The sequence below is a fragment of the Pongo pygmaeus genome, chromosome 9 (genome assembly GCF_028885625.2).
Source record: "Pongo pygmaeus isolate AG05252 chromosome 9, NHGRI_mPonPyg2-v2.0_pri, whole genome shotgun sequence".
Taxonomy (NCBI): Eukaryota; Metazoa; Chordata; class Mammalia; order Primates; family Hominidae; genus Pongo; species Pongo pygmaeus.
The window spans coordinates 38111757-38183845 of record NC_072382.2 but is presented as its reverse complement, the minus strand read 5'-3'; the positions used below and the strand labels follow the sequence as shown (position 1 = coordinate 38183845).

The window sequence follows — 72089 nt, the reverse complement described above, 5'->3', positions numbered from 1 at the left end:
ATTTGTCCATGTGTGATATTCCTTAAAACTGACACACCTCTATGAGTTAGGCAGGTCAAGTACTCTTATATACATTGTCTATATAAGAAAACTGAGAACATTTTATAAACAGACTCATGGTGGATTATAGCCAAAACAAACAAACATTTTATCTTAATCCTAATCCAAAGAATTTCCATTATAATACACATTATCTGTCTTGGTTTTATTTCTAAATTAATCTCATTTCCTTTAGAGGAAATTTATTTTTACTAATGTCTATATTTTTATGTGTCTAGGGCAGTGCTAGGAACATAGTAGGCACTCTATCAAAATTCATTCAATGGTTCTAGTAGTTTCTTATAAAAGCAAGTTTAGTGCACAGAGTTTATTTTATATTAACATCTTTGGTCTTTCTTAGCTATGCATTTTCTGTCTTCCCATAGCTCTTGAACAATTCCAGACAGTAATTTTGTGCTCAAGAAGTTTTATTGTCATTAGTATTATTATTCATTAAATTGAATTTTAAGGTAGATATTTGAACATTTTTACTTGCTTAAGACAAATAATGATTTAAAGTTATGAATATCTGTTGTAATGTTTAAATTTTAAACATAGATAGATATAATGGTATGTCACTTCCTCCTTTGTTTCTCTATTAATTCAGCTAAAAATTAAGCTTAATTGAATTAATTATAGGTTTCTGTCAATTTTTGAAATTCATTTTACAGAGAATTTTTCAAAATTGCAAATGTGCAAGAAGTGGCATATTTTTATTTTCACTTTATTTTCAAGTCTCAGTGCACAAACTGCTTATTTAGCAAGTAATTCAAACTTAGTTATTTCTGGATTCTAGGACTATGTACACTTCTCAATGATTTATTTAACCTCAAGGCATTGATGGTATTCCTCCATCGATTACTTGTTAGCGTCTACTGGCTACAACCAAGACCAACATTGTCCAGTTCACTTTGCCCCTCCAACTCCTATAGCTTTATAGTTACTGTATTAATCACCTTCCTTATTCTCATTGCAATCACCCATTGCCACCACCTTTACATAATCTGTCATCATTTAATCACCTCCCCAGTACTATTATTATCACAAATATCTTTGCCATATTGCCAATAATATCCACCAGCAGCACCTCATCATCGTCCACATTGCCACGCCATTTTTATTGTTAATTTTAGCACTAGCACTAAATTAACATCACAATCATCATTGCCATCACGTGCTTCATCACCACCACCATTAACACATTCTCAATAATTAACAATGGCAAAAGCACTAACACTTTTATCCAAATATGGTGTTTTGATTTCACATCCAAAGATAATTATTTCATGTATTTTCTACTTTTCTCATAATAGCTTTTTAATAATTAAAACCTTCATATTAGTTAGGATAGGCATTATGGAAAACAGTATGGAGGTTCCTCAAAAAATTAAAAAAAATACTCCCATATGATCCAGCAATCCCACCAGCAGGTATATATTCAAAAGATACAAAATCAATATGTAGAAGAGATATCTACATCCATATTTATTACAACATTGTTCATAATGGTCAAGATATGAAACCAACCTAAGTGTCCATCAGTGGATAAATGGATACAGAAAATGTGGTATACATACACAATAGAATAGGACTCAGAGTTAAAAGAAGGAAATCTGGTCATTTGCAACAACATAGATAAAACTGGAGGGCATTATGTTAAGCAAAATAAGCTTGGCACAGAAAGACAAATGTGGTCATGGTCTCATTTATATGTGAAATCTAAAAAAGTTAAACTCAGCAACTGAGAGTAGAATGGCATTCATCAGAACCTGGAGGGTGTGCAGATAGGGGAGATGTTGATCAAAGGACACAAAATTTCAGTTAGACAGGAGAAATAAGTTCAAGGTATCTACTGTACATCAGGGTGACTATATTTAAAAACTACATATTATTGACTATATTTAACTTATATGTTGGTAACTATATTTAATAGCAATGTTTAATAACAACATAGAGTATTGTTATTGACTTGAACATTGATAAAGAAATCAATTTTTTGTTCTCAACACACACACACTCATACACACACTCACAGAACTTTCACTTTAAGCCGAATATTTGAAAATAGCAAAGGCAAGCTATCTAATCATTTCTTTCAAGGTTTTTAGCTTATGTTAGTAGGTGTGCTCATTGGACATAGTGTCTCAGATTACTTTGAATGCTATATGAATGATCTCCTAAAGAAAATAATTTCCTGGAATATCATTAAATCCATAAATAGATACCCAATAAACAATTCCAGTATGCCCAATCATTTGCTAGTTGGAAAATACTAAATATATCAATATAAAATCAATCCTGTAGCCTCAAAAAGCTAACATTAATTCCTTAGAGATCAAGCTTAGACAAAGGGAATTGATATAATTCTGCCATTTATAGAGTACTATTTATGTTCCAGATACTGCACAAATTATTATAAAGAATATGAAGATGAATGTCATTGTCTCTATGGAATTTATTGCTTGCAATTTAAAAGTCACACTGTCCTGCTTTTCCTACCTTCTGTAATAGGCTGTGATCAACTAATGGGCAGAAATCTCTATTTACATTTCAAAAGCATCTAGCATAGCAGTTCTCTCACAGTAACCACTTATTTTTTTTTTTTTTAATTGAAGGAATGCTGTTTGGATGAATTACTTAACACAACCAACAAAAGGGTTTGTACAATCTAAATTGTGACCACTAAAGGTTATAACAAACTTATGTAGTAGTTGTTTAACTTACCTACAGCTATTGGGAACCTTTATAAAAATAATTTAATAAAAATAATTTAAATCCCAATCCATAAATTGTAAGGTATGATGTGTGTTGTGAAGCATTTTAAGATGCAGAGGAAAATTATTCAGGGCAAAGTGCATCTATTATCAATTAATGAATGTTTCCTTGAAATGAAAATTGAAGCGCCGCCTTACTTGAACTTCTTGGAACTAGCAGCCCACAGGAGATTCTTGAGATCTCCAGATAGCAATCCTACCACTACTGTCTGTTGAATATGACCTCATTGTCTACTTTTTTTTTTTTAATTTCTATTTTGTAAGTTAAGGCCACCAGGAACAAAGATCTGTGCCATGACTCTGGAAATTTGAATTTGGAGAAATCTTGAAAGAATCCACAACTTATTTTATTCCTCATGATCCTCCACTGTTCTAGAAACTCTGAGGTTTCTGTTCCATTTTTACTTCAACTTCACTATTTTCACTCACACTTAAATAAATAGAGAAACTTCACTTTAAAAAGGTTTTGGAAATCTCCACATTGCCTCAAAATTCTTCAAAGTTAATCTGTCTAATCAGAGATTTCCAGGTCACTGGTCTTTTCTTTCTACTTTTACTTCAGTTTCTGTCACCCTCTTTTTTTTAGACCACTAGGTTAATATCCCAGGTTTAAATATATTGTACTGGAAGAAATGACGGTGGCACTTAAGAGGCAAGGGAAGGACGTGAGTTTTGAGAAATATCTACTGTAAAAACACATACCTTTTAGAATGTTTCCACTGTGTGTTATGAATAAAATATAGTATTTGAATAAAGGTTGAAGAATTGGATAATATGAAATAAAAGGAGCTAGCTTAGATATAGAAGGTAATAGCATAAAAAAGACTTATATAGAGAAAATATAAAGGATCTGAAAATTCAGGATTTTAATGAGCATTAGAAAATAGAAGGCTCAGAATCTACACTGCAGGAATCAACAACAAAAACACAATGTGAAGAATAAGTCAGCGAAGTTCCTATAAAATAAAGAGGTAAAATACTAACTAAATAGAGTAAGAATAGTAAGAAAAGTAATACTGATGTAACAGAGAGTTGGCAATGGGATAACAGAGTGAAGAAATTGAATTGATAAAATGCGTGTTTCTAAAGAAAAAAAGATATTCACAGTAATTTTATAAATGGTAATTAAAGTATAATAAAGTCAAGATTTTCTGAGCCAAAAAAGACCCTTTCTAAATCACAGATACCCATTTGAAAAGGTTATATAAAGTAAGCAATGCTTACAAATGGCCCAGTGAAAATTTTGAAAATCGAGAATAAAGAAATTAGCCTGCAGCCACTTAAGCTAGAAAATGAGAATGGGACATATTACTTACAATGGAAGAAAAATTGGAGGGGCCAAAAAATAAAGTCTTTGTGTCCCTAAATTTAAACTCCAGAAGACAATGGAGCAACCTCCAGAGAGTTTCTATACTCAATTAAACTTTATTTCATGGAGGAAGGAAATAAAAAGCAAAAAAGTCATACAAGGCCTAAATATGAGGACAACCATGTTCTTCCCCTTAAAAAAATACTAAAGATAAATTTCAGCCAAAGAAGAGATAGTTAAAAAAAATAAAAATCATGGAAATTTGTAGTATTGAAAAAAATGTGGGTACTAAATCTAAAAATTATGGAACTAAGTATAAATGATTGTTTTAAATATGACCCCAACATGATAGTAACTACTTAATTTCAATTATTCACTCATTTATTTCAAAACATTAAATATTTAGTCTTCTGACAACTGGGGTACTGCCCTTAGGAATTTATTTTGTAGTTTGGAGATCTATTCAACAAACTGTCAATGAGAACAGCCACACTCTGTAAAATATTTGAAGAGATTTATTCTGAGCCAAATGTGAGGACCATGACCAGTATAAACAGACCCAGGAGATCCTAAGACATGTGCTCAAGATGGTTGTGTTATAGATTGGTTTTATATGGAAAACATATAAAACAACATGATAGCAATCAATTCAACTAGCAACAATCAATTCAATTAGCAACACGATAGCAATCAATTCAATTAATACATGTAAGATATGCATTGGTTCAGTCCAGAAAGGTGGGACAACTCAAAAGGGTGGGAAGAGCCTTATAGGTCATAGGTGGATTAAAAGATTTTCCGATTGGCAATTGGTTGAAACACCTGAAAGTTATTATCTACAGACCTGGAATGAATAGAAAGGAGTGTCTGCTCTAAGATAAGGGGTTGTAGAGACCAAGGTTCTTATTAAGTATATGAAGTATCATAGGTGACCACCCCCAGAGGCAATATATGGCAAGTTTTTTCTATTCAGACTTTTAAAAGGTGTTGCATTCTGTGCTAACCTCTTCAGGATCAGAAATAGACCTGGAAAGGGACGGAAATTCTCTACAGAATGCAGATTTTCCCCACAAGAGATAGTTTCTCAGCATCATTTTAAAACATGCCAAAGAAATATATTTGGGTGCAAAATACTTCAATTTTCATCAGGGCCTGCTATCTGTCATATGATGCTATACTAGAGTCAGGTTGGAATTTGGTGTCTTATCGCTACAAAGAATCTGTTTTGTCAGTCTTAAGATATCTATTTTTGTAGTAACACTGGTCAGCTGTGGCTGAATTCCAAAGGGAGGAAAGTATAATGAGCCATGTCCAAGCTTTCCTTCCCCTCATGGCCTGAACTAGTTGTTTCTAGGATTCTTTGAAATCCCATTGGCTGAGAGGAGGAGTCCATTCGGCTGATTGGGAGACTTAGAATGTAAGTTTTGGATGATATAACCAAAAAGGACATATGAAAAATAAAGTTATAATATGCATATGATGAAAAAATTCATCATATGATATGTGATAATGACGTAAGGAAACTTTAGATTGGGGTGCCAGTAAAAACCATTTTAAAAGGTGATATTAGGGTGATTTAGGGTATGCTTTTTATGTAACAATCTAGAGGAAAAGTATTCAAAGTAAAGGAACAGTTAACTACAATAGCCTAAGACAAGAAAGAATGTGATGTTTTGAAGAATCAGAAGAAAACAAGAGCATCTAAACATATTAACCAAAGAGGATAATAATTATGGGACCATACATATATCTGTTTCTCTTGAATACACCCAGTTTATACCTGTTGCAATGTATTTATTACCCCTTTTTACTTTCAATTGTGGCCTAATTTGGACAATAAATTATATGGACACCTACAAAAGGGTATGAAGTGAAATCTGAATGTTATTCAAAATCAGAGAAAATTATTCACTCCTACTCTACTCCTTCCAAGGTTTAGTTTTATTCAGCAATAAATCAGATAAGAGTAGAATGGCAACACAGATGCTTAAAAAGTTTATTTACAGTATCTGACTAAGGTCAGGGTGAGTGCTGTTAAAGCGTTAGGTCTTCTCTACGTTATTTTCCCATTTTTTTTTTTTTTTTGATGCAGTACTTCTATAAACCCTTCCATATACCTTCCCCCAAAGAGTAGCTACATAGACCATGCTTTGATCTCCCTTGAATTTGCATGTGGCTTTTCTACTTATTGAATAAATATCATTATACAGGCACTTCATCACCAAAGCAACAAGATGTGGAGCATGAGCAGTTCAGCCTTTGAAGATAACTCAGATTAATTTGGCCAGCCTCTCCATCTGAGGGTCTGAGATCATAAGAAGGTAAACATTCTGTAATTGCTAATTTTTTTTAAAGTGACTTGCAGGTGAGTACATTTCACCATGAATCTACTTATTTATTTTATTTCTATTAACTTACGGTGTTGTGCTTTCCTTCTCTAATAATGTTCCCTTCTGATCAGTGTTCAGTTGGATGAACACAGTACCCGACTAAAATGCTGCAGGGGCTTTGAAAACCAGGAAAAAGGATTTGAATTTCATTCTGAGTGTCATAGGAAAACCATGGCATGTTGAAAGCAGGAAAATGATATGACTTGATGATTGATGTGACTATACTTGGAGGGAAGTAAATTAGAGGAAAGTAAGAGTAGAAACAGAGGGAGCAATTACAGGGTTTTAACAATATTCTAAGTGAAAGGTGACTGTGGCTTTCAATAAAATGGGGCATTACAGGTAGATAGAAATGAATAAATTTAAGATACATTTTGAAGTTACAGTTAACAGATTTGCTAATGAATTGGTAGGAGAAGAGAAGATTCAGTGAAGTACAAACCAAAGGAATAGCCTTCATTTTGCCTGGTTATTTGAGTAGAAAGGGTGACTATTTATTTATATGAAGAGACAGAGGTGTGTCAAGAATACAGTTTTGAACTCATATTTAAGATGTCCATAAAATAGCCGAAAAGTTAAAGAAAATGCAAGCCTGGCATGAAAGGATGAGGTTTGGAGTCAGCAATATTAAGACATTATTTAAAACCCTCAAATTTAATGAAATTGCATATGAAGCAAGCATAGCTAGAGATGAGATGGGATCTCAAGGCTGAGCCAGGAAGTATTCTCATATTTAGAGGATCTACTAAAACAGGAGCCAGAAGCTCCTATTTTATCCAGCAAATGGATGAAAGACACCCACATGAATATAGCTACTATAGAGAGATAAACACATAAATCATAACACCTTATTCTCCTGACTACAGTGCTTGGTTTAAGAGAGAAGAGAGGAATGGATATGACTCTAGTAAGGTCATTAAGAGTTATACCTATTTCTAACTGGAATTTTCAGAAAAGATTATACTCTCTAGTTTGTGAAAATGTGAGGATTGAACTAATAATTACCAATATAATCAGATTTTCTATATCTTGGAGGAAAATGGTTTGCAGGATAAAGCTTATGCTTATATTATTCATTTAACTAACCATTATATACTGTATTAGCCCATTTTCATACTGCTATAAAGAAATACCTGAAACTGGGTAATTTATACAGGAAAGAGGTTTAATAGGCTCACAGTTCCACATGGCTGGGGAGGCCTAAGGAAACTTACAATCATGGTGGAAGGTGAATGGGAAGCAAACTTGGACCTTCTCACATGGCAGCAAGAGAGAGAGGAAAGTGAACAAGAGAGAACTACCAAACACTTATAAAACCATCAGATCTCATGAGAACTCACTCACTATCACAAAAACAGCATGGGGAGAACTGCCCCTATGATCCAGTCACCTCCCACCAGGTCTGTCCCTCAACACCTGGGGATTTCAATTCAAGAAAGGATTTGGGTGGGGACCCAAAGCCTAATCATATTATATACCATTTAACAACACCGAAAAATTATAATTTTATTTTCTCTCCCCCTCTGCTAAAATGAAAGGTTCCCTGGGGGAAAAGACTTTGTTTTGCTCATGTGTTTTTAGTCCCTAGAATGGTATCTGGTACAAAGCAGATGCTCAAGAAATACTTTTGAATTGATGTAATATTTATAATGTATATTGCATTATCCAGAAAAGACAAAGTTCTAAAAAAGTTTTGCTTTACCTAAATGAAACAATACCTTCTCTTAAGACACTTTGTTCATTAGTATCGATATATGACTAGTCTCATATTATTCCCTATCTCCAAAACACTCTCCCTTTCATTTTTCTATATCTGTTTAACGCCTCCTGTCCTCCAAATCCATAGTAAGATCCTTCTTGAAGTATAGCTCCATATCCATATCCCATAGGGTTTTACTATCTGTGTTACCTAGTAGTTAACATCTATTTCCCTGCTATTTTTGTCTTCTTTTCCGATGTGAATATAAGCTTTCTAAGGATCAGTATAATAGACATATTCAATGGTCATATTCAGTGGCCCCAACTACATCTCTTTCTAAAGACCTAGTCCTTTGATAATCCAGAGAGAGACCAGGGATACATATTAGAGACCAAACCAGGCACATTTGCAATTCAGCCCCTGCTGTCTGGAAACAGGCACCTTGCCCAAAGTCCTTCAGTCTATTTTCTGTCCGGAAACCATCACATTTTCTCTGAAGAGAGAATTTCAAATGAAAGACTGTGATGCATTTTCCTCTGACCTAATGTTTGTATGAAGCCAAAGCTGGAACCAGCACCATTACAAGGCAAAGTCATGTGCTACCCATTTTTATAGGAGAACGAAGACTATGACATAGGTGCATAAGGATAAATTTTAGCCATACAGAGAGGTGTTTCTTTTGTTCGTAACAGTTTCCAGTTTCCAGAAGGCTGATTAGTACTTTGTTTTCTGTCCTTGGTGTTATATGTCATTCTTCTGTGTTCCAGTCAATGGAACCCCCTTATTTGACCTAGCTCAAGTGGATTTCTTCTTCTTGAGGAAATCAGCTTTGACTGAAACCATAGAAACTAAATTCTCTACTACTTCATTTTCTTTAAATCTGCCCAGGTGCTCTGCACATAGTAGGGCATTTTGAAATTATTATTTTTCAATAAATCTATGGTATTGTGTTTATCTTTTTACAACCTACACTTCCTCCTTTCCAATAATTAGTTCAGTATTTGCCCACAAAGGTCATTATAATCTTTGTTTCTTACCTCAAGCACTTCATTCAACACATAGAAGTAAGTCCTATTCATGTTTGAGTCACCAGATCGATAATGTGCAACTTCAACCTGTTGTTTCAGTTGTTGGTGATAAAGGATGAGTACTAGATTTTACAAGAGCAGATTAAAAATATTTCTTTAAAATGTCAATGGGAAAAGATGCTTTGAAATGGTCTCTTCATACAATATGCATCTCCAGATTCCTGCAGTTATGGTGCCACCTTTACTTACATACAAAAGGATTATTTTAAGTCAAGTTGTTTTCCTCAGTACTGTCAATATTCACCAGATTTATTTGCCCAATGAAGTATTTTTTTTGTTTTTTCTTCATCAAAACATCTCCTGTCCTTGCTGGGCTGATGGTCGAGGATCAGAAAGCAATATTCCAGCTGTTCTTAAAACCAGCATTTCTTAGCAAGGTTAAGCAGTGCCTTTTTAAACTCCCAGGGCTGTTTGCGTCATCTCCTGGTGAGTCAAACCTGTTATGTTAGTACGTCGCACAGAGAAAGGCCAGCAAACTTTAAAACTTTGAAAAAGCAGCTATTTTGTGTGGTCTGCCTAAAGTAGCTTGAAATGTATTTATCAGGACTCCACCTGCTACTTTCTACTCAATAAGCCCTTTCTTTAAACAGCTGATGCCACTTCCTATTCTAGGACACTGAACTGCCACTACATCCCTAACATGGAAGATATAAGGAAAGAGGATATAGAATCAGAGGCTCTTTCGGGAAGAACTCACTTGGGTGGGTTCCCATCTTTAAGAGTTTTCCTTTGAGAGAAAGCCCTGAACAACTAGGCAATGACCCTTCTCTGCCTTAACACCTGATACCTAATTACATTTCCTGACATTTCAAATGCCCTAGATCCTAAACTTCAGATTTCCACCACACCAAAAGAGGACATGCCCTAGTGTATTAATTGATGGAATGCAAATAAATAGAGAAGAGGTATTATAAGGCTAAATAATTTGGGAAATGCTGAGCTAAACCAAGCTATGGGCTTTTTTACTGCAGAAATTCTGTTATCTTTAAAATGGTAAAATGCATTCTGCATTTTCAGGTGGAAGACATTAAATGCCTGTTTTCCAGGTTGAATTGACCACTGAACTCTAAGTGGTGTGAAATATATTAGGGTGTCTCTCTTTAGTGCAATTCTTGGCCTTGATCCCTTGGACTTCTGACTATGGATTGGTATGGGAAATCAGGTTCCTATCTGGATCTTTGATGATTAGAGGGTTTCATATTCTACTTTTGCCCAAGTCCTTCACGTCTCCATTCATCTCACACTCATCCTTCATTTAGGTTCCGTAATTCAGTACCACTAGCTCTTATTTACACCATCATGTATATATTATTTACATCATATCAACCTAATACTTCTCTATTCAAAATTATTGTATTCCTTTTCTCTCTGGCAAAACTCAAATTTATCTTTTAAGTGTCAACTCAAATGTTATTGCCCATGTCATGGACTCATAAAATGATAGAACTGGAAGAGATCTCAATAATTCTGGTCCAAATCTCTTTCTGATGAAAGACATTTAAGGAAGGCAATGTAATTTACCCCAGGTCACACAGGAAGAGAGTGCTTCAACTGGCATACTGACCAGACCTCATAAGGGATAAGGTTTCCATGAGTACTATAGTTGATTGAGAAATCCTAAAGCAGGGGAAGAAGAGGCAGAGTTTGGGCATTGTCCCCAAGAATCAAATGAAATCACATATTAAGTTCAGATGATCAAATATACAAAATGTGATAGGATAAGGAAAAGCAGCACTGCCCATGGTCAAATCACAGATTAGATAATTATAATGTATAGCATGGGAAGTCCAGAAGTTCTGGGTTATTTGAATTAACTAATCAGTAAGAATTATTCCTTGAAGATCCAAATTTCAATTCCTATGATATAAATCTCTGGTACCTACAGAGAAAGGCCTTTCACTTCTTCCAACTTCACATCTGACAGCTAATGCTGATACCTAGTCCCCCTGACTCAAGAACTGCTCTCTTTTCACTATACCATACTTATTCACTAAATGGGAATTTGCTAGAATTTCAGGGAAGAAATTCATTGGCATTGGAAGAGATGGGGTAGGACAGTGAGATAGCTTTTACTCCAGCAGAAACTACAGTGCAAATTTTGCTTTGCTAGGTATGGGGAATAATCTTTCCTAAGTCGTTCTTATTCTCTCATATGTTTCACTTACGAACATAGTTTTTTTTAAAAATCTGCTAACTTCTCTTTTTAGAGTTGAGATGTACCATATCAATGCTTACAATATATTGCACATTTCAAATAACTGCTTTCTACACACTCCACAGTCATTTTTAACAGAGATGTTTGATTTCTAATGCTGAAGACCTGTTATTTAATTATTCTTTGAAATGGAACTTTGAAAATGGTTTTTGAGGTCAGCATTGCTTTGATGTGCTCTGCAGGTTAGACCACTTGTCTAACCTGTACACTTGTCTAATCTGTACACATAAGTGTCACTAAAGATTTCTACTTGACAGACCATTGGTGCTTAACATTTAATGCTTCCAAAGTAGAACATCTCCTTCCTCTGAAACATGCTTTTCCTACTGCATTTTCTATCTCAGAAAATAGTATCTGCATCCTCTACCCAATAGCCCAAGCCCAACATATAGATTTTATCATAGATGAGCCTTCCTTTTTATCTCCGTATCTACTGAGATCTTAAGATGTGTTGCTTTCTTATCTTCAATGTTTCCTGAATCCATTGCCTCTTTTCTACCCCAGGACCATGGTCTTTATCCAAATCCTCATCATTCTAACTTAAAGTATTATGGTATCCCCTTTGGTGATCTCTTTGTGTCACATCTTTACTTCCCATCATTGCTAGGAATGATCCATCTGAAATGATATCAGAATGTGCTACCTCCATTCTTAACATCCTATAATGAATACCTTCCTATCACATGTGGGACAAGAGATGTCAAACATCTCTACTATTGCCTTCTCTCATTCTTTTCTCATCTCTCACTATATCTCATATCAATTTATCGAATTATCTAAAACTATTTGCAATTTCCCAGGTTTCCATCTTTCCTCCCCAACATTGCTTTTGTTTTTCCTTCTGTCTAGAATAACGTTTCCTCTTCCTTGCTCATATTAAAGATTCACGTTGTATTTTCCTTGTTCTAATAAATTTCCCTCAGACCATTAAGATTAGGTTTGTGCCCTTGCTTTGCACCCTATAGAACCAGGGAATGTACTTATTGCTGTGTTAATAACTGCCCTATAATCAGCCATTTATATGCCTGTTCTTTTGAGGGTTCTGCAGGTCCCCAAGATCACTCTCAGGTTCCATGATCTGCTAGAAAGACTCACAGCACTCAGAAAATTCATCATAATATTAGGATTTATTACAATAAAATAATACAGATTAAAATTAGCAGCAAGAAAAGCACATGGGGCAGTGTACAGGAGAATTCCAAGCACAAGCTTCCAGTTGTTCTTTACTGGGGTTGTGCAAAGAGCACTTACTTCTCCCTGCACAGAGTATTGCCAAACAGGAAGCTCAACTGAGCCTTCAGTCCAGAGTTTTTATTGTGAATCAGCCATGTAGACACAGATGACCACCCTCATGACTGATCTTAGTCTCCAGCCCATTCAGAGATGGAGCTGATACAGTGTGGCCCAAGGCCCATTGTCATAAATCACATTGTTAGCATAGGCTATCTGGCATGGCCCAAGGCCTCCAGTTAAACAGAGATATGCTTATTATGAAGACTATTTTAGGTTTACTTTCGTGAGCCAGGGACAAAGTTCCACACCATTCTCTGGCAATGTTAATCTCTACTTTACATCTTCCTACCAAAGTTTGATCCCCATAAGAGTAAGGACTGTGCCATGTTCATTTCTGAACTCTCATTGTCTACACATGTTCAACCTAGAGTAGGAGCACAATGTACGACTTCAGAATGAATAAACAAGTTGATGAATATGAATAATTAGTGTTTTTTAACAACTCTTCAAAAACACCCCAACATTACTGCCACCTTCTGAGACTTTAACTATTATGAAACAGATCCCTTTACTTATATCTCAACAGACATCCAACTTGTGTCTGTTTTATCTCTCAATACAGTGTACTCTGTTAAGAAGGGAAAACTAGTAGTCAAAAGAATAGACCCAGTCTGCTACCTTCTCCCATACAGACCAAATTATATAGACCAGCCCTAAAATGGAAGGTGGGAAGAGTACTGTTCCTTCACCAGAGATACACAGACAGGTTCCAAAAGAGAAAACATGTCTGCCTCTTCCTTGTGTATGGCCTCTCCAATGAGTTCAGTCAAAAGAAAGTTGACTATCACATATTATTCCTGTGGCTGTAAGAGGGCTTCTTTGTTTCCAGATGACTACTCCATAGACATCTCACTTTGTCAAATATCTCACCATTAGGAATCTATTTCTCTGAATATGTTTTTTTCTTTATTGTTTCACTTCTTCTAAAAAAAAATGCGGGATACATGTGCAGAACGTGCAGGGTTATTACATAAGTATACATGTGCCATGATGGTCTGCTGAACCTATTGACCCATCCTCTAAGTTCCCCCCCCTTGCCCCCCACCCCCCAACAGGCCCTGGTGTGTGTTCTTCCTCTCTGTGTCCATGTGTTCTCATTGTTCAACTCCCACTTATGAGCGAGAACATGTGTTGTTTGTTTTTCTGTTCCTGTGTTAGTTTGCTTACGATGATGGCTTCCAGCTTCATCCATGTCCCTGCAAAGAACATGATCCCATTCCTTTTTATGGCTGCATAGTATTCCATGGTGGTATTTGTACCACATTTTCTTTATCCAGTCTATCATTGATGGGCATTTGGGTTGGTTCCAAGTCTTTGCTACCATTAAATAATACTGCAATAAACATACATGTGCATGTGTCTTTATAGTAGAATAATGTATAGTCCTTTGGGTATATACCCAGTAATGGGATTGCTGGGTCAAATGGTATTTCTGCTTCTAGATCCTTGAGGAATCGCCTTACTATCTTCCCCAATGGTTGAACTAATTTACATTTTCATCAACAGTGTAAAAGCATTCCTATTTCTCCACAGCCTCATCAGCATCTATTGCTTCTTAGCTTTGTAATAATCACCATTCTGACTGGCATGAGATGGCATCTCATTGTGGTTCTGATTTGCATTTCTCTGATGATCAGTGCTGTTGAGGTTTTTTTTCTTCCATGTTTGTTGGCCACAAAAATGTCATCTTGTGAGAAATGTCTGTTCATAAACTTTGCCCACTTTTTGATGGTTTTTTTTCTTGCGAATGTTTAAATTCCTTGCAAATTCTGGATATTAGACCCTTGTCAGATGGATAGATTGCAAAAATGTTCTCCCATTCTGTGGGTTGTGTTACTCTGATGATGGTTTCTTTTGCTGTGCAGAAGCTCTTCAGCTCCATCAGGTCATTTATGTTCCTCCCTAAAGTGGTTATTATAGTTAGCAATTCCTCTAACCTTCTATCAAGGCTATTAGTTTCTTTGCATTGGGTTATAACATGCTCTTTTAGCTCAGTGTAGTTTTCTATTACCCATCTTCTGAAGCCTACTTCTGTCAATCCATCCATCTGATCCTCCGTCCATTTCTGCTCCCTTGATGTGGAGACACTGCAATCATGTGGAGGAGAAGAGGTACTCTGGCCTTTTGGGTTTTCTGCATTTTTTTGTTGATTCTTTCTCATCTTTGTGAGTTTGTCTAGTTTCAGTCTTTGAGGCTGCTTACCCTCAGATGGGGTTTCTGTGGGGGCTTTTCTGTTGTTGTCGTTGATCCTGTTGTCGCTGTCTGCTTGTTTGTTTGTCTTCCAAGGGTCAGGTCCCTCTTACCTAGCTGCTGCAGTTTGCTGGGTGTTCACTTCAGGCTCTATTCATCTGATTCACTCCCGTGCATGGAGATGTCACTCAAAAAGGCTGGAGAACAGCAAACATGGGTGCCTGCTCCTTCTTCTGGGACCTCTGACCTAAGCGGAACCAAACTGATACCAGTAGGATCACTGCTGTATAGAGTATCTGACAACCTCTGTTGGAGGGTCTCACCCAGTTGGGGGGCACGGGGAACAGGACCCCTTTAACGAAGCACTTTGTCTCTTAGTGGAGGGGGTGTGCTTTGCTGGGGGGAAACCCAATCATCTGGGCTGCCCGGATTCATCAGAACTACCAGGAGGAAAGGCTAACTCTGCTGGTCTGCAGACTGTGGCTTCCCCTCCCACCAGGGGCTTAGGCCCAGGAAGATCCAGGTACTGTCCCTGAGCTTCTGGAGCTGTAGAGATGTGTGCCACCCTTCCCTGACCCAGGGAGCTTAGCCTTTTAGGCAGTTGCTAGTCCCATTGCTGGCTGCTGCCCCTCCCCCAAGGAGCTCAAATCACTTGGACAGCAGTCAGCTGCAGGCCTATACTGGATGCCTCTGCTTCTGGGAGTTCCCTAGGCTTAAGCACATTCCAGCTGAGAGGCTATAAGAATCTGCAGGTTCTGGGGTTGGGATGCTAGGTTTGCAAGTGGGATCTTCTGATCTTTGGGTTGTGGAGTTCTGTGGAAAAAGCACAGTTTCCCTGGCTGGTTAGCATGCTCAGTCACTGCCTCTTTTGGCTGGGGGTAGGGGACTTCCCTTCCCTGTGTGACTCTCCAGTGGGCCACCGCACCATACTGTTCTTCCTTCTCTCCGTGGGTCACGCCAGCCTTCTAGTCAATTTTGAAGAGAGAACCTGGATACCTCGGTTGTCAGTGAAGGATTCACGTGCTTATTAGGATCTTTTTCAATGGGAGCCTCTGAAGGCCACTGCTTTTATTTGGCCATTTTGGCCCCGCCTCTTTCTGTCTCTTCTTCTATATAAAAGTAAGAATTATCTGTGTTATCAGAATCAACTTCTAGCTCTTAGAAGTGGATTATCCATTTATTCCTTAATAGTTTACTTAGATAACACTCTGGTTCCAAATTTCCATTACCAATGATACCTCAATGTCCAATGTCATTCCATATCCCTTTCCAATATGCTTTTTTAAATTGCCCTTTTTGTTGTTAGATATAATGTTATCCCTTTACTCTCAGTGTTCCATGTAGTCTCTGTTTGATCTTTTAAAAATGCAAACTGGTTCACAACATTACTACTCTGTTTATAGCCTACAGTGAGGACCCTATGCCATTTAGAATAAAATGTGTGTTTGGCCAGGCACAGTGGCTCACGCCTGTAATCCCAGCACTTTGAGAAGATGAGACGGGCTGATCATGATGTCAGGAGATCGAGACCATCCTGGCTAACACGGTGAAACCCATCTCTACTCAAAATACAAAAAATTAGCCAGACGTGGTGGCATGTGCCTGTAGTCCCAGCTACTAAGGAGGCTGAGGTACAAGAATCATTTGAACTCGGGAGGCAGAGGTTGCAGTGAGCCAAGATCGTGTCACTGCACTCCAGCCTGGGTGACAGAGTGAGACTCCAACTCAAAAAAAAAAAAAAAAAAAAAAATTGTGTTCTTGCAATGGCCTACAATACCGTAAATCCCACATGATCCAGCCTCTGACTGCCTCCCGATCTCACCTACTCATTTTAGTATTTCGGGTTTTTTTTGTTTTGTTTTGTTTGTGTTTTTTTTTTGACAGTCTCTCTCTGTCTCCTAGACTGGAGTGCTGGAGTGCAGTGACACAATCTTGGCTCACTGCTATTCTCCTGCCTCAGCCTCCTGAATAGCTGGGATTACAGATGTGTGCCACCATGCATGGTTAATTTTTTTGTATTTTTAGTAGAGACTGGGGGTGGGAGGGGGAAAATGGTTTCACCATGTTGGTCAGGCTCGTCTCGAGCTCTTCCCCTTATGATCCTCTCACCTCGGCCTCCCCAAATGCTGGAATTACAGGTGTGAGCTACCATGCCCCACCTATTTCGTTTCTTAGTAGCAACTTACAACTCTCTAGCATTATCTTATTAATGACTATATTCTACTTCCCTCTGACTTGGATGAAAGCTGCATGAGGTTAAGACCCTTAAATATCTTGCTCACTGTTTTAGGCCCAGGGCTTAGAATACTGCCTGGCACGTGGTCGACTGTAATCATTCATATGGAAGCATTAATGGGTTTTACCAGAAGGTGAGAGAGCAGCTCATTGAATGACTTCTACTGTAGGAAAAGTGGGGAAAATATATACAACTGATCAATGCCATGGGAACGCTAAGCATGATGGAGGTTTGAGTACCTAGGAAGTGTGCAACACCATCACACTCAAAAGCAGGCATGTTGCAAAAGAATGTGAGAGGAGAAAACACAGGTAATAACTAATACCACTTCCACCTTTCTAGCCTCTCTCTGAGTTTAGTACCTTCTCTATCCACTCTCAGTATCCTTACGCCACCACTCCCATGATGCTTCTGGTATCTAGGAACAGAAGGAAATAACATAAAAAATGTCTCCTCTCTTATGTGTTAATACCTCATTGACACCCAGAAATATCCAGTTTTTTAAATATCTTCAGTAGCTATTACCTACAAGATAAATTAAGACACCTACAAACTTTAATTTATGAACCTAAGCTATAATTGGTGGCTCAGCTGTTGTCACTATTCCCAATTACCCCGTGCACTGAAGAGCCCTTTCTATTACTAAATGGTGTTGATGGCAGTCAGGGAATAGAGTTAAATTTCTAGATCTCAATGAGGTAGAAACACTTGAGAAAATATCAAAGAAAGGCATTTCTCCAACACACCATGGTTGTAAGGGGAACAGAATAAACTATCAGTGGAAACCTACTTTATGCTGATAACATCCTGTTTTACAAATGAGAAAACAGGTTTTAGCTAGACTAAAAATTGAGAGATCATGGTTCTGGTTAAGTAACAAAACTGGTTTTAAATCTGTGTCTGCTTGTCCCCAAAGCCCTCCCTCATTCAGGTACAGGAGGATGCACAACTAGGGTGAACCACAATTAAAGAAAGAGCATTCGGAGGAATTTTGAGACTGTGTTAATTAATACTGATGTTTAGAAGACCTTTCTTCAGTCTCAGAATATGCATACACACTAATACAGCAGTTAGGATGTTTGAAAGCCTCACATTACGCATTTTACTTATTCTTTCCTCGAAGAAGAGCAAAAAGAATCACCTAACCTGATCCACTGAGAAGGAAACATGCTTAGTTATTTCCCTTTCTCCATCTTATAAGAAAGGGAGGCAAGAGAACCTGTGCTTGTGGGCAGAGAAACAACCGTCTTTCTGCAGGACACGGGCTCTTTAGTTTAGTAAAGGAGACAGGCAAGCAGCCCAGAGCTAATCAAGAGAATCATCTTTCTCCAAGGTGCTAGTGTGAGACCCTCAAAGGGTTAAGGATGGCAGATTTTTTTTTTTTTTTTTTTTTTTTTTTGGTTGCTATGTGCAGCCAGAGAACAAGCAGATTGTTCCCAACAATTCCAGGAGCACCCCCTTAATAGGTGAAGGGTGGACTCAACCACAACGCACTCGCTGACGTGCAGTTGATCCCCAGAGACTCGAGGCTGTTTTTGTGTGTGATCAATGTAATATTCCACTGCTAAATTTAGGAACTCTGCATCCTATGAAAATGGCACCTCACCATGACTAATTAGCAATGAAAACTGTGGATGGTGACAGGTTTAATTATTTAATCTCCAAGGTTTTGATTAAATTAAAACCTTTTCTGCAGGGCAAAAAAATTTATATGTACACAAGCTAAGATTATAAAGTAATGAGGCTGATACCACAAATCACAGGAGGAAAAGGGTTTCATGACACAGCCTGTCTGTGTGTATACGAGATTAGTTACCTGTGTATTTGTGTGTGTATAAAACCCTGGAGATGACTGTGTATTTATGTTATAGAGGATATTGGTGTGAATTTGTGTATAACATGAGAGATGTATATGCATATGCATTTCCAAAAATTTATGGATATACAGGGAATGTGTATACATTACTGGGTATGTGTGCATGTATGTGTTATATGTAGGAAAAACTGAGGATTCTTATGTGTATATCCAACACTAAAGAAATACCCATGTATGTGTGAACAACACTGGAACTGCATGTGCATATACAACACTAGAAATGTGGCTGTTTGTGTACAGAACTCTATTTTGTGTATTCAATAGGTGATATGTGTATATGTGTTGTGTGTGTGTGTGTGTGTGTGTGTGTTTGTCCACTTCTGGAGAATGACTATGCAGAACTTAGCATAGTCTGGCAATGTGTGATTACAGAACTGCTAATGTAGGCAAACTTGTATGAGATATATATATATGTATATGCACACACATATATATACACACGTATATGAAGTTTCATGCATTTATCAAACATTTCAGATACCGTATGTGTCCAAATGTAAGAGAATTGTCAATATATATATTACATTGCCATTCTACAAATTTATATGGGCATTTTTACAACATACAAAAATTCTATGTGAATGTATGAAAATGGTGTGTGGATATTTTATATGTAATGTGTGTGTTGTATGTATATATATTATGTAAATATTCAATATACAGTGATACAAAATGTTTTATGTATACAATGAAAATACATTATATATAATACATTAAAACATAGGTGTGAATATATCCCATGGTATACAGGTATATGCATAAAATATTTGAAATATAGTTGTGAGTCCTACTTGTTACACTGAAAATATCCATATGAATTTATATTTAATGTTGAAAGTATGTGATATATAAAATACTGAAGATAGGTGTGACTATGTTTATCATATTAGAGATATGTGTATAAATATTTACCATACAGGAAGTGGGTACAACACTACAGATATGTTGTGTTTGCATTCAATATTTTTTAATAGCATAAAATATGCATAGCAAAGTTTACCATTTTAAGTGTACAGTTCAGTGGCATTAAGTACATTCACATTGTTGTGCAACTATCCCTATTATCCATCTCCAGAAATTTTCCTCTTGCAAAACTGAAACACTGTACCACTTAAACAATAAGTCCTCATTCCTCCCTACCTTTAGCCCATGGAATTAACAATTCTACTTTATGTCTGTATGATTTTGACTACTCAGAATACTTCATATGAGTGCATTCTTGCAGTATTTGTCCTTTTGTGGCTGGCATATTTCACTTAGTATAATGTCTTTGAGGTTCATGTATGTTGGACCATGTGTCAGAATTTCCTTCCTTTTTAAGGCTGAATAATATTCAACTATGTATATACTACACTTTGTTTATGCACATATCTGTAATGTATACTTGGGTTGCTAGTGTGTTTTGGCTATTATCTTTTGGTTATTGTGAATAATATTGCTATGAACATGGTTGTATATATATATCTATTCATCTCCATGCTTTCAATTTTATTATTATTATTATTATTATTATTATTATTATTATTATTATTATACTTTAGGCTCTATGGTACATGTGCACAACGTGCAGGTAAGTTACATATGTATACATGTGCCATGCTGGTGTGCTGCACCCACCAACTCGTCATCTAGCATTAGGTATATCTCCCAATGCTATCCCTCCCCCCTCCCCCCACCCCACAACAGTCCCCGAAGTGTGATGTTCCCCTTCCTGTGTCCATGTGTTCTCATTGTTCAATTCCCACCTATGAGTGAGAATATGCGGTGTTTGGTTTTTTGTTCTTGCGATAGTTTACTGAGAATGATGATTTCCAATTTCATCCATGTCCCTACAAAGGACATGAACTCATCATTTTTTATGGCTGCATAGTATTCCATGGTGTATATGTGCCACATTTTCTTAATCCAGTCTATCATTGTTGGACATTTGGGTTGGTTCCAAGTCTTTGCTATTGTGAATAATGCTGCAATAAACATACGTGTGCATGTGTCTTTATAGCAGCATGATTTACAGTCCTTTGGGTATATACCCAGTAATGGGATGGCTGAGTCAAATGGAATTTCTAGTTCTAGATCCCTGAGGAATCGCCACACTGACTTCCACAAGGGTTGAACTAGTTTACAGTCCCACCAACAGTGTAAAAGTGTTCCTATTTCTCCACATCCTCTCCAGCACCTGTTGTTTCCTGACTTTTTAATGATTGCCATTCTAACTGGTGTGAGATGGTATCTCATTGTGGTTTTGATTTGCATTTCTCTGATGGCCAGTGATGGTGAGCATTTTTTCATTTGTTTTTTGGCTGCATAAATGTCTTCTTTTGAGAAGTGTCTGTTCATGTCCTTCACCCACTTTTTGATGGGGTTGTTTGTTTTTTTCTTGTAAATTTGTTTGAGTTCATTGTAGATTCTGGATATTAGCCCTTTGTCAGATAAGTAGGTTGCGAAAATTTTCTCCCATTTTGTAGGTTGCCTGTTCACTCTGATGGTAGTTTCCTTTGCTGTGCAGAAGCTCTTTAGTTTAATTAGATCCCATTTGTCAATTTTGGCTTTTGTTGCCATTGCTTTTGGTGTTTTAGACATGAAGTCCTTGCCCATGCCTATGTCCTGAATGGTAATGCCTAGGATTTCTTCTAGGGTTTTTATGGTTTTAGGTCTAACATTTAAGTCTTTAATCCATCTTGAATTGATTTTTGTATAAGGTGTAAGGAAGGGATCCAGTTTCAGCTTTCTACATATGGCTAGCCAGTTTTCCCAGCACCATTTATTAAATAGGGAATCCTTTCCCTATTTCTTGTTTTTCTCAGGTTTGTCAAAGATCAGATAGTTGTAGATACGTGGCATTATTTCTGACAGCTCTGTTCTGTTCATTGATCTATATCTCTGTTTTGGTACCAGTACCATGCTGTTTTGGTTACTGTAGCCTTGTAGTATAGTTTGAAGTCAGGTAGTGTGATGCCTCCAGCTTTGTTCTTTTGGCTTAGGATTGACTTGGCAATGCAGGCTCTTTTTTGGTTCCATATGAACTTTAAAGTAGTTTTTTCCAATTCTGTGAAGAAAGTCATTGGTAACTTGATGGGGATGGAATTGAATCTGTAAATTACCTTGGGAAGGATGGCCATTTTCATGATATTGATTCTTCCTACCCATGAGCATGGAATATTCTTCCATTTGTTTGTATCCTCTTTTATTTCCTTGAGCAGTGGTTTGTAGTTCTCCTTGAAGAGGTCCTTCACATCCCTTGTAAGTTGGATTCCTAGGTATTTTATTCTCTTTGAAGCAATTGTGAATGGGAGTTCACTCATGATTTGGCTCTCTGTTTGTCTGTTATTGATGTATAAGAATGCTTGTGATTTTTGTACATTGATTTTGTATCCTGAGACTTTGCTGAAGTTGCTTATCAGCTTAAGGAGATTTTGGGCTGAGACAATGGGGTTTTCTAGATATACTATCATGTCATCTGCAAACAGGGACAATTTGACTTCCTCTTTTCCTAATTGAATACCCTTGATTTCCTTCTCTTGCCTAATTGCCCTGGCCAGAACTTCCAACACTATGTTGAATAGAAGTGGTGAGAGAGGGCATCCCTGTCTTGTGCCAGTTTTCAAAGGGAATGCTTCCAGTTTTTGCCCATTCAGTATGATATTGGCTGTGGGTTTGTCATAAATAGCTCTTATTATTTTGAGATACTTCCCATCAATACCTAATTTATTGAGAGTTTTTAGCATGAAGGGTTGTTGAATTTTGTCAAAGGCCTTTTCTGCATCTATTGAGATAATCATGTGGTTTTTGTCTTTGGTTCTGTTTATATGCTGGATTACATTTATTGATTTGCGTATATTGAACCAGCCTTGCATCCCAGGGATGAAGCCCACTTGATCATGGTCGATAAGTGGTTGTATATATATATCTATTCATCTCCATGCTTTCAATTTTTTGAGTATATATCCATAAATTGAATTGGTGGACCATATGGTAATTCCACTTTGAAATTTTTGAGGAACTGTCATATTGTTTTTCATAGAAGCTGTACCATTTTGTAAGTAATATTTTTATGTATGTGTGTGTTCACTATATAAGACACATCTACAACTAGGCATTTATGTTTTCATTTATAGAAATGTAGATATAAATATGAATAAAAAGCACTGACTATATAAGCCCATATATAACACTGAAGCTAGATTTCTGAATACAGTTGAGTATTTTCTAATCCAAAATGCTTGCAACAAAAAGTATTACAGATTTCAAAGTTTTTCAGAATTTGGAATATTTGCATATGCATAACGAAATATCTTGGGGACAAGACCCAAATCTAAATATAAAATGCATTTATGTTTTATATATACCTTATACACATGGCCTGAAGGTAATTTTGTACAGCACATATAATTATTTTGTGAATGAAACAAAGTTTTAACTGCAACCCATCGCATGAGGTTAATGTAAATTTTCCACTTGTGGTGTCATGTCAGTGCTCATTTTGAGGTGTGTGTGTGTAATACTGATGATTTGCATTCAATGTACTTCCCTCACTAACAATCAGATTGCGTCTTAATGACCTGTATAAAAAAACACTCTAAATGTAGCACCTTAAAATAATAACAATAAATTATTTTGCTCATAAACCTGAAATGTTGCCAGTGCTTGGCAAGGACAGCTCTTCCCTTGGCAAGGACAGCTCAACCAGCATAACCTGGGATGGCTTGATTGGAGCTAAACAATTGGGTTTTAGGAGGGCCACTCAAAAGTCTGGTCAATTGATGCTGTTACTTGAGGACTCCGCCATGTCTATTGGCCTCCTTCTGGGTGGGTTGGATTTTCTTACTACATGATGTCTGTGTTCTAAGTACAAGTATCTCAATATCTCAAGAGAACGTAGTGGAGAATGTATTGATTTCTTTTTTCTTTTTTTTCTTTTACTATTATTATACTTTAAGTGTCAGGGTACATGTGCACAATGTGCAGGTTAGTTACATATGTATACATGTGCCATGCTGGTGTGCTGCACCCATTAACTCGTCATTTAGCATTAGGTATATCTCCTAAAGCTATCCCTCCCCCCACCCCACAACAGTCCCCAGAGTGTGATGTTCCCCTTCCTGCGGCACTATTCACAATAGCAAAGACTTGGAACCAACCCAAATGTCCAACAATGTATTGATTTCTATGACCTAACTCTGAAAGCACATGGTGTCACTTCTGTCCCTCAGATTCAAGAGGATGAAATGTTGACCCTGCCTCTGGATGGGAGAAGTGTCTGAGCCACATTGTAAAAAGAATATGTGGGATGGGAGACGTTGTTGTGGCCATTTTTGAAAAAGGACAATCTGCCACAGTCACAGGTTATTATTTCTAAACAGTTTGAACATTTATTTTGTTCATGCAACAAATATTTATTGAATGCCTGCCATGTACCACTACTTGGAGTTCAACAGTAAATACACACACGTACACACACGCACACAAACACACACACACACACACCACACAGTCATTGCCCTTGTGGGGTTGATATTCCATTGAATAAAATAAGAGGAAAATAATATCTGCCATGTCAGATGATAAATATTATTGTGTTAGGGAAAAAAGAAAATCAATGTAATGGGGAGGGGAAACGTTGGGAATTAGAGAAGTGCTATTTTGTATAGCATGGCCTGGGAAATATTCTCCAATAAGGTGACTTTCGAGCAGACACACCCAAAGGAGAGTGAGGGAATGAGCCTTGAGGGAAAACACATCAGGAGGTGGCAGTTCTAAACAGAGACATGGCTAAACACTTTAAAATCTAAGGATGTTTGCTATGTGTGAGAAACAGCAAGGAGGCCAGTATGCCTAAAGTATGAGGGGGAGAGTTGTAGCAAGTGAAATCAGAGTGGACACAGGTGCCAGATCATGTTAAAGTAATAAAGTGTATATTTCTTTCTATTGCAACAAAAAATTCCCAAAGGAAACATACCAATAATAATTCTTTTTAGCTGTGTTGTCTTTGTGTTGATCACATTCCTTCCACAAATACTGAATACCAAAGAATAAGCCTTCATGTGATCAGTTAGGGGCATCAGCTGTTGTCTGAATCAGTGGAAAGTTGGCCAACTGATTGAAATTGCTTCTAACCTTGGAGATGAAAATTCAGGTCTCAGAAGGCCACGAGACATCCCTTCTTTCTGAATCTGTTCTCTCCGCCTGCTTCATGCCACATCTGTGCACATAAAACACCAACATATTCACTGACCTGGAAGGCAGAGGTAATAATGGTGTTGGCATTTAGATGTTCAGGTTTGTAACCATGAAGGGAACTCACTGAAAATATTGAAGGTTGGTTTGAGTGCCCTTCTGTGCATTTCCCTACTCTCCAACTCCCTGATAAAACCAGGAAAATCCTTCACCTTGACATCATTAACATCAGAAGTAATAAATGGAGAACAGCTGCAACCAAACTGGCCAAATACTTGGCACAATTTAAGTTACTTAAGAAGTTGCTTCAGTGGGCAGTTTTTTCAAACCTGACTGAAGATTAGCAGCATCTGGGGATCTTTGCCCACCTCAAAACTCTGGAGTTGGGCCCAACTCCATAGTGTTTTTTTGTTTTGTTTTGTTTTGTTTTGTTTTGCTTCCCCAGGTGATTCTAACATGCAGCTGTAGTTGAAAACCACTATTGCTATAAAGCTTTGCCTTACTAGATGGCACAGGATGACTCGGATTTTATTATGCCCTACACACCATCATTCAACAGAAATTAAAATACCTGAAGACTGGAAACTATTAAAGTTCTAATTTCGAAATGGTTTATCTGAAGGACCGTTCTAGGTATGTGCTGTGTTTATAAATATCACTGGAAATGTTTACAACAGTTCTTGTCCTATCCATCACCCTATTCTTTCCTTCCCAATTGCATTCCTCATATTATTCAAGAGAGCAAGCAATATCATTTCTTTATTTTAATAATTCCTTCTGAATAAGGCTTGTCCCTTGCAAAAGTCCCTAAGGCTATGTTTTCATATGTTGGAATAATGAAACACACATGTTGATAAATTTTTAAATGTGTCTTCTGTGTCTCTTTGCTTTTTACTTTTTCTTTCTCAACTTTTCTATTGGCATGTGATACAATTTGGATATTTGTCCCACCAAATCTCATGTTGAAATGTAATCCCCAATGTTAGAGGTGGGGTTTAGTGGGAGGTGTTTGGTCATGGGGACAGATCCCTTATGGCTTGGTACTATCTTTGAGATAGTGAGTTAGTTCTTGTGAGATTTGATTGTTTAAAAATGTGTGGCACCTCCCGTCACTCTCTTTCTCTCACCATGTGATATGCCTGCCCCTGCTTCCTCCTCTACCACGAGTAAGAGCTCCCTGAGATCTCCCCAGAAGAGTGCAGATCCCAGGGTCATTCTTGTACAGCCTACAGAATCATAAGCCAATTAAACCTCTTTTTTTTTAATATTATCCAGTCTCAGGTATTTCATTATAGCAATGCAAGAATGGCCTAACACAGCCTGGTAGTTAACTTGTTTATTCTATCCAATGAGATGAAAACTGATTAAATGGATACTCACATTGTTAAATAACTTTATAGGTTATGAGGACAGGTATCAGTGATTTGAAAAGGAGATCCACAGTGAAAGCATTTCCTCCATAGGATTTCATACAATCATCTTTGATTACCTCTTGTCATTTTTATTTTCCCCAACTATAAGGCAGGGACACTTCTTGAGGAACCACCTGGAAAATATCGTGTTAGGATTACAGTTGATAGTCTTCCTTACTATTGCGGAATACTCTGGCATAATGGCCTACTGGATCTAACACTATGCAAAACCAAAGTCTACTTCTCTGTCATCTACCCCAAGTATGATGTTAGTCAGTGATGTCACCTTAAGCACAGTTTCTAAGCTATAATCCACTGGAGTTATCATCTACTCAAGTGAGTTTCAAACATTTTCTAAAGAAGACTTTTCTCAAAAAATAATGTTTATCAGCATAGTAAATGGATAAAAATAAAAAGTTTTTCTTTATGGCTTTAGAGACTAAAAGCCTCATCATTTTTGCCTCCCACTTTCATCCTGATTACTGTCCTTAGGATATGTCCATGGAACACTGAGTGATTTGCAAACTACTTCTCTACAGTAGCTTCTCCACATGCGGTCAGTTATCAAAGCCTGTAATCTTACATCAGAATGAAGGCCTGGGTGCAGCAGTCCTTCCTCATCACTACTAACCCTGCCCATCTCTCATCTGGACCATTGCAATATATTTATCTCATTTCTCCAGGTTCCTCTCCTCTGAATCCCCTTGCCAATGATTTTCTCTTTAAAATAAAGTATATCAAGTCTTGTCACTCTTTGCCTTTAAACCCCTAGTTGATTTCATACTCTTGATGGGACCCTGGCCAAAGACTAAGGTTGGAGCCAAACTACACTTCATCTCTATTTTCTATCGTATTCTCTATTAATTGACTGCCATTCTCTCAAATTGCATAATGCTCTCATCAATGCTTGTTACTTAGAATGCCATTAAAATGTTAAAAATACCCAAATTTGTATCTTGAGACCAGCACAGTCTCTGAGTCCAAAGATTTTTTGCCACCTCCACTGCTGCTACCATTGCTTTTTGCCTAGCAAGACCTTCTTGTGTCTATATTCTGTTTTCCATAGGACAACCATATCGTTTAGTCTGATCAGTAAATACCTCTGCCTAAAACTCTCCAGTAACTTCCTCTTTCTTTCATAATAAAAGGGTGTTCCTTCTGACTGCATCCAAGGCCCTCATTATCTGGCATTATCCGGTCTCACTCTATTCTTACTCCCTCTCTCTCACTCTGCTCTTGCCATACTGGCTCCCGTGCTATTTTTCCAATGTAATAAGCATATTTCAGTCACAGAACTTTTGGACTGTTTCCTCTACCTGGCATGTTTTTCAAAATATCCACCTGACTTTCTCCCTCATTTTCTGCAGGCCTCTGATCATGTCATTTCATCAATACTGTCTTCATTGACCATCCTGCTCACTATGCCCAACACTCCTAGCTATATACTTTCCCTCTTTTAATTTTATCCGTAGAGCTTTTTATCATCTGATATACTCTATTTTTTTTTGTTGTTTTTCACCCACAATTGGAATATAAACTCCACAAGAGTGGGAAGAACAGGGATTTTTATGTTCAGTCACTATTGTGATGAAAATATAAAATAATGCCTTTTACACAGAAGTTGCTCAATAAATACTGTAGGATAAGTGAATCAATAAATGTACCCTGAGCTCCAGCCACATAATCTTTCACTATTTTCTGAACATACTAGAGGTACTTCCCCAATTTGTTATTTGTATACAAGTTGTTCCTTCTGCTTGGAGAGCAATTCCCACTACTTCATGCTTCAACACCTCTGCTGCTACCTACACTATGAAACCTCCAACTCCCTCAGTCTATTGTGGATTGGATTAGCTGTTGTGGTCCAATAGCTCTTTGTCTATTAGCACAATTATTAGAAGTATCTATTAGAATTTTGCAGCATGGTCTTATAATTTTTTGTTTCTATGTCTATGTCCCTTACTACAGTTCAGGATTCTTAGGGATAGTAACGGTATTATTTGTCTTTGAATAGGCAGCATAAAACTTAGAATGTCAATACATATTTTCCAAATGCAAGAATCAATTATTCAACAGTCCAGATGTGTATATCAATCTGTGACTTTCCAGGAATGCTGACTAGAAACAAAAGGAAAGAGCAGCAAGAAGTTAAAGATTACAGATAAAGTTGCATCCAAAGAGTGGAGAGTGTTTGTTCTGCGCATTTCATTTACGTGAAGTGGTAGGAAATAGATATTAAAATGAAAACCAGCTAGTGGAATTTGTAAAAAAACAAGTCGGGGTCAGAATTTGGTCTTCTTTTTGCTTGCCAACAAAGATGCTGTCTGGTTGGAACAAGGCAGGAGAAATGGCTATTAGAAGATGTCTATAGAGTGCTACTAATGAGATCTGGGTCATAGGTGAAAGCAATTTTCCAATAGTAGCACAGGCTATCTCTTCTGTCTTCGAAATTGTGGCAGTGGTTTTTATGATTCTAATTCAGGGACTCTAACCAAGCTCAAAACTTTGCCTGGGCAGACGAAAACTCAGCTGTGATTGCTCTTGCAAATAGCCCCTTTAGTGTACTATAGGTGTGAGTATGAATGTGTATTGAGGGGTTACTTTCTAAGTCCCTGCCATGACAAGATGAGTGAGGGAAATCAATTGGGGCTGAAAATGCCAGCACTATCTCTGATAGTAGCAAACAGCAAAGCCAGTACGTTGGAGATGACATCATACCCATCATACCCATTTATAGCTAATATTAAACTTAATGGGAATAAATGGAATCATTCTCTTTGTAAGATCAGATCCACGGTAAAATTAAAACAACAGCAGCAGCAATAACAAAAGATTATTTTGGAGGTCATAGCCAATGTAGATGAAGAAATAGAAACACATAATTAAAAAATAAAACTGTCTTTATTTGCAGAGTCATGGTCACTTTCATAGAATAAACTAAGAAATCTACAAATACCCATATTATATACCCACTGGAGACAGACTCTGAAGAACCATTTTCTGTTGACCCCCCTACATATTCTGAGACCACACTTATGAAAATTGCATTCGTTTGTGTAATTCGAAGCTATTCTAATTCTTAGAACTAGAGCTAATAAAATCTTTGTCAGCACTTGGTTTTGTCAGTTGCTTGTTTGTTATAATTTTAGTCATTCTTGTGAGTGTGTAGTCCTATCTCATTGTGTTTTCATTTGCATTTTCATTATTAACAATGTTAAACATTTTTTCATAAACTTTATCTACTCTTTGTATATCTTCTTTGGTAAAGTTTCTGCTAGACTCTTTTTCCCATTAAAAAAATTCAGAGTTTGTTTTCTTAGTATTGAATTTTGAAAATTCTTTACATATTTTGGATATAGTACCTCTAGCAAATATTACTCCCATTCTGACTTTTTATACTGTAACCTTGTCAAATTTATGTATTAGTTCTAGAAGCATTTTTGTAGATTTCTTAGTTTATTCTATGAAAGTGACCTTCACTCTGCAAATATAGTTTTATTTTTTAATTATGTGTTTCTATTTCTTCATCTACATTGGCTATGACCTCCAACATAATCTTTTGTTTTTGCTGCTGCTGTTGTTTTAATTTTACCGTGGATCTGATCTTACAAAGGTAATGATTCCATTTATTCCCATTAAGTTTAATATTAGCTATAAATTTGTCCTCGATGAGCTTTGCCAATTTGAGGACATTTCCTACTAATTCTAGTTGGAGGATTTTTTTTTTTTTAGTGTAATTACTGGGTAGTGAATTTTGTTAAATAATTTTTCATATTTATTGAAATGATCATATAGATTTTTTCCTATATTGTGTTAATATAGTAATATATTCCCGTATTCAATGTGTTAGGTATTGTGTCCATGTTCATGAGTGATGTTGCTCTTTACATTTACTCTCTTGTAATATTTTTGTTGAATTTTTTTTATGAGGGGAACGCTGATCTCATGAGTTAAGTGGGAAAGTCTTAAATTTTCTTGAGGATTTTGTTTAGAATTGGAATTACTTCTTTCTTAAAGTTTTGAGAGGAGTCATTAATGAAACCATATGCACCTGGAATTCTCTTGGCGTAAAGCTTTTTAACTGCAAATTCATTTTTATTATGTCTAGCTTTACTCTGATTATCTCTTTCTTCTTTAAGAAGACTTGATAGTTTATATCTATCAAGAAACTTGTGAAATTTGTTCATTATGGTACCTTATACTGTTAACAACTGTAGGACCTAATAGTAAAGTTGTCTATTTCATTTCTGGTGTTGGTAATATGTTTCTTCCGTTTTGTTGTTATTGGGTGTTTTTTGTTTGTTTGTTTGTTTGTCTATTTATTTGTTTCTGAGACAGAGTCTGGTTCTGTCGCCCAGGCTGGAGTGCAGTGGCGCCATCTCGGCTCACTGCAATCTCTGCCTACAGGTTCCTGCCATCAAGCCTGACTAATTTTTTGTATTTTTAGTAGAAACGCGGTTTCACCGTGTTAGCCAAGATGGTTTGGATCTCCTGACCTCGTGATTCGCCCGCCTCAGCCTCCCAAAGTGCTGGGATTACAGGCGTGAGTCACCGCGCCCGGCATTTTTTTTTTTTTTTTTTTTAATCAATTGGACAAAAGATTTATCCATTTTATTGATCTTTTCAAAGAATCAAGTCTTGTTTTTATTGATTTTCTCTGTTGTGTCTCTGTTTTCAAAAATAAATCCAGTCTCCATTATTTCATTAGAGCTGGATGTTGAAGTCTCATACATTATAGTGTGATTAATTCTATTTTTAGCAGCCTTATTCTAAGTGTTCTCAAATTGTTTTTCAAAAATTGGTGGACTTTTTGTTTCCAATTAAAATGATATAGAAGGGATGCTAAAAATAAATCAGGAAAACTAAATTTGGAATTTGAGTAGATCTACTGAGTCTTAAAGTAAGCGATAGAGAATCATAAATACTTTTGAGATAAACTTGTGTAGCTATGAATTTTTCTCCTCTGTCCTTTATCTGTATTAATTTAACAAATGCTATTTTGACTGTAGAACACTATTAGAAATAGGAGAGTAGGGATAATAACTAATACCTGACCACTGCTTTAGAGTTGTTTATAGTCAAGCAGGGAAGATGAAATTTAAGAAAATATCTACAATGCAAGGTTGAATGAGATAACTGTGGTGACAATATATGGATAACCATATTAATAGAATTTCATTTTACCATTTTTGAAAACAGTTTTCCCATGGCTATAATTAGTATGAGAATCAAAGGGGATTTAAATATTTTCATTAGAAAATATTTAACCTGATTTTTCTACAATAGATTAAAAAATACTAGGATTCCAGAGATATGTCTTACTACTTACATGTAAAGAACAGAGACTGGGTGCAGAATTAAGTAAAGAACTAGAGTATGGTAGGGAGAAGCAGTGTGATTAATGCATTGTCTTGATAATGGTTACTCCACTTTGGATGATGTATCTCAGATGAGTGTGATGTAACAAATAATTGCCTTGCAAAAAACTCTTTTAGATAGAATATACTTATGAAAATATAGGTGGGTCCTGAATTGAAAATGAGTTTATAGTAACCAGTTTGGTTCAGAAACTATTTTCTGGTTAGTAAACTATAAGATATTTCAAACATGATGCCTATGGAATTTATTGCCTATCATTTCATTGTTTCCAAACTTCAGGTGAGGTATGAATGAGAATCAGTGTTTATGAGATGAAAGTGCTAATATTCCACTCTATTAGTAAGAGAAAAAAATCTAACAATTAGAATTTTAGAAAAGTTTAGCTAGAACATGTGACCTGCCCTATGGTATCATATTATTATCCTATGGTATCATAAGTGGCAATATGTTACTGCAACAAGAAATTGTTTGGAAATAGGTTTACCACTTCAAAGCAATTTCTGTTGTGTTGAAACTCTAACCATAGCTCTATAAAAGAGACAAATTAGAAAATTAGACAAATTAGAAAATATATTTAAATACATATTTAATTCTTTTATTGTATGAAAAAATGATTATAATAAGATTACAAAACAAAATAAACAAATAGAAAGTGTGATTGAAATTGCTCTGTAAAGAAAAATATATTTAAAGGCTGGGTGCGGTGGCTCACACCTGTAATCCCAGCACTTTGGGAAGCCTAGGCGGGCATAGGATGGCTTGAGGTCAGGAGTTCGAGACCAGCCTGACCAACATGGCAAAACCCCATCTCTACTAAAAATACAAAAATTAGCTGGGCATGGTGGTACACGTCTGTAATCCCAGCTACTTGAGAGGGTGAGGCAGGAGAATCGCTTGAACCTGGGAGGCGGAGGTTGCAGTGAGCAGAGATCACATCATTGCACTCCAGCTTGTGAGACAGAGTGAGACTCCGTCTCAAAAGAAAAATGTATTTAAAAATAGATTAAAAGTATACTTAAAATATTAACAATGCTTATCTCAGGGATGGTAAGATAAGTAATGATTTCATTACTTAGTTGAAGTTATATGTATAAATATATATATTTATATACAAATTATATATAAGAAGTTGAATTATATTCAACTTCTCTCTATATGTAATTAAACTTCTCTTTCTAGATATTTAGAATTTTTCTAAAATTGAAAATATCTGTAAAGTTATCATTTTTAAAATCTAACATTAAATAATCAGCAAATTAGATAAAGTGGATTATCATGTTTTAGAAAAAGAATTATGAAAAATTGTCATCTTAATTTTGAGAGGATTTCAGGATCATAAATTGTATTTACCAGGTGAAAATTCTGTAGCAACGATCTCACTTCTGAATTTATAAATTCTGCCTTATGTATTTTGTTCAGCTTCACATTCTAGTGCTAATTTTACATCTTCACCTTGATCATAAGTTCCATCTAAATTTACTGAATTTAAGCTCTCTTTTCAAACCATTTTGGGACATATGCAGTGTTCTGTGTGGTCAGCAATGAAAAACTGTTGATCATCTAATCCTTTCCTCCTTCCCAAAAGAATCCTGATTTTGTCCAGTGGTGTTCCCATTTGACATGTGCACCTAACATTTCCTTCTTCTGGCAACAGCCATAGATTGAGAAAATGACTTGGCCCAGCTGGAATCAACTAGAATGAGAGTTTGCTGGGAGCTTTTGGGAAAGCACTCTCAAGAAAGATGCAGGAATAGAGAATCTTTATTATTCTGCTTTTTGTGAGGAGTGGATGTGGATTGCAAAGGCATCATCCTCTCACCCACTTAAGAATGCAGTCAGCACACTGAGGAGGGTAGAACCAAGCAACTCACAGGACATTGAGCCAGAGCCACTTAATTAAGTCCATTTGAACATCAGAGCACTTCTCAACTTTCTGTTAAATTAGTGAAAACATTCCTAAATTTTTTAACCGGTTTGATTTGAATTTCCTGTCACTTACAGCCAAAAGCCTCCTGAGCAAACAGGTCTCAGAGCCATGCTTAGTAGGGCCCTTTCTTTTTTTAAAAAAAAATTTTTATTTGTATTTTATTTTATTATTATTTTTATTTTTATTTTTATTTTATTATTATTATACTTTAAGTTTTAGAGTACACGTGCACAATGTGCAGGTTAGTTACATATGTATACATGTGCCATACTGGTGTGCTGCACCCATTAACTCCTCATTTAGCATTAGGTATATCTCCTAATGTGCTATCCCTCCCCCCTTCCCCTACCCCACAACAGTCCCCAGAGTGTGATGTTCCCCTTCCTATGTCCATGTGTTCTCAATGTTCAATTCCTACCTATGAGTGAGAACATGCGGTGTTTGGTTTTTTGTCCTTGTGATAGTTTACTGAGAATGATGATTTCCAATTTTGTCCATGTCCCTACAAAGGACAAGAACTCATCATTTTTTATGGCTGCATAGTATTCCATGGTGCAAGAGAAAGCAGGAAAGATCCAAAATTGACACCCTAACATCACAATTAAAAGAACTAGAAAAGCAAGAGCAAACATATTCAAAAGCTAGCAGAAGCAAGAAATAACTAAAATCACAGCAGAACTGAAGGAAATAGAGACACAAAAAAATCCTTCAAAAAATTAATGAATCCAGGAGCTGGTTTTTTGAAAGGATCAACAAAATTGATAGACTGCTAGCAAGACTGATAAAAAAAGAGAGAAGAATCAAATACATGCAATAAAAAATGATAAAGGGGATATCACCACCGATCCCACAGAAATACAAACTACCATCAGAGAATACTACAAACACCTCTACGCAAATAAACTAGAAAATCTAGAAGAAATGGATAAATTCCTCGACACATGCACCTTCCCAAGACTAAACCAGGAAGAAGTTGCATCTCTGAAGAGACCAATAACGGGCTCTGAAATTGTGGCAACAATCAATAGCTTACCAACCAAAAAGAGCCCAGGACCAGATGGATTCACAGCCGAATTCTACCAGAGGTACAAGGAGGAACTGGTACCATTCCTTCTGAAACTATTCCAAACAATAGAAAAAGAGGGAATCCTCCCTAACTCATTTTATGAGGCCGGCATCATCCTGATACCAAAGCCTGGTAGAGACACAACAAAAAAAGAGAATTTTAGACCAATATCCCTGAAGAACATTGATGCAAAAATCCTCAATAAAATACTGGCAAACCGAATCCAGCAGCACATCAAAAAGCTTATCCACCATGATCAAGTGGGCTTCATCCCTGGGATGCAAGGCTGGTTCAATATATGCAAATCAATAAATGTAATCCGGCATATAAACAGAACCAAAGACAAAAACCACATGATTATCTCAATAGATGCAGAAAAGGCCTTTGACAAAATTCAACAACCTTTCATGCTAAAAACTCTCAATAAATTAGGTATTGATGGGACGTACCTCAAAATAATAAGAGCTATCTATGACAAACCCACAGCCAATATCATACTGAATGGGCAAAAACTGGAAGCATTCCCTTTGAAAAGTGGCACAAGACAGGGATGCCCTCTCTCACCACTCCTATTCAACATAGTGTTGGAAGTTCTGGCCAGGGCAATTAGGCAGGAGAAGGAAATCAAGGGTATTCAATTAGGAAAAGAGGAAGTCAAATTGTCCCTGTTTGCAGTACGGTCCTTTCTTTATGAAGCAGGTTGTTGGATTGCCTCAGAGCGACCCATGCTACTGATTTTGTTCCTCAATCATTGCTCTCTAAAGTTGGTCTCCTTTTCTGGTCACCAGATTTCTGATAAAAAAGGATGCTCTATGGGTGTTATTGAGAATACACTTTTCTCCTAGTCGTTCAAACTGCCAATCTGAACAACTTTTAGTGATATGTATGTGTTACACATCTATTTTATTAGACATGGGCAATGGTTTAAATATCTCCTCCGAAGCTCGTGAAAATTTAATGGCCATTTTAAAAGTATTAAGAGGTGGAGCCTTTAAGAGGTGATTAGGCCATGAGGGCTTTATCCTCATAGGTGAGATTGCTGCCATTATAAAGAAGTATGACCTTTTCTTGCCCTCTCTTGGCCTTTCTGCCTTCTACCATGGGAGCAAGGAGGCCCCTGACAAATGCTGGCAGTATGATGCTGAACTTCCCAGCCTTTAGGATTGTAAACCAATAAATTTCTGTCCGTTATAAATTACCCAGTCTATGTCATGCTGTTATAGCTGCACAAATGGACTAAGACAGGAAATTGGTACCAGAAAAGTGGGGTGTTGCTGTAACAGATATATAAACCTGTAGAAGCAGCTTGGAATCTTGTAATGAGTGGTGGCTGAAAGAGTTTTAAAGTGAATGCTGGAAAAGACCTAGATTGCAATGAACAAATAATTAAGGGTGATTCTGTTGAGGGCTCAGAAGGAGAAAATAGCTGTAGAGAAAGCCTGAAACCTCTTAGATATTACATAAATGGCCATGATCAGAATGTTGGTAGAAATGTGGATGGCAAAGGCAATTCTGATGAGGTATCAGATGCAAAGGAAGAGCAAGGTATTGGGAACTGAACCAAAGTCCATTCTTCTTATAAAGTGGCAAAGAACTTGGCTGAATTGTGTCCATTGATTTGGTGGTTTTGTAGAAGACAGAATTTAAGACTGATAAAGTAGAAATATCTGAGCAGCAAAATGTTCAGGGTGCTACTTGGCTTCTTTAACCACATAGAGTAAAATATAGGAAGAGAAAAATTAAAGAGAGAATTTATAATTAAAAGGGAATCACAGTGGAATAAAGAAATACCTGAGACTGGGTAATTTGTAAAGAAAAAAGGTGTAATTGGCTCACAGTTCCCCAGGCTGTACAGGAATCCTGATGCTGGCATCTGCTCAGCTTCTGGGGAGGCCTCAGGAAACATAATAATGGTGGAAGGTCAATGGGAAGCAGGCATTTTACATGGTTGGAGCAGAAGCAAGAGTGAGAGAAGAGGTGTTACACACTTAAATGACCACGTCTCATAAGAACTCACTCACTATTGTGAGGACAGTACCAAGCGAGATGGTGCTCAACCATCCATATGAATCCATCCCCATGATCCAATCACCTCCCACCAGGCCCCACTTCTAACATTGGGATTACATTTCAATATGAGATTTGGGCAGGGACATACCTCCAAGCTATACCACACAGCATGAAGATTTGGAAAACTCTCTCAGTGACCACTTGATAAGATTAGTACAGATAGAAGAACAAAGCCAGAGACTATTCATCAGGATAATGGGAGAATGACCCCAAAGGCACTTCTGAGATTTCCAGTATGGCCCCTTCCATCACAGGCCCAGAATGACAAGGCCTAAGGAAATAAACTATGCCAAAAGAGAGGTCAAAGTTACACTAAGGAACTAGGGGCACATTGCTCAGGGGTACCTCAAGTCTCCACTCACTGCATTCTGGTACTCTTCATCTACCCCAGCTATCACTCAAGCAGGTACAGGTGTGGCTTGAGCAGCCCTTCTGGAAGTTACAAACTGTAAACCTTGGCAGTGTCCATGTGGTACTAATTTTGTGGTGCACAGCATCCAAGACCTGTGGGGACATGGCTTCCTCTACCTAGATTTCAATGGATGTCATAGATAGCCTGGAGGTTGGGACAGAGATTTGTGGTAGGAGGGCACTACAGACAACCTCCACTAGGACAGTGCTTACTGGAGCCACGTGGGTGAAGCTGCCCCTGAGACCCTAGAATAGTAAAGCTACCATGTGCAACACCAGCTGGGGAGAGCTACAGGCACAAGAAAACTTGTGAGAGCTACTCGTTTTGCTGAGCCAAGCAAAGCCATGGAGACTGGGCTTTCTGAGCCCTTGGGGACCCAATCCCTACCCCAGTGAGTGTGGAAAGCTGGACATAGTGTCAAAGATTATTTTCAGGCTTTAGGATTTAGATTGTTCACCCTGTTGGGTTTGGTACTTCCTGTGACCTATTTCTTTTTTCTTTCCTATTTTTCCCTTGGAAATGGGAATGTTTATTCCATGCCTGTTACAGCATTGCATTTTGGAAGCACATAACTGGTTTAATTTCATAGGCTTGCAACTGGAGGGAAATATGCCTCAGGATGGATTGTGCCTTGAAGCTCACCAATATCTGATTTAGATGAGACTCTGGACTTAGATTTTGAGTTAATGGTGGGATAAGTTAAGACTTTTGGGGCTATTGGAATGGAAAGAATGCATTTTGTATGTCCGAAAGACATGAGTTTTGAGAGACAAGGAGTGGAAAGCTACAGTTTGAATATTTATCCTCTTTAAAACTCCTATTAAACTTCGATTGCCATAATAATGTTATTAACAGGTGAAAGTTTAAAGAGGTCATTAGACCAGGAGGGCTCCCCTCATGGGTGGCATTGGTGCCATTATAAAATGGCGGGTTTGGCCCCCTCTTGCCTTCTGGCCCTTCTGCCTTATGCCATGGGAAGGCACAACAAGTAGTCCCTCACCAGATACCAATAACTGGATATTAAACTTTTTGGCCTCCAAAACTGAGTGAATAAATTTCTGTTATATATAGATTACCCAGTCTTTCGTATTTTGTTATAGGAGCACAAAACAAACGAAGACACCATGTTTCCCAAAGAAGCTTTAGAAGACCAAGTTGGCATTTACCAATGTTTTCCTCAGGGAGATTGAACTGTACCATCTCTGACTGTACTGTGGTGTTTATCAATGGAAAGAGTTTATAAAGTAAACTCAAGTGAATACCAGCTCAGTCAGCTGCTAGCTATGTGCCCTGAGCAAGTTATTTTATCTTTCCATGTTTAGTAATATTCTTGTAGTGATAATATTACCTATCTCACATAGTTGTTTACAAGTTTAGATGAGTAACATTAAATTTAGCATCTCAGATCCCAGCACAGGCAGTAAACTAAGTGTTTGCTTCCTTTTCTTATTTCTATGCTTATGAGAAAAAACCCATGAGTAACTCATCATCTAATTATTCCTCTACTTCAGAAATGTAAAATCCACAATTCCTACAATCCTGTCAAAATTAGAAGGTCCAACATTTTATTTCTATAGTGTTTTTTTTTATTTTTACATATTGGAGCTCTTATAATTTTTCTGAACTTAAGGCAAATTCCTTGGCACCATCTATTAAGTTTATTTTTTTTCTGAGGAAATTAAGCAACTCCAAAGGTGTTCTAATGCCTCACAGAGAAGAAGTATTTCAAGCAGTCTAATTAAACAGAGGTAATCAATAGAGAAAAACCTAATCCTATCACTACCCTTTTCTCTAGCAATATGAATCAAATTCCCATGACCCATCTGCATTTGCAAGGTATAAAGATATTACCTTTTTTTGGTCTTGTTTTCAAGAATCTAAACCCACCCAAATATTCTGCCTTTCAAGAACATTTTGCATATTTACGTGAAAGTCCTACAGTTTCCATGACTTTGCAGTTTGCTATTAACATTTTGTGTAGACTTTGTCCTAGCTAAAGATGTATGAACACATTTTACATAGAGCCCAAATGCTAGCCAGACCTTCCTTATGCATAAAAGACAGATCTTTCCCTTGGAACTAATTTTCCCATAAGATATATATTACAGAATGTGCTACATTTTTCCTGGCCAAGAAGAAAACCACATTCTATTCAATATCAAATGAGTAAATTGATACACTAAGAATTTTCAATAATCTTGGGTTTCCAGACTAGTAAAGAAATAGAAGCATTTTCAATTTCTGAAAATCTACTTAGGTTTTCAGTCTGGTATGTGAGAAGCTTGAAAGTTCCACTCCATCCTAACAACCAGTAGAAAGAAGAACAGGCTGAAAAATAAGCAACTCATTTCAGATTTGCCAGAGAAGTAAGGTCACAGGGCCAACCACTGCCCTCAAAATTGGAGGGACAGAGAAGCAAATACAGAGAATCTCAACTTACCTGAGCAAAACCCACAAGCAATGATTTCTGTGTGAACCAGTGCCCAAATAAAAAAAACTAAACTGTATGTAATTGATGAATTGCTAGAAGTTCAGCATGGACATGTTTGAGAGTTAAAAACTCCAGGGGATCCAGTAATGGAGGGACACATTTTTTGAGTTTTACCTCCAGGAACTTGACCAGGTTCTCACTGTAAATATCAGAGAAAAATCCCTTCATGCTTCCAGCAGAGGGAAAGAACAAAGGATCATTTTAAAATACACCACAGCATTTTTTCCTTCCTTACAAGGGCTGCCCTGGGACAATACTATTTAACCAGAACCTAAACTGCTGGAGTTTTATCAGAGCCTAACTAACCTGGAGGAAAACTCAACTCTAGCTGGCTCCAGCCAACATGTTCCATCTAAGGCAGGAATGAGAAGCATACTAAAGTTCACAATCTAGAGGCGCAGGCTGACTAAAACATTAAATCCTAACGATGGGACTATAGAATGCTTTCTTTCCCCTATTCCTTACCACCACATGACTAAAGGCCTATTTACTGCAGTTCCTCTTACGTAGTATATTTATCATGTCCAGCTATAAATAAAACGTTAAATGACATTAAAAGGCAAAAAGTTCAGTTTGTAAAAAATAAGCAAGCATCTAAGTTAAACTCGAATAGGAGATATATATTGATATTATCTGGGAATTAAAAAAACTTATGATTAATATGCTAAGAATTCTAATGGATAAAGCAGATAGCATGTAAGAACAGATGGGCAATGTAAGCAAAAAGATGGAAATTCTAAGAGGGAAACAAAAAGAAATGCTAAAGAGCAGAACCACTGTAACAGAAATGGAGAATTTTTTGATGGGCTTATTAGTAGACTGGACACAGCTGAGGAAAAAAATCTCTGAACTTGAGGATATCTCTGAAAATAGAAACCTCTGAAAAATCAAAAAGAGAAAACCTGAGATAAAGAGCAGAATATCCAAGAACTGAGGGTCAACTAGAAATGGTGTAACATACACATAATGGGAAGCCTAAAATGAGAAGAAAGAAGAAAAAAATACACGACATATTTGAAACAATAATTACTAGTTTTTTTTTCTCGAAATAAGACCCAAGTCTGCAAATCCAGGAAGCTCAGAGAACACCAAGCAGGATAAACGCCAGGAAACTTCATCTAGGCATAATTATTTTCAAGCTATAGAAAATCAGAGACGAGGGAAAAAAAAAACTGTGAAAGGAGCCAGAGGAGAAAAACACCTTACTTATAGGGGCACAAAGATAAGAACTGCATCTGACTTCTCAGAATCCATGCAAGCAAGAAGAGAGTGAAGTAAAATATTTAAAGAGTTGGGAGAGAAAAACAGTAACAATTAAAAAAAAACACAAAAAACACAGCACCACCAACCTAGGATTCTGTAGCCTGAAAAATTATTCTTCAAAAGTGAAGAAGAAATAAAAGCTGCTCAGAAAAATAAACATTGAGGAAATGTGTTGTCAGTAGACCTGCCTTGTAAGAAATGTTAAAAGAAGTTCTTTAGGGAGAAGGAAAAATACACAGGTCAGAAACTTGGATCTATATAAATAAAGACAAATAATTAGAGAAGAAATAAGCTAATGTAGAATAAAAACTTGTAAATTTTCTATTATTCAATTACCTAACATATAACATTTTTTTCAAAATAATAGCAATGTAATAATCTATGTGTTTGTGTGTTTGTTTATGTATAAGTAATATAAATGACAGCAATGATACAAGGGATGAGAGGAAAGAATTAGAGTTATTTTGTTTCCATAAGATACCCACACTGCCAGTGAGGTAGTACTGTGTTACTTGAAAATGGACTTGGATTAGTTGTATTAGTCGTATATGTTTATTGCAAACTAGGGAAATCACTAGAAAAAGTTTTTAAAAGCTATAATTGATATACTAAGAAAGAAGAAAAAATGAAAACATGTAAAATGCTCAATATGAAAGACTGAAAAAGAATGAAAAATAAAAATGGGCACAAAGACCAAGGGAAACAAATAGGAAACATCAACAAATAATCCAACTATATCACTAACCAATGAATGTTAATGGTCTAAGTGAACTAATTAAAAGAGGTTGTCAGAGTGAATCAAAAAATAAAACCCAACTGTACGTTATCTATAAGAAACCAACTTTAAATATGAAAACACATATAGATGAAAAGAAAATGGATGAAGGAAGATACACCATGTAAACACTAATCAAATAAAAGCATGAGCAAGTTTATTAATTTCAGAGAGACCAGACTTCAGAGCAAGGAAACTTATCAGAGATGAAGAAGGGCACTGAATAGTGATAATGTCTATTCTCTAAAAAGACATAACAATCTTTAACATGCATATCCCTTCTAACAGAGCATCAAAATAATGCAAGGCAAAAACAGATAGAACTGCAAGAAGGAATCTATAACTCCATTATTATAGTTGGAGACTTCAACACCCTTCTATCAAAAATGGAGTGATTTAACAGGCAGAAAATCAGTAAGAACACAATACAATCCATACAGAATACAAATAACATCTATAGACCACTTCATTCAATAACATCAGATTACAACTCCTCAAGCTCACATGGAACATTCACCAAGATAGACCACATTCTGAACCACAAAACACACCTAACAAATTTAAAGGAATCATATAATGTGTCTCTCAGACCATGATGGATTTAAACTAGAAATCATAACTGAAAGATAGCTGGACAATTCCAGAATACATGGGGATTAAACAACACACTTCTAAACACATGAGTCAAAGAATAAATATCAAGAAAAAATTTAAAAAATACTTTGAACTAAATGAAAATGAAATAACTGATTAAAATTTGTGGGATGTGATGAAAGCAGTGCTTAGAGGGCAAATTATAGCATTGAATGTACATAAAAGACATGAAAGATCTAAAATATTCTCTAGGCTTCTGCTTTAGGAAACCTAAAAAAGAAGAGCAAATTAATCCAATTAAGCTGAAAAAAAAAATCAGAGCAGAAATCAATGAAATTGAAAACAGAAAATCTATGAAATCTAAACCTGGTTATTTGGAAATATCAATAACACCAAAAAGCATCTAGCCAGGCTAAATGAAAAAAAAGAGAGGACAAAAATTGCTAATATCAGAAATGAAAGAAGGGACATTATTACATATCTCATGGATATTAAAAGGATAAAAGTCTTTTATGGACAGTTCTACCCAGATGGGTCCAATGATGAATTCTACCAAATATTTAAGGAAAAATTCTACCAATTCTTTATTATATCATTCAGAAGACAATCAAAGGGAATACTTCCTAACTCATTCTATGGCATTAGTATCATCCTAACAGCAAAACCAGACAAAAAATTACAAGAAAACTACAAGTTAATGTCTGTCATAAACATACATGCAAAAATTCTCAACAAAATATTAGCATCTCAGATCCAACAGTGTATAATAAGAATTACACGTCATATATAGTATTTATCTCAGGTATGCAAAGCTGAGTCAAGATTTAAAAATCAATTTGTAGTTCATCACATTGACAGGATAAAGAAGAAAACTCACATGTTCCCATCAATAAATGCTAGAAAAGTATTTCACAAATCCAACACCCATTCATAACTAAACAAAAAACTCTCAGTAAACTAAGACTAGAGAGGAACAAACTCAATTTGATAGAGAATATCAAATATCAAATATCAAATCCTACAGTTAACATTAACTTAAAGGTAAAAAACCCAAAGCTTTCTTATTAAAATTGGGAACAATCAGTACTTTTCAGCATCATAATGGAAATTCTAGCTGATGCAATAGGACAAGAAAAGGAGAAAAATGGTATACAGATTGGGAAGAAAGAAATAAAACTGTCTTTGTTCACAAATGACATGATTGGCCATGTAGAATACCTGAATAAATTCACAAAAAAACTCCTGGAATTAATAAATTATTATAGCTAGGTTGCAGGAGACAAGATTATATATAAAAGTGAATGTCTTTCTTACTAAAAATGCACAAGTGGAAGTTGAAATTAAAATGCCATACCATTTATATGATCATAAAAAAACTAAAACACTTAGGTATAACAAAATGTAGACCAGTTCTATATGAGGAAAACTGCAAAACTCTGAAATGAATCAAGTGCTAATGAAGTAAAATGAGAGATATCCCATGTTTGTGGTTCGGAAGATAGTAGTGTCAAGATGCCAATCCTGCCCAACTTTATCTACAGAGTCATTGCAGTTCCAATCAATATTTCAGCAAGTTATCTTGTGGATATTGATAAACCAAGTCTAAAGTTTATATATAAAGAAAAAGACCCAGAATAACCAACACAATATTGAAAAAAAAAAAGAACAAAGTTGAAGGACTGACACTACCTCACTTCAAGATTTACTATAAATCTACAGTAATCAAGACAGTATGTATTGTCAGAAGAACAGACAAATAGAATAATGGAACAGAATAAACTGCCCAGAAATAGATCTGTATTTATATAGTCAACTGATCCTTGACAAATGAACGAGGGTAATACAGTGTTGAAAAGATAGTCTTTTTTGACAAATGATGATTTGACAACTGTATTTCCATATGCATAAAAAGAAAGAAAAGAGTGACTCTAGACAAAGACCTTAATCCCTTCACAAAAATTAACTCAAAATAGATCACAGACCTAAACATAAAATATAAAACTATGAAACTCCTAGAAGATAACATGGGAGAAAATCTAGATGACCTAGGGTTTTGTAACAAATTTTTAGGTACAACACCAAAGAAGCAATCCATGAAAAAATGATAAGCTGTATTTTATTATTTTTTAAAAATATGCTCCACAAAAGACACTGTCAAGACACTGAAAGAGAAGACACAGGCTAGGAGAAAATATTTCCAAAACATATATATATATAATTAAGGCCTGTTATCCAAAATATAGAAACTATTAAAACTCAACAATAAGAAAATCAGATTTTTAAAATGGGCCAAAAGTCTAAATAGGCACCTTACCCAATAAGAAATACAATGGCAAATAAGCATATTAAAATATTCTCTACATCATATACCATCAGAGAAATGTAAATTAAAGCAACATTGTATATCACTGCATACCTATTACAATGGCCAATATCCAGAACATGGACAACAAATACGGCGAGGATGTGGAACAGTAGGAACTCTCATTCATTGCTGGAAGGAATACAAAATCGTGCAATGACTTTGGAAGACAGTATCACAGTATCTTACAAAACTAAACATGCTCTTACCATACAATACAGCAATTGTGCTCCTCGATATTTACCAAAGGAGGTAAAAACTTATGCCCATGTAAAAACTTGCACATGAATGTTTATAGACACTTTATTCATAATTGCCAAATCCTGGAAGCAACCAAGTTGTCCTTAAGTTGACTAATGTACAAATAAACTGTGATATATCCACACAATGATTCAGTGCTTAAAGAAAGTGAGCTATCAAACCGTGAAAAGATGTGGAATAAATTTAAATGCATATTACTAAGTCAAAGAAGACAAATTGGGAAGACCACATATTATATGATTTCAACTGTATGACCTTCTATAATAGGTGAATCTATGGAGATGGTAAAAAGACCAATAATTGCCAGGGATTAGGAAGGAGGGAAGAATGAATAGGCAGAGCACAGAAAATTTTGGGGGCAGTGAAACTACTCTGTATGATACTATAATGGTGGTTACATTTGTCTAAACCCATAGTGTACAACACCATGGGTAAATCTTAATGTAAGCTTTGGACTTTGGGTGATAAAGATGTGTCAATGTAGGTTCATCATTTGTAAAGATTGTACTGCCCTGTTAGGAAATTTGATAATGGGGAGGCTGTGCATGTGTAGGGACAGGGGAAATATGGGAAGTCGCTGTACATTCTGCTAAATTTTACTATGAACCTAAAACTGCTCTAAAAAATAAACTAGTTAAAAACAAATCTTATTCTATTACTAGGACCAGATTAATGAAAAACAAAAACAGCAATAAAACCAATATTTGAATATCTGTTATGTGCCAAGTGTTGTACTCTGAGCTTTGTGTCCATTTCTCATCTTTAAAATATTCTGTTAAGTATGCACTATATGTTGTGCCAATCATAGAAGACAAAACTGAAGCTTAATGAGGTTAAGAAATTGAACCAAGATGACTAGGCTAGAACATGGAGAAAGGAATTTAACGTATTATGACTAAAATTATATCTAATCTAGAACTAATATTGCTGATTTGGATATGATCTACCATTCTAAAAGATGGGTTGGGTTTATACTTTGGTTTAAAAACATGATCAAATAATTAGTCCAATTTGAGATGCACAAAAGAAATGGATGGTGTTATGGTTTGGCTCTCTGTCCCCACTCAAACCTCATGTTGAATTGTAATCCCAAGTGTTGGGGGAGGGACCTAGTGAGAGATGATTGTATCATGGGGTTGTATATCCCCTTGCTGTTCTCATTATAGTGAGTGAGTTCTCACAAGAACTGGTTGTTTAAAAGTGTGTTTCACTTCCCCCTTTGCTCGCTCTTGCACTCTCTCTCTCTCTCTCTCTCTCTCCTATTGCCATTTGATGATGTGCTCAGTTCCCCTTTGCCTTCTGCCATGATTGTAAGTTTCCTGGGGCCTCCACAGCCATGCCTCCTGTACAGCCTGCAGAACTATGAGCCAATTAAGCCCCTTTTCTTTGTAAATTACCAAGTTTCAGGTAGTTGTTTATAGCAATGTGAGTACGGACAAATACAGATGCCAAAGAATTGATGAATGTATTCATATTTCATTTATAATACGTGACTTTTCTCTTAGTCATAAACATAAACATTTACTAATTTGAACAGCATTTAAAGACACCTCTCCAGCATACCAGATACGTATTTCCATGTTTCCCAATGAATTCTTCCCATTGAATTTGGAAGACCAAATTGACATTTATCAAATTTCAATTGGCTTACTTTATTGATTATACATGACACTGATCTCACATTTTTCCAGAAAATCATATATATTGTATCTAAAAGATTCATCACTGGAAACTTTGATTTTGAGTTCTCTTCAAACTTTATTTTCATAAGCTTGTAGAATATAATCATTGAACAAAGAGTTTAAAAGAGGCTCAAGCATTAGAATGATTATTGGCTTAGATTATCATAAAAGCTGTAAATCTTAAATAAATTGTAACAGAAACATCTTTAGCTCTATAAACTATTAGCCAATAATTTGAAAGAGATAGTTAAACTTTTCTGGTAAAAGGGAGACACTTATATTCTGCTTTGTTATCACCAATTCATTTATGTGTTCATATATATATATATATATATATATATACACACATAAATATACATTTACGTATATATATTTATAAATATATAAATATATAGCAATATATAAATTTATATATAATACAATATTTATAAATATATAATATATAGCAATATTTATAATATTTATCTCTACATATTTATGTATATATATGAACACATGAATTGGATATATATTGTTTATATATAAATAAATATATTTTTATATAACAAAAACACAAACATTTATGTTTAAATATATGTATTTACTTATATATAAATATATGTATGTAAAACCACTAAGCCAGTAAAATCAATTTGAAACCTATCTAGTAGTATATCTATTTTAGGCTGAAGACTATTTTTAGTCTTGATTATAGAGCTATATTTTTGTAACCTACGCAAAATTGACCTTTACCAATTAATGTTGTTATAAGAATTACTAAGAGATCCCAAAAAACCTAGACTATCTTTCTCACTCTTTCTGGTATTATTTAATGTTTTTCTATTGGATCCATAATGTAATAATCAAATTATATTATAATAAAGTCAATCAGATGTTGTCTGATATGTATAAAGTATATCTGTGAAGTAAAGCCAAGATATAACTCTAACCAAGAAATATCCTCAACCAATGATTTTCCCACGAATAATACAAGGCAAATATTCTCAGCTTTGTGCCCTTCTTTACTGATAGCTTTAGCATGGCACATGGATTTATATTACATAAATGCATAGGGACTGGTCAAGACCCATAACAAAATGCTTGGAAGTCTAGAAAACCTCCTCTTATAATTAAATTTCACATTTGAAAAAAAAAAATGAGACACCCCCAAAAAGTTAACTTCCATCCCACTGTTACATTTTACATTGAGAAAATGAGACCTCCACTCCCACAAAAGTTAACTGGTCATTCTCCATGTTTTTGCCACCAAACTAATTAATAACAGAGAAAGGACTGTACCATTATATGTCATTAATTTATTAGTTTATTAAATAACTTTCCAATGAAACAGGTGAAGGCAAGGTTTTGAGAAAATGGTGCATATGTTTTAACGGGGGAGGTAAATGTTTTTATTATGTAAATCTAGCCATTATCTTACAAATACCATTTCAGAAGAGGGATGTAACTATCTTCCCATGATAAATGAAGAGAAAATTTCAATGGAAATAAATACCCCAACCAAATGTTCTCCAACCCACTAATCCCATACCTATGCTTTCTATTAGCTGCACTCAACCAGAAACTAGGTGACAAATGAGTTAACTGAAGCAGTCCCTGAGGATCATTCCTCTGGAATAGCCCCTCCTGGGGTATGCAGCATGGAGAGGAAGCAGGGAATATGGAAGGCAAAGATCAAAACTAGGCATATCCAACAAAAGATCATACTAGAACTGATAAGGTTGTGATATTGTCTTATTTCTTACACAAATGTATTTATATTGTTCAATTTATCCTTGAATTTAATGCCTAAGGTGGTACTACTACTTTTCCACAAGCCAGTTTCTTTCCTCTTAAAAAATAAATATATCATTTTGCATAAAATAGAACCTTATAGAATTCCAGGGGAAGACCATTGCAGTTAGAAAAAGGAATGCTTACTAGCTCTCTTTCCTTCTTCTGCCAATAAGATGGTGGGAACATAGCTTTAACAAAAGATTGCTAAATGAAGAGTACAGTTTTGAAAACCTTACCATGGATTTGGAAAGAAAGTGAGCTAGTGGTTAACATTTGGCACATATTCTGAACAATTGTGCCAAAACTGGAATGAGTAGAATGAAAACAGCACCTGCTGCTGCTGATTTGCTTTTCCCCAGAGACTGGGCAACATTAGAACCTGTGATGAAAAGACAACAGGTGTGTCACACAGGATAAATCCCCCAAGCTCTCTGTTAGCCTTTAGGAAAACTACCAGCAAAAATAATAAAGAGAACCCTGTAAGAACTATAGGCATACGTTGTAAAAAAAAGTATTCACTTGGTTGGCAATGGGCTACCACCTGGATAATTAAGAATGGGTTGAAAGTCAGGAAGGACAAGATGTTTTAGTTCTGAGCTCAAGTTGCAAAGCACTAAAATACAATGTATTCCCATGTGGGACTAAAGACTGAAAGGCCAAGATGGTAGGAAAAAGAGAAGTGAACTTGCTCACATGCAAACCACCACAAACTTAGACATTAGTGTACTCTTTCCTGTGTAATCTTATGCAGAACTGGAAAACAAACCACCATTGCCTTGGCATTTTTCTTTGCTTATTTCAGCTTTTATTTTAGGTTCAAGGGGTACATGTGCAAGTTTGTTGCGTGGGTACATTGCATGATGCTGAAGTTTAGGGTATGGATGATCTCATCATTCAGTTAGTGAGGATAGTACCCAACAGGTAGTTTTTCAACCCTTGCACTCTCTCTCCCTCTTCACTCTAATGGTCTGCAGTGTCTGTTATTCCCATCTTTGTGTCCATGTGTACTAAATGTTTAGCTCTAACTTACAAGTGAGAACATGCGGTATTTTGTTTTCTATTCCTGCATTAATTTGCTTAGGATTATGGCCTCCAGCTACATCCCTGTTGCTACAAAGGACATTATTTCATTATTTTTATGGCTGTATAGTATTTCATGGTTTATATGTACCACATTTTCTTTATCCAGTCCAATATTAATATGCATCAAGGTTGATTCCATGTCTTTACTATTGGGAATAGTACTGTAATTGAGTGTAGTTGTCTTCATGGTAGAACAATTTATTTTTCTTCAGGTATATGCCCAGTAATGGCATTGCTGGGTTGAATGGTGGTTCTGTTTTCAGTTCTTTTGAGAAATCTCCAAAATGCTTTCCACAGTGGCTAATTTACATTCCACCAAAAATACATAAGTGTTTCCTTTTCTCCCCAGCCTCAACATCTGTTATTTTTTTAGTGGGAGGTTGTGTCTCATTGTGGTTTTGATTTGCATTTCTCTAATGATTAGTGATTTTGAGCATGTTTTCATATGTCTGCTGGCCATATGTATCTCCTCTTTTCAGAAATGTCTGTTTATGTCCTTTGACCCCTTTTAAATGAGGTCAGCTTTTTTGTTTGTTATGTTTATTTGTTTTTTGCTTCTTGAATTAAGTTCATTATATTACATTGATTCTGGATATTAGATTTTTGTTGGATGCATAGTTTGTGAATATTTTCCCCCATTCTGTAGGTTGTCTTATTATATTGTTGATAGTTTATTTAGTTGTGCAGAAACGAGCTCTTAAGTTTAATTACATTTCACTTTTATTTCAGGTGTTTGTTATGATTGCTTTTGAGGACTTAGTCATAAATTCTTGGTAAGGCTGATGTCCAGAAGGTATTTTCTAGATTTTTCTCTAGTACTTTAATAGTTTTAGGTGTTACATTTAAATTTTTAATCTATCTTGAGTTAATTTTTTGTATATGGTAAAAGTTAGAGGTCCCATTTCATTCTTCTGCATGTGGATAGCCAGTTATCCCAGTACCATTTATTGAATAGGGAGTCTTTTCCCCATGCCTGTTTTTGTTGAATTTGCCAAAGATCAGATGGTTGTAGGTGTGTGGCTTTATTTCTGGGTTCTCTATCCTATTCTATTGGTCTATGGGTCTGTTTTTATACTAACACTATGCTATTCTAGTTACTGTAGCCTTGTAGTATAGTTTGAAGTTGCATAGTGTGATACTTACAGCTTTGTTCTTTTTGCATAGGGTTGCTTTGGTTATTCAGGCTTTTTTAGTTCCACATGAATTTTAAAATAGTTGTTTCTAATTCTGTGAAAAATGGCATTGGCGATTTGATAGAAATAGCATTGAATCTATAGATTGCTTTGGGCAGTATGGCCATTTTAATAATATTGATTCTTCCAATCCATGAGCATAAAATATTGTTCCATTTGTTTGTGTCATCTATGCTTTCTTAGCAGTGTTTTGTAGTTGTCATTGCAGATATCTTACTCCTTGTTGGTTAGACATGTTCCTAGGTGTTTTCTTTTGTGGGGGCTATTGAAAATGAGATGGTGTACTTGATTTGGCTCTCAGCTTAAACATTATTGGTGAATAGAAATGCTACTGATATTTGCATATTGATTTGTATCCTGAAACTTTACTGACGTTGTTTATCTGTTCCAGGAGCCTTTTAGCAGAGTCTTTAGGTTCTTCTAGGTATAGAATTATCTCTCAGTAAAGAGAGATAATTTGGCTTATTTTACTTTTTGGATGCTTTTTATCTCCTTCTTTTGCCTGATTGTTTGCTCTAAGACTTCCAGTACTACGTTGAACAGGATGAATGAGAGTGGCGGACTTCTCTTGTTCCAGTTATCAAGGGGAATGTTTTCAGCTTTTGCCTATTCAGTATGATGTTGGCTGTGAGTTTGTCATAGGTGGTATTTATTGTTTTTAGGTGTTTCCTCAATGCCTAGCTTGTTGATTTTTTTTTGTCATAAAGAGATGTTGAATTTTATTGAAAGCTTTTTCTGTGTCTATTGAAATTATTATATGGTTTTGTTTTAATTCTGTTTTTGTGGTGAATCACATATATTGATTTCTATGTGCTGAACCAACTTTGCATCTCAGGAATAAAGCCTGCTTGATCATGGTGAGTTTTTTATGTGTTGCTGCATTCAGTTTGCAGGTATTTTGTTGAGGATTTTTGTATTTATGTTATCAGGCATATTGGTCGGTAGTTTTCTTTTCTTGTTGTGTCTTTGCCACATTGATGCTGACTTTATATAATGAGTTAAAGAGGAATATCTCCTCATCAAGCATTTGAAATATTTTCAGTAGATTGCTGCCAACTCTTCTTTGTATGTTTGGTAGAATTCGGCTGTGAATCCATCTGTTTTAGGGCTCTTTTTGGTTGGTAGTTTTTTGTTTGTTTGTTTTCTTAATCAAACTCAATTTTGGTCTGTTCAGGGTTTCAATTTCTTCCTGATTCAGTCTTAGGAAGTTGTGCGTTTCTAGGCATTTATCCATTTCTTCTATATCTTCTAGTTTGTGTGCATAAAGTTATTCATAATAATCTCTGAGGATCTTTTGTATTTCAATGGGATCAGGTGTAATGTCTCATTTATCATTTTTGATTGCATTTACATAATTCTTCCCTTTTTTGTTGTTAATCTACCTGGTAATCTATAGTTGTTGTTTATCCTTTCAAAGAACAAGGTTTTGGTTCATTGATCCTTTGTATGGAGTCATGGGTCTCAGCTTTATTCAGTTCTGATTTTAATTTAGTTATTTCTTCTATTAGCTTTGGGGTTAGTTCTCATTTTTCTAGTTCCACTAGGGGTGATGGGGTGATGTTAGATTAATTTGAGATCTTTCTAACTTCTTGACGTAGACGTTTAGGACTATCAATGTTCCTCTAACACAGCTTTTGCTACATCCCAGAGATTTTGATATGTTGTGTTTCTGTTTTCCTTTACTAAAAAAAAAAAAAAACTATTTCTGCCTTAATTTTGTTCTTCACCCCAAAGTCTTTCAGGAGGAAGTTGTCTAATTTCTATGTATTGATATGTTTTGAGAGATCTTGGTATTGATTTTTATTTTTATTCTACTGTGATCCAAAATTATGGTTGATATGATTTTGATTTTTTTGAATTTTATAGAGACTTGCCTTATGATTAGAGCATATGATCCATCATACAGTATGTCCTGTGTACAGATGAAAGAATGCATATTGTGTGGTTGATGAATGGAGTGTTCTGTAGATGTCTATTAGGTCCAATTGGTCAAGTGTCAAGTTTAAGTCCAGAATTTCTTTGTTGTCTGTTTCAGTGATCTAATTCTGTCAGTGAGGTGTTGAAGTTTCCTGCTATTATTGTGTGACTGTCTAAGCCTTTTCATGGATCTAGAAGTACTACTTTTATAAATCTCAGTGCTTCAATATTGAGTGTGTATATATTTAGGATAATTAAGTCTTCTTGTAGTATTGAATCCTTTACCATTGTGTAGTGCCTTTCTTTGTCCTTTTTTCCACTGTGGGTTTAAAGTCTGTTTTACTTAATATAGTAGCAAGCCCTGCTCATTTTATTTTTCTGTTTGTGTGATAGGTCTTTCTCCAACTCCTTACTTTGAGCTATGGGTGGTGGTATTTGTGAGATGGGTCTCTTAAAGACAGCAGATGGATGAATCTTTTTTTTTTTTTTTTTTTTAATCCGGGCTTGACCATCTGTGCCTTTTAAGTGGGGCATTAAAACTGTTTACATTCCAAGTTAATATTGATATGTGAAATGTTGGTCCTATGATGTTGTTAGCTGGTCATTCTGCAATTTCTGTTGCATAGTTGCTTTACAGGATCTGAGGGCTATGTATTTAAGTGTGATTTTGTGGTAACATATATTGTTCTTTCATTTCCATGTTTAAAACTCTCTTAAAGATCTCTTGTAAAGCTAGTCTAGTGATAATGAATTCTTTTAGCAATTGCTTGTCTGAAAAGAATTTTATTTCTTTTTTACTTATGAAACTTAGTTTGGTGGGATATGAAATTATCGGCTGGAATTTTTCTTTGAGAATGCTGAAAATAAGTCCTCAGTCTCTTCTGGCTTGTAAGGTTTCTGCTGAGGAGGCAATGGTTAGTCTGACGAGGTTCCCTTTGTCTACCTATCTAGCAAGATTAGAAACAGTTTTCCTGAACTATTGTTGTGTACAATTTCTCCTTCTCAGGAATTCCAATAATTTGTAGGTTTGCTGGCTTTACATAATCCCGTATTTCTTGGTGATTTAGTTCATTCGTTAAGTTATTTTTCCTGAATTTAGTCTGACTGGGTCAATTTAAAAGACCAGTAATTAAAGATCTGAAATTCTTTCTTCTCCTCAGTCCAGCCTATTAATAAAAAATTCAATGTATTTTGAAATTCCTTAAGTGAGTTGTCTACATCCAGTAGCTCTAATTCATTTCTTTTAAAGATGTTTATCTCTTCCTTCATTTTCTGGATTGCTTTAGAAATATCTTTGTGTTGATTTTCAACCTTGTCTTGAATCTCATTGAGCTTCTTTGCAATCTGTGCTTTGAACTCTTGATCTGTCTTTATGAGTTTCCATTTTTTGTTAGGGACCACTGCTGAAGATCTAGAATGGTCCTTTGATGGTGTCATAACAATCAGATATCTTATGGTGCCAGAATTCTTATGCTGGTTCCTTATCACCTGAAGAGGAGTGTATTGGGTAGAGTCTTTTGGTTTTACTTCTATAGCCCTATGTACTTTCTGTTGGCAGGTTTTATATTGGGCTGTGCGCTTCAACCTACAGGCCAGTAGATGAAGCTTGTGAGTAAGAGCTAGCTGTGACACTAGCAGATGGGTATGTACCTCAGCTGTGTTTACTGTGAGTCATTTTCTGTTGCTTCAGGTGAAGGGCTGGACAGTGGAGTGCCTAGTGCCCTGAGCTTCCTATTCTGTGGGGTTGGGAAGACACCACTGGGCAAATCTGAAGCTCCTGTCTTGCCCATGAATGCCCTGATGTCAAGTACAGGAACCAGTCCTGATGAGGATGGCTAGGAGAAGCTTCTGGTGAAGTATGCTAAGGTCTCTGCAGGAAGGTCAGGGGGCTGCAGTAGCTCCCTGTCCTAGATAGGCAGGAGCCTGATCTGTTTCTCTATCACACCCCTGTTCCAGGGCTTGTGACTCCCAGTTCAGACACACACTGTAGCCTATCTCCAAACCACAGTGTGGCTGAGAATCACAGGAAACACCTGTTTGGTGATTCTGTGGGAATAGATTCAGGGCATAACTTCATCATGCAACATGATACAGATTGCTTTATGGTCCACCTGTTCTCCAGTGCGATAGCACTGCTGCTTCTTGTAAAGGAGCAGGCTCTATCTTTGGGCACGTTGAGTGAGTGTTAGTTGTGGTGGTATTGGCTGGTTGGGTCAGTCTGACTTCAGGGTCAGTCTGACTTCAGGCACTGGGGAAAGGGGTCAGGTGCCAGTAGAGTTGCAATGGGGTAAGTGGTTTCCCAGTTTTCAGGCCCCTAGCTGGCCTACTGGACAGTGTGTATGAGTCCTGAAGGGCTGGACTGGAGTCAGGCTACCCCAGAGTTTCAGTGTTGGCTGTGATGTGGAAGGGTGGACTGATCTCTGGGTCATCAGCTGAACTTTTAGGCTGAGGTAAGGTGGAATGCATAGGTGGTGAGAGCCTGAGAATATCACAGGTAGGTGGGGATTGAGTTTTCAGAAGAGCTCTGGACTGCACGTGAAACATTCAGACAGGGGCAGGGCATTCCTTGACTTTCTTTCTGACGGTTTTCATGCATTTTGTCAGCTTTATGGCAATGCTTACTAAACTATGCATCATCTTCACAATGCCTGCTCTCCTTATTTCAGTGTTACATCCCTAATACCAGCATGCTAAAGTACTGCTCTAAACCAAATCAATCCCTCTCCATCATAGTTTGTTGACTTATACTGTGCCAATTGTTAAGAATGGCTCAAATATCTCTTATAATATTTATAGTGAACAAAGTTATTCTGAAGTCTAAAATCATAAGAAATACATTTCTACTTTTATCATTCTAGGCAGCCAGGGAGTAATTGACTGTTAGAAGGACTTATATTTTGTACATCTTGGACAACTGTGCTTCTCGATGATACTATTTTTGATATTTCTTTTATTAATCCTATCTTAAGGCAATGTGGATAATCAACAAGAATGCTATTCCTGATTTCTGATTTTTTTATGCTGAACTCGTGCCAGCTAAATTTCACCTGTCATATACTTACCCATCTTTACCCATTAACTGTAATGTTGTCTCAGAAATTATGTGAAATGGTTTTGTTCCCTTAGTAGATGTGAAGGGTTAAGCTGACACTATAGAGCCAGCATACCCTCTCAACCTCCCAGCATTTGGATGAAAAAAAAGAGCATTAAATTCAAGTCAGATTGAAAGCCAATGGACATAAACGTTCCCCATTGTAATCTTTACATATTGCTAAAAATTAGAAATGGAATAGTGAGATGTGTGAGGTGCAAAGTCTTTTAAGTGAAAATACTTAGATGAATTTGCCATCTTAGCCCACTCAGCCAGCCGAGAGAGGGTACTTTTAGATGTTTATACATTTGTTTGCTCATTTGTTTATTTGTTTGTTCATTTTAAAATATGCTAGATATTTGGATACACAGATACAAAAAACTTCTCTCAAGAAACTTGTAGTAATTTAGACTCGTGATTCCAGACTTGAGTTCAAATCCAAACTCTATCATCTAAATTTATGAGCATTTGGGCAAACAATGGCCTCTGTGGATGGTTCCTTTATATGGAAGATCACATTAGATCATCTTAATAAAGTTCCTAACAGTGGTATCTGGCACATTTTGGGCTTTGTTAATGAGAATTATGATTTTGTGGTAAAGCATATAAAATCTGAAATCAGGTCATCTCTACCCCTCGTTCTTTAACAAGACAGTTTTCTGCTTTGCGTCTCCAGTTTTTTTCTGTATAAAATGAGGATGATAGTAATACCAATCCCACAGGAAAGTTATGATTACTGAATGAGGTAATATATGCAAAGGACTTAAATGGTGCTTGGCTTGTAATTAATGCTGGTTGAGTGTTTTCTCTCTCTTTTAAAAAAAAGAATAGTCATTCTCATTATTGTCATTACATATGATCTGTATACAAATGACTATAATACAAAACAGAAAATAGTGATTCAATTAGAGATCTATAAATAATTATAGGACTTTTTAAAGTAATATTTTAGGCTGAGAGGTGGTAAAAAATTTCCAGGAACTATGATAGTATTAGGCATGCTAAGTGGAGAGGTCAAGAGAAAAACCTGTGGATAAATAAAATAATGTAAGCAAAATGATGTGTAAACTGTGGATAGTTCCATTACTGTACATGGGAAGACATTATGAGTGATGTGGTTACAAACATAGGTTAAAGCAGATCATGAAACAACTTGAATGCAAGCCATAGGCTATCAATTAATTTTCCCAGTAATGGGAAATCTCTGAGGGCCTGTGGCAAGACCTATCTTGTAGAATAATTTGTAGAGCAAAGAAACAAGAAATAGAAACACCAGACAGGAGATTTCTGCATAGCTCAAGCTAAATGTACAGGAGAACTTCGCTAGGTTAATATCAAAGAGAGATGGAATGAATGTATGTGTTGAAGTGAATTCCTAAACAAAACAGTTTGAGTACAGTTTAGATTGGATTTTTTAAATGAATACAGCACAAATCAAAATTGGACTTCTCTCATGTCTTCCCTTCTCCACTACCACTTTCCCTTTTTGAGAAAGAGATATAGCTTCTATCTGAAAGCATTTGAAAACTTAGATGCTTACACAAAACAGGCAGGTAACCTGGATAAATAAGGAGTGCCTGCCAGAACGAGGCTATGGAGAACTTGGGGTCTCATGACCCATCTCAACTGTGAGGTAGTCTTGGGGCTCCAGGCAACTATTGCTATGGAGAAACATTGCCCAGCACTGCCAGTTATTCTGAGTTTTCCAAGAGAACTAGGAAATCTGGATCTTCAAAATGTGAAAACTACCAATTTTTACATGTTGGCAACTACTTTGAAATTTTTAAAAAGCTTCTCTAGGCCAAACAAAACATGCCTGTGGCCAAATGTAGCATGTGGGTCACCAGTTTGCAAAATCTGTCTAACTCTTGTTATCTGGCAAGGTAATGAAGCATTCTGGTTAGTCAACACTGACTGAGTTTCCACATACGTTATATAAGGCTTTTGAGCCTTCCAAGATTCGGGATACATCAGCTACGCTGAACGTGAAAGTTCTACTTAGCATTTACCAAACTTTCCCCTGCTGATTCAAACACTTATTCACTCAGCAAATAATTATTATTTAGCTATGTTTCATATGCAATGATAATAATTTAGAAATATATAAATATGAATGAGATAACCCTGACCTTAAGTAGCTCAGTCTGATGAGGGTATAAACACAGGTCACAGATACTGATAGTACAACCAGTTTGACAACTCAGAATCATTCAATATCTCAATATCATCAACAGTCATGTAAAAATATGGAGAATTGCATAGTGTTTTCAAACTGATAGATATTCCAGAAGTTCTGTTCTAGAACTCTAACTTTCAATACTTAACATTTTCTCAGAAAGACCATTTCAGACTCTCAAGCAAGCTTCTGTACTAGCTCCTGTCTTTTCTCAAAATGCTTTTTCTTAAGACACCTCTTTCAAAAATTAGGGAATGGGATCAGTCTTCCAAAGATAAATAATCCCATTCTAAGATTCCTGGGCTCGTGATTTAAATTCCATAGGTCAGAAGTAGGAAGAGGAATCACTCTGGATGGTTTATGGGGAACACTCTATTTCCATTTAATTCATATCAACAATTTCCCTCCTAAAGCAACCCCTCCTTGCTACCCTGAAGAACAAGGAACAGTGTATTCCCCTGCTGAGGTTAATATTGTTCAGCAACTTGAGAGAAACTATTAAAGAAGTAACTATTAAAATAAGCACAGTATTATTCTGTCTCCTCTAGCATACAATTTCTTTGGCTGCATGATGATTTTTTTAAATATATCAAATTAGTGGCTTAAATGCATTTCTTCTTCAGGTACTAGAAGGGAAGGGAAGACATACATTTAAATATTGAATTTTAGACAAATATTTGGGGAAAAGCTATAATTGTTTCCCTCTTACTACAAACTCAGTGACTCTCACATAACCCTTTCCCCTCAACTACCATCATTTGGTGTCACTAAAAGGCTGTCCCAAAAGGTCACATTTCAAAAAGAAATCATTACTTTGTTTTTATAATTGATATATCCAAAGATATGGACAGAGCTATTACAAAGGAATTTATAGGTCAAAGAAAAACAAGACTTAAAAGTATAAAATACTTGGTTCCACTGTATATGAAATAACTATTTTTCTCATTAGGTGCAGTAGTATACATAACATCATGTACTTTGAGTAGCACAGAGAATAAGAACTGAATGATACAAGATTAATTACCACACTATTGTCATCTCTAGCTAATAACAACATAGAGATTAACCTTGCTGTTAAAGTCTCTCTGGATGTATTTGTTTGCCAGTGGCATAATTAGGGAGGCATGCAAGTAGAAAAAAAGCACACAAAATAAAGTTTGTGTCTTGGGAGGAACAGAATTTGTTTATTACTTTGTCACTGCAGGCAACAGGGTGTGAAACCAGCAAGAAATCAAGCCAGTTCTTGACGTCAGTTATTCCTAATTTGGAGCAATTGAGTGCATCTTTGACTTATGTGCCAGGGCTGATCATTGATTAAGCTGCAGGGGTGTTTCCTATGGTGTTCCTTTGGCCTTATTACTGTGACTAGCAATGCGTTGTCAGGTTGCTTTTTGTTTTGTTTTTGTTTTGTTATTTTCCGTCTCCAGAAGACCCTGAATTAAAATATTCCTGAAGTTAGTTACAAGTAAACTTAGTAATGTCCTAAGTATTAAGTACATATTTTCCCTTGATTTTGATCTTTACCTTTGGAGAACCAAATGTCACATTTTGGACGTTTCATAGTTATAGAAAACTTTTTTAACCTTGTGTTTTCAAGTTTGGATAAATGGTACCAAAGCAATCCTTTGGGCAAGCAAAATGAACTTCTCAATTATTACACATTATTCATTAGACTGTTTCTATTTAAGTAAAATATTGCTTGAAAGCAAAAGTGATTCAGATCTTTCTTTCAGGGTTTAGAGACGTTAAAGGCCATTTTAATGCTTGATAAAAATGAACAACCATTATGAAACTTTAAGGAAATGGCCAACATCCTGAGGTTGCCATCCAGAAAAAAATGGAAAGAATCTACATCTCCAATGACTTTATAGAACTCCTGAATTAAAACTCTGTCACTAAGGACTCTAATCATATTTGCTATGAGATTATCTTGCTTTAAAGAACGAATTTTCTACTTTAAAAACTTATCAAGAGACCAGACATGGTGGCTCATGCCTGTAATCCCAGCACTTTGGGAGGCCAAGGCAGGATGATAGCTTGAGCCCAAGACTTTGAGACCAGCTTGGGCAACACGGAGAGATCCCATCTCTATGAAAAATTTAAAAATCACCTGGGCATGGTGGTGCACCTGTAGTCCCAGCTACTGGGGAGGCTGATGTGGGAGGATCATTTGAGCCCAGGAATTTGAGGCAGCAGTGAGCTATGATAATGCCACTGCAAATCAGCCTGGGGGACAAAGTAAGACTGCATGTCTAAAACACACACACACACACACACACACACACACACACACACACCCCACCCCAAAGAATTGTATCTGCATTCTAGATGCCAGCTAAGGTCTCTCTGACTTTTCAGTATTTAATTAAAATGGCTTGGAGACCGCATTTCACTTTATCTGAGAAGTCTAATATCTTCTTCAAGAGTTCTCAGAATATTTTCTTGTTTTGAGATACTAACTTTGCTGGATTCTGTCACTTGCATGAGATAGCTCTTTCTTCTTTCTGGTTAGTGCCAGCTCAGATGTGAAAACTGGCCTCTTTGTGATGTTTGTGTAAATCATGGAAAAAAGGTACAGGATGCATAGAAGATTCTGCTGAGGTTCTGAGATGGAGAGTATTTTCCTTGAGCAGTAAAGAGAACTTAAATGTTTCTTTTTCATAAAATGCCCTCCATCAGTCTACCACAAGAAATTAACTATCTGCTTTGTAGGAAATTTACCTGTCTGATTTCTACTGTACCCTCTCCCATCCTTGCTCCTCTTTTAACTTCTTCTCTCTAAATTTTATGTATACTTTTTATATGTAGTACTTTAAATACATTATTGCAACTTAAACTCACCTAGCCAGGCACTCCTTTTACTAAAGACATTTCCCTCCACAAATGCAGCATTGTGCCAGTTGATGTGTATGTATATATGTGTTTGTGTATATATATGTGTGTGTGTGTGTGTGTATAATGTGTGTATGTATGTATGTGTGTGCATATATATATATATATAGTGCCAGTTGATGTGTGTGTATATATATTTAATCTGCTATACATGTCTAGAAATTTCTCTACTGTTTTTGTGAGGTGTGGTATGGGAATTGAAAAATATAGTATTTACATCTTCACTTAGGGCAAACAACTAAACCAATGTAGATAGATAATAAAATGTTAAGATATATAACCTGAAAATAAATAACCTGAGTTGTTAATTTCTTAAGTCTTACACACTTAGGTGACTTACCATTCTCTTTCTCAACTCCTCAGGGACCAGCTCCACTACCATTGAGATATAAATATTTTTGGATTCACAAAATAAGTTGATCATTTATTACTGGACAAAGTAAATACAGTTTTTTTTTAATTTAGTATCTGATCTTTCATAAGTATGAGACAACTCTACTTAAATTCATTCTTTTAATTCATCATAATGAAATTTTGAGAAAGGAAGTATTGCTACAAGATGACCAACTCTTAGGTGGGCTAATAAAATTGCTTAAATATCACAACAATTAAGTATTAAATCCAGGATTTCAAACCAGCTCTGTTGGACTTTGAGCTCACGTAATTCCATTTGCTGATTCTGAGCACAGTCATCCTTACTCCATCTCATTTCCAATGTCTTTAAATAAGAGGGCAGAAGTGGGAAATGAGATTTTGCTGAGGCCCTGTTATTTAACATAAATGTGTTGGGTTAATAAAGTAAGTTATTTTTAGGACAGAAAAAAATTGTAAAAAACTGCTTTACATGTCACAAGATTAAAGGAGAACGAGAAAACAATGAACAAAGGGTAGGCAGAGTGACAGATGCTGGGACAGATTGTGTATCTTCTCCCCAGCCTCAATCTAGCAAAGAAGGGAGGAAGGGAGAAAAGGAAAACAGGAATGAGAAAAAACAAATCTGATCCAGTTACACATGGGCATTTTAGGTCTCTTTTGGCATAGTTGATGTGCACCTCTCCTAAAAGTACATGGCAAATGTTCCATCATCTGCTGTACACCTCTCTTGTTGGCCAGAATATAACAACTGGCTCCTTACTCACTCTCTCAACTTTTTTTTTTTGAAACAGAGTCTCGCTCTGTCACCCAGGCTAGTGTACAGTGGCATGATCTCAGCTCACTGCAAGCTCTGCCTCCCAGGTTCATTCCATTCTTTTGACTTAGCCTCCCAAGTAGGGGTACTACAGGCGTCCGCCACCAAGCCCGGCTAATTTTTTTTGTATTTTTAGTAGAGACGGGTTTTCACCGTGTTAGCCAGGATGGTCTCCATCTCCTGACCTCGTGATCCGCCCGCCTTGGCCTCCCAAAGTGCTGGGATTACAAGCGTGAGCCACCCCGCCTGGCCAATGTTTGGTTACAATTATCTAAAACAAATTCCATGTTTTCCTCTGTGTCTGCATAAAATGGGCTTAAGATGTGCAGAAAACATAATGAGTTGGTGGGTGCAGCGCACCAGCATGGCACATGTATACATATGTAACTTACCTGCACATTGCGCACATGTAACATAAAACCTAAAGTATAATAATAATAATAATAAAAGAAAAAAAATAAATAAAAAAAAAAAAAAAAAAGACATTTAAAAGCTTTCCTCCATATTCTCACTTCCACATTTGGGAGGTATTTTGAATTTTTCTGCTGTTCTTCGTGTGGGATACCCTGTAGTTTATATGTGGGTTCTCTTATTTTTAATCACTTCTTTCTTGCTATGGTTACCTCCATGTTTGTTTTCGAAGTCATCAAAAAGGAAAAAAAAAATAAAACCATCCCAGTGTATTAATTGAATAAAAGACTAGGAAAAAAATATTGTAAACAAGACTGAACATGGTCATTAGGACGTGAAAACATCTGGCTGCAATGTGAAAAGTTTAGTCAATTGATGGGCTCTTTTTCAAAGATATTATGTTTTTGCTTTTGAATTTTGGGGGCCTGTTTCTGGATTCACCAAATCTATGGGTTATCCACACTGGCATAGTATAAACTTATCCAATGATTGATTTTGATCTTGTAGATAACTTGCAAAATATGAGGTAACTAGAGCTTCATTTTATTTTATTTTACTTTATTCAATTTTTTTATAGAGACAAGGTCTCTCTCTGTCACCCAGGCTACAGTGCAGCCATGCAATCATAGCTCACTGCAGCTTTGAACTCCTGGGCTCAAGTGTTCCTCCTGCCTCAGCTTCCCAAGTAGCTAGGACTATAGGTGCACACCACTACACCTGACTAATTTTCTTTTATCTTTTTTTTTTTCCTTTTTTTTTTTTTCTTAGAGACGAAGTCTAGTTGTGTGGCATAGACTGGTCTGGAACTCCTGGCCTCAAGTGATCCTCTTGGATTTGTCACCCTAACTGTTGAGATTACAGACATGAGCCACTGTGCTTGGCCAAGAGCATGCTTTAAATACATCTAAAGAAGAAGAGAGAATTGATCAATTGATTACTTGATCATTTGTTATTTTAGAAGTTTTACACTTAATAACCTTCTTTCATTTTCCAAAGCAATCAATGAGAAAAAGCATGTAATATTTTATGATTGCCACTATAGAAAATACTCTAATTACCTATAATAATATTTATAATTATGCTATGAAGTAAATGTTATCCACAATTTATGAGTGAAATGTTCAGAGAACTTATGGAATTTCAGCCACAGATTTAATTAAAATGTGAAGCTAAAGTTGAAATTTCATCTCTGGAATTTAAAAACCTATGCTTTTTCCACTAGGCCAGTACAGTGCTATAAAATCATGTCTCTGAGCCTACACAAAATTGAATTTACAAAACACTTCTCTTTCAGTTATTTAATAAGGATCTTTCCAATACATAGTGGGTGAACAAAAACCACACACTTCTCAACAGATGAAATAAGAAAAAAACTATTGAATAGTAATATTTTAATGCATCTCTTATTTCAGCATAATTTAGAATGCTCCAGCCACATCTGAAGATCTTAAATTAATTATTTGGGTCCTGAGGGGAGAGAGTTTCTGAGAGAGCACGGTGGAATTAACTTTCATCAAGCACCTGATATATGTGAGGTGGTATCATTTATTTAACTCTTTTTTATAGGCCGGAACCATGAGAAATGCTAAGCATTCTACACTTAATACATCCTTTAATATTGTTAATAACCCTGTGTGGCATGACACATTAATATTAACCTCATTTTACCCAGTAACAAATTGAAGTTGGTCAGTAGTAAAGGTGAAATTTGAACCCAGGTCCTGTTTTTTGAACCTATGTACTTTCTCAAATAATTGCTGGAAGACACAGAGCCAGTAGTACTTCCAAATAAGTTCTGCTTAGAGTAACCGCATAGTTGCTTCTTACACCAGCACATGAGCAGATAATTTTTATCAAAGATTCATTGCTTGGGATTTCCATTCATTTATTTAATGAAGTCATTCCTCAGCTAGTGTTAGTATTTGGCCAGGCTTCTGCAGTCTCTCAGCCTCTTTGTGTTTATGGACAGGTCAACCAGTGGAATAATTTTCATTTGACAAGCCCCAGTTGAACTTGTTTCCTGGATCATTAAGCACATTGGCATGTACATTAACAACCATTTTCTGCCTTGTTGGTTTCCATCTATTTCATACACAAATTAATAGGTACATAAAGAGAACTCAGTTAATGCCTCTTTGCATACCACCACCAGCCTTCTTGGTGGGTGGCAGGTATTGAAGCTGTGATATTGAAAGAGACTGAAAACAAGCAGAACTAAGGCTCAAATCAAGATTCATTTATCTTTTTTGGACCAGAAAACTATGCCAATAGAAATGAATCACAGATTTGTAAAATCAAATTTGCTTTTGATGTTATCAAGATTCCCTATCAAGAACCTTCTAATCAAGGGTTTTTCAACCTCGGCACTATTGACATTTGGAGCTGGATAATTATTTGTTGTAAGGGCTGCTCTGTGCTTTGCAGGCTGTTTAGCCACATCCCATCCTCTACCCACTAGATGTCAGTAGCACCACCATCCTCTTCCTTAAAAATTAAAAAATAAATAAATAAATAATAATGCCTCTAGACATTACTTAATATCTCCTAGGGCAGAAAAATCACCCCACTGAACATCACTAGTCTGTCCTCATCAAGAATTACCTCTTTGTTTTATTCCCGTGGACTCCGGAAGAACAAGTGTTAGACATCATGTTCTTCCTTTTTATTTATTTATTTATTTTTATTTATGTATTTATTTATTTATTTAGAGATGGAGTCTCACTCTCTCACCAGGTTGGAGTGCAGTGGCGCAAACTCAGCTCACTGCAAACTCCGTCTCCTGGGTTCAAGTGATTCTCCTGCCTCAGCCTCCTAAGTAGCTGGGATTACAGGCGCGCATAACCACGCCCAGCTAATTTTTGTATTTTTAGCAGAGACGGGTTTCACCATGTTGGTCAGGATGGTCTTGATCTCCTGACGTCGTGATCCGCCCGGCTCGGCCTTGCAAAGTGCTGGTATTACAGGCATAAGCCACTGTGCCTGGCCCTCTCTTTTTATTAATAGGGAAACTAAAACCTGAGAAGAGAGAGTTGCTTAAGTGGGGAATATTTGATGAGCATATGCTATGTGCCAAGACATTGTAGAAACACTAAGAGGATCCTCATGAGAAAGTTCTTGCTACTCTTATTTTTAAAATGAAAAATTTAGGAGATGATCTTGCCCCAAAACTCATATATGCTAAGTTGCCTTATAAGACCCAGGTATGGGAAACCAGGTTTTAATATAGGCATACCTCAATATGTATATTTTAAAATAATTCTAAAGATTTGCAAATGTTTTATTGAATATTTACTATCTAAAATGAAAATCAGCTCTAATGGATTCACATGGTCACAGTAGAAAAATATTTCAGTTGCCCTCAAGTTCAGGCAAAAGGATATTGAGTTGTCTGCAGTCATAACTTAGTTGTGCTTTTCCAGTTGATATCATTTATTTCTTTGTGTTTAGCATGTTTGTATCATTGTTATCCTCATCTTTTCCTCCAAGATGCTATTCTTCATGGGTCTCTGGTATTTCTTCTGCCAGGTCTAGGGACACTACCAACCAGTTTCAATTTACTTAATTTTAGCATCTTTAATATTATCTTATTGCTTGTTTATATAAACATTTCTTAAACAGCTTTGCAATTAGGGAAGACAGAAAACCTAATTCAGATCTGGTACTCTACAACATTGGAACCCACTGTATAGATATCTGAGTTCATTAAGTGTTAAATAATTTGATAATTGGCATTTTAAATGCAGTATTTGATGCTGAACTCCTTAAAGCATGTTTTAGTACTATTTGGTGAACTTGTTCAGGGCTTTTGGATGGGCTGGTAATACTGTATTTTACCATTTATAGCATATGAAAATTCAATGGCCAAGACATTCACAAGAACAGATTAGATATTATTTTGAGAGACCTCTCTAGTCCTTTTTCTAAAAGTATCCAGGATCTTTACACTTTTCATGATCTCACAATAACCTATTTTTCCTGAAATTTCCACCTTAGTTAACCTTTACTCTTACCTCAGACTTAATGCCAATGAAGAGTATATGTGGAAGCTTTAAATTACAGATTTCAATTCTTTGACTGCCTTGTCTTCAAGATCAAGGTTTGCGTTCCCTCCCTGGGAATCCAGGAGGGCTTGTGGCTGTTTTGACTGATTTGTCAGCAGTGATGTCATATGACTTCTGAGACTAAATCATAGGCCATGTAGCTCCTGCCTTGGTCTCTTGGAAAGCTCATTTCTAGACATTCCCTCTGGAGATGTTCCATCTAAGAAGTCAGGCTCCATTATGTAAGAAGCCTAAGCCACATAAAAAGTTCAGGAGTAGTGACTCTGGTCAATAGATTATTTAGCTGAGGAAAGCTTTGGGTAACCCCAGGACAGGGGGCATACATGTGAGTGAAGAAGCCAACTTAGATATGGATCCTCCTACTTCAGATGTTTGAACTCATAGCATGTCAGTCATCCTATCTCTTAGACTTTGCAATTCATGTCCCAGATGTTGTGGAGCAAAGTCAAACTACCCCTGGTGTGCTTAATCTGAATTCTGGACCACAGAGTATAAAAAAAATGGTGTCATATTATGCTGCTAAATTTTTGAGTCGTTTGTTATTAGGAATGAATAACTGAACGATTGCACATAGTGTGGCCCATTCTCTCTAGATCCTGCTCTCTGATAGAACATGATAGAAAATAGCTATGACTATCAGGTAGGTCTCATGCATTTTAACCTAGTTAAAAAATAAGAAACTTTTTCTACAAAGTAACCTAGTTGTTAAAGATTTCAGGCTGAACATTTATAAAATTTTACATCAGAGCATTTTAAAAAGTAGGACTAGTCACTCCCTTTATAAATTTCTAAGGATATAGAAAAGAATGCAAAAGTAAGTCCTAAGAGATATAAAGAAAACAAAAATGAGAATATGAAGATAGAGAAATGTTTTGAGATTGACAATATTAAAAATAAAAACTTTCTATTGCAAGTTTTCGACCTGAACAGGTGAAGCTGACTTTCACTGTCAAGGGGCATCTGGATTTGAGTTGTATTTTACAAAGTATGCTTTTCAGAATAATGGTTCCCACAAGGTAGATGTAAGTTTTATTTACATTCACATACACAGTGATGGTTAAATATTTGTCTAGGTGTTACTATGAAGGTGTTTTTTGGATTTAACATCTACAATCAGTTGTCTTTCAAGATTACCTTCAATAATGTGGGTAGGCCTCATTCAATGAATTGAAGACCTAAAGAGAAAAAACTGAAGTTTTCCAGAGAAGGAATTCTGCCTCAAAAATGTGACATTAAAACCCCTGCTTGATTTTCCTGTCTGCTAGCCTGTCTTCAGATTTTAGAATTGCCAGCCCCCTACTCAAGTGAGCCGATTTCTTAAAATCATTACGTCTGTCTCTGTCTGTATCTCCATCTCTCTTTACCTATGTATCAGTCCATTTATCTACCTATCATTATCAGTAGGATATATGTGTGTGAGTGTATGTGTGTATGTATATGTATGTGTGTACTATGGATTCTGTATCTTGAGAACCCTAACCAATAGACACACTTAAATATACACATGCATATTTATACACATATGCATATATACACATGTACATATATATACAAGAACTGAAATTAAGTAAGTTCGGAAAACATTGAGATAAGCCAATATCTGTAACAGAAGAATTTCTCTAAAAGTTGCCATGCATGTCACCATATTTCATCATGTATACGGTATTTGTCAAACTTGTTTTTCCATGGAACTCTTGTTACAAAGCATCCTCTGAAACTTGTGTTATATAGAAACAATTTGGACTTTCTGCAGTGGGTTTGCCGCCAGAACACAGGTGTCCTGAAGATGACTCCTAAAAGCCAAATTGGAAAAGAATAGAGTCATATCAACATCATCATTATTGGACACACAGATCTGGGCCAGTCCACCACTGCTGGCCATCTGATATACACATGTGGTGGCACTGACAAAAGAAACATTGAAAAAGCTGAAAAAAGAGACTGCTGAGATGGAAAAGGGCTCCTTCAAGTATGCCTGGGTATTGGATAAACTGAAAGCAGAGCATGAACATACTGCATCATACCACCTCATCCAACTGCAAGCCACTTTGCTGCCTCTCCAAGATGACTCTAAAATTGACGATATCGGTACTGTCCCTGTGGGCTGAATGGAGACTGGTGTTCTCAAACCCAGCATACTGGTCACCTTTGCTTCAGTCAATGTTAAAACTGAAGTAAAGTCTATTGAAATGCACCATGAGGCTCCTAGTGAAGATCTTCCTGGGGATAATGTGGGCTTCAATGTCAAAAATATGCCTGTCAAAGATGTTCATTGTGGCAATGTTGCTGGTGATAGCAAAAATGACCCACCAGTGGAAACAGCTGGCCTCACTGCTCAGGTGATTATCCTGAACCAACCAGACCAAATCAGTGCTGACTGTGAATCTGTACTGGATTGTCACACAACTCAAATTGCTTGCAAGGTTGCTGAGCTGAAGGAAAAGATTGATTGCAATTCTGGTAAGAAGCTGGAAGATGATCCTAAATTATTAAATGCTGATGATGCTGCCATCCTTGATATGGTTCCTGGCAAGCCCATGTGTGTTGAGAACTTCTCTGACTGGCCTCCTCTGGGTTGTTTTGCTGTTTGTGATATAACAGTTGCTACGGGTGTCATCAAAGCAGTGGACAAGAAGGCAAGGTCATCAAAGGTGTCATCAAAGCAGGGGACAAGAAGGCAAGGTATTGCCAAGGAGCTGGCAAGGTCTGCAAGTCTGCTCAGAAAGCTCAGAAGGCTAAACAAATGTTATCCCTAATACCTGCCATCCCAGTCTTAGTCATTGGTAGAAAATGTTCTCAGAACTGTGTGTTTCAATTGGTCATTTAAATTTAATAGTAACAGACAGATTAATTAAAACAATGCATTGTTAAACCTTCAGAAGGAAAGAATGTTTTGTGGACCATTTTGTTTTTTCTGATATGTGGTCATTTTAAGTTATTCATTTTAAAAATCGGTACTTTTTAATGGAAACAGCTTAACCAAAAATCTGTCACAGAGTTTTAAGAACCATTAAAACAAAATTTAATGAGAAAAAAAAACATTTGGGAAATTCTCATTTAGCATTTGAGAGAAACAGAGAAAGCTTGGAGTAGCTGCCCCAGGGAGGTGAATGAAGAGTCAAAGAGGGGTAAGTCAAGTGTTTTTTACAAAGCACCCATAACTTAGAGATTTTATGGAGCACAAATATTGTACAATTGGTTAGTCTATTTTATTTGCTTTCTTTATAAATGAAGTAGATACTGAAATATACAAAGTTTTGGGCGTTAGCAAAAGTTAGAGGCAAAAATCAAGAGGGTATGTAATACTAAATCATTTAAAAATTATATGTATAAAATGGTTAGACTATGGAAAGATTTTCTTCCATTTATCCACACTATTTACCTAAGCCAGATGACTGGCAATTTTATCTAAATTTCTCCTTCATCATCTCACATCAGGTGGGTTGCAAAAGCATATCATTACACTTCTTAATTTCACTGGTATCTATATCCTTGCCTCAATCTTTATTGCTTTAAAAGGGTCCAGTTATTTCCAAGTTACATTTAAATAATAGCTTCTATGTTTGAATGTTTGTGCCCATTCCCCACCTTGCCCCTGTAATTCATATGTTGAAATTCTAACTTTCACGCTGATATTAGGAAGTGTGGCCTTTGGGAGATGATTAGGTCATGAGGGTAGAACACTCACGATTGAGATTAGTGCCTTTATAAAAGCATCCCTAGAGAACTGGCCCATCCTTTCCATCATGTGAGTACACAGCTGGAAGGCACCATCTATGAACCAGAAACAGGGTCCTCATCAGACATTGATTGCACCTGTCAGTGCCTTGATCATAGACTTCCCTGCCTCCACAGTGGGAGGAATAAATATCTGTTGTTTATTAACCACTCGGTGTATGTATTCTTGCTATAAAAGCCCTAATGAACTAAGACAATAGCCTTAGGTTCTCCTCAGTTCAGTCATCAAAGGATTCTCCTTGCTGTAGCCAACATGATATTCGTAGAAAATGAATAGGATCTAATTACTCTGAGGATTAAACCTGTTACTTTAATGATAAGATCCAAACTCAGATGGTCCATGATGTGGATATTAATAAGCCATGGTTCTTCTCACTTTGGATCTTATTATGAAAGTAATGGAACAAATTGAGTTAGGATCTTCCTTCAGATCTATCCTTTACCCTATCCCCACATCAACCCTTAATCCAAACAACCAAATATGATTGTTTCCTCACTCAATTTTCTCCAATAGTAGATGCCTTGCTTATGCTTTTCTCATTGCTTAGGATGCCAACCAATAAGCCACTGAGATGCGAAGGAGGAGCCATGTCTAAAAATTGTACCCAGACTTAGATGAGTAAAAAGAAAGAAAATAGATCTAGACAATTAGAAACCTGGACAATTGCTTCAAACAGAGGATGAGGAATTCAGAAATGTATTTCCAATTAAAAATTATACATACATAAGTATATGGGATATTTGTGGCGTACCTGCAAGTTTTAATTAAATAGGGTCAAATGCTAATAAGTGATGCTGTATCTCCATTTTCTCCTTTTTTTTTATAACATTACAATTTTAAATGTATGTTAGTATACTCTGAAGCTAGATGGCTTAGTGTATAATTACTGCAATTGAAACAGTATATGTATACTTATAAAAAGGGACAAATACATCATACTAACAATTTATATCTTAAAAACCTAAACTTATAACCTTTCTGCTACTCAATCAGTTCTTTTTTCTCACTTAAAAATTTAATTTTCTTATTATAATTGTAATATGACTTTTTATTTAAAATTTTCAAATATAGATATGAATAAAAATAAATCTGTGTTCATACGTGTATTGAAAAATACTTGCTACTAACATTTTATTTTTGCTTATATCATTCTATCCTTTCATTTATGCAAATGTATCTTTTTTATTTACAAAACTGGATTGAACAATAATATTACATTGTAAACTATTTTTCTTCAATAAGATATACTATGTTTATCTTTCCATGACATCACATATTTTTCACAGAAAAATATTTTTAAAATATTTTTCAAGGCTGCATAATATTGCATAATATGAGACTGCTATAATTTAATACATTTTCTATGACTGGGCATTAAATTTACTTTCACTGTTTTATTATTACAAGAAGTAAACTACAATAAGATCCTTATAGCCATATAATTGTAAAAAGCCTTCCTTCCCCCTTTAGGATTGATTTGTACAGGATAAATTGCTACATCAAGAGATATGCAAGTTCGATATACTAATAATGGGTTGTCACGTTTGTCTTCAGAAACACTGTAACAGATTTATTTCCATTAACAAG

At 36.2% G+C, this 72089-nt stretch overlaps 1 protein-coding gene across 1 annotated transcript; it reads left to right on the top strand.

The window, feature by feature from the left end:
* The first annotated feature begins 25863 nt into the window (after positions 1 to 25863).
* LOC129008784 (elongation factor 1-alpha 1-like) lies at positions 25864 to 70235 on the top strand. Its single transcript, XM_054441095.2, has 2 exons — positions 25864 to 25916; positions 68517 to 70235. The coding sequence occupies exon 2, from the start codon at positions 68872 to 68874 to the stop codon at positions 69517 to 69519; it is 648 nt and encodes a 215-aa protein (XP_054297070.2). The 5' UTR covers positions 25864 to 25916; positions 68517 to 68871; the 3' UTR covers positions 69520 to 70235.
* The last annotated feature ends 1854 nt before the right edge of the window (positions 70236 to 72089 follow it).

Excerpts from the sequence above, each read along its gene's own strand:
- LOC129008784 (XM_054441095.2), top strand. The coding sequence starts at position 68,872 with ATGGAGACTGGTGTTCTCAAACCCAGCATACTGGTCACCTTTGCTTCA.